General features: G+C 46.8%; 1 protein-coding gene across 2 annotated transcripts; it reads left to right on the plus strand.

Annotated features, from left to right (window-relative positions):
* Positions 1-7,300: 7,300 nt before the first annotated feature.
* Positions 7,301-54,707, plus strand: FUBP3 (far upstream element binding protein 3). Of its 2 annotated transcripts, none has more exons than XM_058159290.1 (19): positions 7,301-7,402; positions 16,984-17,089; positions 24,141-24,191; positions 24,751-24,784; positions 26,847-26,896; positions 28,531-28,602; positions 29,312-29,369; positions 36,111-36,273; positions 37,480-37,578; positions 39,074-39,175; positions 40,390-40,492; positions 41,270-41,370; positions 42,106-42,247; positions 47,118-47,278; positions 49,131-49,204; positions 50,168-50,244; positions 51,191-51,262; positions 51,791-51,912; positions 52,937-54,707. In XM_058159290.1, the coding sequence occupies exons 2-19, from the start codon at positions 16,987-16,989 to the stop codon at positions 52,943-52,945; spliced, it is 1,593 nt and encodes a 530-aa protein (XP_058015273.1). In that variant the 5' UTR covers positions 7,301-7,402; positions 16,984-16,986; the 3' UTR covers positions 52,946-54,707. The 2 variants fall into 2 exon arrangements, with proteins under 2 accessions (XP_058015273.1, XP_058015274.1); XM_058159291.1 differs by having other exon boundaries at positions 24,754-24,784.
* The last annotated feature ends 9,954 nt before the right edge of the window (positions 54,708-64,661 follow it).

Genomic DNA, 64,661 nt, shown 5'->3' on the forward strand with positions numbered 1-64,661 from the left:
CCTCCTCCTCCTCCTCCTCTTCCTCCTCCTCCTCCTCCTCCTCCTCCTCTTCTTCTTCCTTCATCATCCTCATCATCTAGACATCATTATGATCATCTAGACATCATTATGTCTAGTTTAATAAAAAAGAAGGACTAGGGGAGACATGAGAGCAGTGTTCCAATATCTCAGGGGTTGCCCCAAAGAAGAGGGAGTCAAGCTATTCTCCAAAGCACCTGAGGGTAGAACAAGAAGCAATGGGTGGAAATTGATCAAGGAAAGAAGCAACTTAGAACTAAGGAGAAATTTCCTGACAGTTAGAACAATTAATCAGTGGAACGACTTGCCTCCAGAAGTTGTGAATGCTCCAACACTGGAAATTTTTAAGAAAATGTTGGATAACCATCTGACTGAGATGGTGTAGGGTTTCCTGCCTGGGCAGGGGGTTGGACTAGAAGGCCTCCAAGGTCCCTTCCAACTCTGATGTTATTATATCTAGCACTGATGATGTTACCTAGTTGGGTCAGGGAACATCTGCAAGAAAACAACCCAGTTCAGAGAGAAGACCCTATCCTCCTCCTCCTCCTCTTCCTCTTCTTCTTTTCTTTTTCTTTTTCTTCTTCTTCCTCCTCCTCCTCCTCCTCCTCCATGATCATCATCTAGCACTGATGATGTTACTTAGTAATGAAACGCCCGCAAGAAAACAACCAAGCTTAGAGATCATCAAGGATCCCAGAGTCCTCCTCCTCCCACTCCCTTCTAGTAGTGATGATGTTTACCCTAGTGAGGAAATGAAACATCTGGAAGATAACCGCCCGAGTTCAGAGAGCACCAAGGATCCCACAGTTCAACCCCGAGCTACAAATATTATCTTCTATTGCCACCCGCTCATCTACGCAATCCTGAGCAAATCCCAGCTCTTGCCAAACCGCCAAAGTAGACCAGATTTGAACAACAAAGTCATGAACACCAAACCTACTTTCCCGATGGGGTTACGTTTGAACGGGCCTCCCAATCCCTGCCTGTATCCCCTTGCTTAGCAGCGGAAATCCTTATTGCAGTCGTAAGTTGAGAACGACCTGTGCTTTGGCGGTGAACATAAACACATGTTATTATGGGAAAAGGTAATATACAGCATGTACCATAAATGTAATTTCTTGCAGCAGCCAGCATCCGTCTCCCCAATACATTTAAGAGCTTTTAATAAAGACCATTATCTCTGAAAAGCACGCCCACAGAATACTGAACATTTGTAACACGGGAACGGCTGAAAATGATGTTTTTAATGGAAAAATGGACGGGGAGGAGCCCAAAATACTGGAAAAGAATTGGATAAACCAAGGGAGTGACGCATCTCTTTTGGCTCACAATGACTCCGGAGAGTAATTTCCAATAACTCGTCTTTGCACACACGCAGACAAAGGCGAACCAGCTTTTTCTGCTGACTTGAAAGCCACTCCAGAAATCTTGACCTTTTCTATTATATGAGAATCTGCGGGACGTGATGACAGGTGGTCCTCGACTTACGGCCAATTTCCATTGCTAACCGGGACCACTGTGAAGCGAGTTTTGCCCTGTTTGGCGACCTTACTTGCCACAGGGGTTAAAATGAATCCCTGCGGTTGTTCCGTTAGCAACACGGCTGTTAAGCGAACCTGGCTTTCCCCATTGGCTCCCCTTGTCAGACGGTCGCAAAAGGAGACCACGTAACCGACTCCTGGGACGCTGCGACCGTCATAAATATGAACCCGTGGCCAAGCGTCTGTATTTGGATCGCGTGACCACAGGAGAATGCCGCAATGGTTCTGAGCATGAAGAAAGGCACTTGAAAGGCACTTTTTCCAGCGCCCTTGTAGCTTTCAACGGTCACTAAACAAATGGCCGTAAGTCGAGGACTGCCTGTACCATGAAGTTCAGGCTGGGTATTTGGGAAAATTAAAACAGTCTCCTGACTGCTGTGAATTAACTAAAGAGGTTTAGGCACTAGCGTGTAGTCCATGGGAAATCCAAATTTTTTTACTACCGGTTCTGTGGGCTTGGCTTGGTGGGCGTGGCAGGGGACGGATACTGCAAAATCCCCATTCCCTCCCCACTCCAGGAGAATGGATACTGCAAAATCCCCATTCCCACCCCACTCCAGGGGAAGGACATTGCAAAATCTCCATTCCCACTCCACTCCAGAGGAAAGGATACTGCAAAATCCCCATTCCCTCCCCACTCCAGAGGAAAGGATACTGCAAAATCTCCATTCCCACCCCACTCCAGAGGAAAGGATACTGCAAAATCCCCATTCCCTCCCCACTCCTGGGGGAAAGATATTGCCAAAATCTCCATTCCCACCCCATTCTGGGGCCAGCCAGAGGTGGCTCTCCGAACTATTCAAAGTTTCTGCTACCGGTTCTCCAGAACCTGTCAGAACCTGCTGACTAGCACCCCTGGTCCGTCAGGTGTTTGCACGTGGTGTACACGTTCCAAGGCTATCCCTTGCTACAGGTTTGCAACGTAGAGCAAATATTTTCTTGTTTCTTTAATTCTGAAGTCTTTTCTTTGATGTATGGAGTTAATTCTCTTTGAATCTCCATCTCCAGAGCCTCAGGCAGTTCCTTCTGGGGGGAGGTTCCTCTTCTTTTTTGAACGACTAAAGACCATTTTTCCTACTAATTGCAGGTGTCCGTGGCATCCTTGATGAGATAGCTGTGGTTACACTTCAGGGATATGGAGCTGAAGGGACAGCGCTTCGCGCAGGAGAAGCAAAAAGAATGGGAAGGAAGAAGAGAGGATGGCTAATCTCTCATGGCTATTAACCAAGAAGACAGAGGAGGTGAAAGATTTAATACCTTTTGTTCAGCCGGTGTATCTTGGTGAGGTTGACTGACAAGTGGGCTGGGGATTATGGAATGAACAGTTGCAAGGAATCGGTCTAATCTAAAGAAGAGAAGAACCAGGAGTAACATGATAGCAGTGTTCCAACATCTCAGGGGTTGCCACAAAGAAGAGGAGATCAACCTATTCTCCTAAGCACCAGAGGACAGGACAAGAAGTACCGGGTAGAAGATCATCAAAGAGAGATCCAACCTAGAATTAAGGAGACATTTCCTGAGAGCAAAAACAATTAAATCAATGGAATAGCTTCCCTCCAGAAGTTGTGGTTCCTCCATCACAGAGGGATGCTGGATATTGTCATTGCCAAGAGAAAATTTGTAGCATTAATTAGACTTTCCATGAGTAACCTTAACCAAGGAAGAATTCGGGATGAGGAACAGCATTTGGGTGGGCAGCATCTCCCATGGAAGAACTTCGGGTGAGGAATCTCAACCATGAAGATGTTTGCATGAAGAATATTGAGCAAGAGAGCAGTTTGGGTGGGCAGCATCTCCCATGGAAGAACTTCGGGTGAGGAACACCTCCATGAATCAATGTTCTTCATAGAAATTCCTTCATAGAGATATTCCTCCCCTGAAGTTTTTCCATGGAAAGGCTGTCCACTCAAAGTGCTTCTATGATCCATGTTCTTCATGCATACTCATTTATGGCAGACGGGCCTCACCCGAAGCTCTTGCATGAGAGATGCTGCTCACACAAACGCTTCTGTGGTCAATATTCTTCATCTCCATGAAGAGCTTTGGCTGAGCATTCCATGAAGAAGTTTGGCATGGAGAACATTGACTTTGGGTGGGGGGCATATCCCATGGAAGAGCTTTGGCTAAGGTACATCTGCCACAAACGAGTTTGCGTGAAGAACGTAGACCATACAAGCATTTTGAATGGGCACCATCTCCACGGAAGAACTTTGGCTGAGGAACATCTACCATGAAGTTCAGGCTGGGTATTTGGGAAAATTAAAACAGTCTCCTGACTGCTGTGAATTAACTAAAAGAGGTTTAGGCACTAGCGTGTAGTCCATGGCTGTGGGGAAATCCAAATTTTTTTACTACCGGTTCTGTGGGCGTGGCTTGGTGGGCGTGGCAGGGGAAGGATACTGCAAAATCCCCATTCCCTCCCCACTCCAGGAGAATGGATACTGCAAAATCCCCATTCCCACCCCACTCCAGGGGAAGGACATTGCAAAATCTCCATTCCCACTCCACTCCAGAGGAAAGGATACTGCAAAATCCCCATTCCCTCCCCACTCCAGAGGAAAGGATACTGCAAAATCTCCATTCCCACCCCACTCCAGAGGAAAGGATACTGCAAAATCCCCATTCCCTCCCCACTCCTGGGGGAAAGATATTGCCAAAATCTCCATTCCCACCCCACTCTGGGGCCAGCTAGAGGTGGCTCTCCGAACTATTGAAAGTTTCTGCTACCAGTTCTCCAGAATCTGTCAGAACCTGCTGACTAGCACCCCTGGTCCGTCAGGTGTTTGCATGTGGTATACGCGTTCCAAGGCTATCCCTTGCTACAGGTTTGCAACGTAGAGCAAATATTTTCTTGTTTCTTTAATTCTGAAGTCTTTTCTTCGATGTATGGAGTTAATTCTCTTTGAGTCTCCATCTCCAGAGCCTCAGGCAGTTCCTTCTGGGGGGAGGTTCCTCTTCTTTTTTGAACGACTAAAGACCATTTTTCCTACTAATTGCAGGTGTCCGTGGCATCCTTGATGAGATAGCTGTGGTTACACTTCAGGGATATGGAGCTGAAGGGACAGCGCTTCGCGCAGGAGAAGCAAAAAGAATGGGAAGGAAGAAGAGAGGATGGCTAATCTCTCATGGCTATTAACCAAGAAGACAGAGGAGGTGAAAGATTTAATACCTATTGTTCAGCCGGTGTATCTTGGTGAGGTTGACTGACAAGTGGGCTGGGGATTATGGAATGAACAGTTGCAAGGAATCGGTCTAATCTAAAGAAGAGAAGAACCAGGAGTAACATGATAGCAGTGTTCCAACATCTCAGGGGTTGCCACAAAGAAGAGGAGATCAACCTATTCTCCTAAGCACCAGAGGACAGGACAAGAAGTATCGGGTAGAAGATCATCAAAGAGAGATCCAACCTAGAATTAAGGAGACATTTCCTGAGAGCAAAAACAATTAAATCAATGGAATAGCTTCCCTCCAGAAGTTGTGGTTCCTCCATCACAGAGGGATGCTGGATATTGTCATTGCCAAGAGAAAATTTGTAGCATTAATTAGACTTTCCATGAGTAACCTTAACCAAGGAAGAATTCGGGATGAGGAACAGCATTTGGGTGGGCAGCATCTCCCATGGAAGAACTTCGGGTGAGGAATCTCAACCATGAAGATGTTTGCATGAAGAATATTGAGCAAGAGAGCAGTTTGGGTGGGCAGCATCTCCCATGGAAGAACTTCGGGTGAGGAACACCTCCATGAATCAATGTTCTTCATAGAAATTCCTTCATAGAGATATTCCTCCCCTGAAGTTTTTCCATGGAAAGGCTGTCCACTCAAAGTGCTTCTATGATCCATGTTCTTCATGCATACTCATTTATGGCAGACGGGCCTCACCCGAAGCTCTTGCATGAGAGATGCTGCTCACACAAACGCTTCTGTGGTCAATATTCTTCATCTCCATGAAGAGCTTTGGCTGAGCATTCCATGAAGAAGTTTGGCATGGAGAACATTGACTTTGGGTGGGGGGTATATCCCATGGAAGAACTTCAGCTGAGGAACATCTATCATGAAACAATATGCGTGAAGAACGTAGACCATACAAGCATTTTGAATGGGCACCATCTCCACGGAAGAACTTTGGCTGAGGAACATCTACCATGAAGGAGTGTGCATGAAGAACATTGACCAAGGAAGCCTTTTGGAAGAACTTCAGTTGAGGAACATCTACCATGAAGGAATTTCCATGCAGAACATTGACCAAGGAAGCCTTTTGGAAGAACCTCAGCTGAGGAACATCTATCATGAACCAATATGCATGAAGAACAGTGACCATACAAGCATTTTGAATGGACACCATCTCCATGGAAGAACTTTGGCTGAGGAACATCTACCATAAAGGAGTTTGCATGCAGAACATTGACCAAGGAAGCCTTTCAGAAGAACTTTGGCTGAGGAACATCTACCATGAACCAGTTTGCATGAAGAACATTGACCAAGGAAGCCTTTTGAATGGGCACCACCTCCATGGAAGGACCTCGGCTGAAGAACATCTACCATGAACCAGTTTGCATGCAGAACAGTGACCATACAAGCATTTTGAATGGGCACCATCTCCATGGAAGAACTTCAGCTGAGGAACATCTACCATGAAGGAATTTCCATGCAGAACATTGACCAAGGAAGCCTTTTGGAAGAACCTCAGCTGAGGAACATCTACCATGAAGGAGTTTGTATGAAGAACATTGACCATACAAGCATTTTGAATGGGCACCATCTCCATGGAAGAACTTCGGCTGACGAACATCTACCATGAAGGAATTTCCATGCAGAACATTGACCAAGGAAGCCTTTTGGAAGAACCTCAGCTGAGGAACATCTATCATGAAACAATATGCATGAAGAACAGTGACCGTACAAGCATTTTGAATGGGCATCATCTCCATGGAAGAACTTTTGCTGAGGAACATCTACCATGAAGGAGTTTGCATGCAGAACATTGACCAAGGAAGTCTTTTGGAAGAACTTTGGCTGAGGAACATCTACCATGAACCAATATGCATGAAGAACAGTGACCGTACAAGCATTTTGAATGGGCATCATCTCCATGGAAGAACTTTTGCTGAGGAACATCTACCATGAAGGAGTGTGCATGAAGAACATTGACCAAGGAAGCCTTTTGGAAGAACTTCAGTTGAGGAACATCTACCATGAACCAGTTTGTATGAAGAACAGTGACCATACAAGCATTTTGAATGGGCACCACCTCCATGGAAGGACCTCGGCTGAAGAACATCTACCATGAACCAGTTTGCATGAAGAACAGTGACCATACAAGCATTTTGAATGGGCACCATCTCCATGGAAGAACTTCAGCTGAAGAACATCTACCATGAAGGAGTTTGCGTGAAGAACATTGACCAAGGAAGCCTTTTGAGTGGGCACCATCTCCCATGGAAGACCTCAATGAGGGGGGCCAAGGAGGTCTCCCACCAGCCGCCCCGATCCTGCACAAACGGGGCGCGCAACAGAGCCCAGCGCAGCGCGCGCGCCTCTCAACCAGCAGCAGGGAGGGGCTCCTCCTCCACACTCCGGCCACGCCCCCCTTTCCCGCTCGCCACGCCCCTCCGTGTCCTTCCTTCCTCCCTCGGCGGACGCTTTTTCCCCCCACCTCCCTGCGCACGCACGCGCGCGCACGCCCTCGGCGCGTGACGTCACGCGTCCGTCCTCGCTCCTCCGTCCTTCCGCTTTCCGGCGGAAGTGAGGGAGGGACTTCCTTTTCCGGGTACGGGTCCCCAGGCGGAGGGAGAGCGAGGCAGCCGGAGCGCTTGAGCCCCCCGGGCGCCAGACGGAGAGGCCGAGTGAGTGGCGGGGGTGGCGGCCAAGGAGAGTCCGGGGCCCCGCGGTGGGGAGGGGGGCCACGGGGAGAGCCGGCGGCGGGGGCTCTGGAGGGCCGGGCAGCCGGAGGAGGCCGCAGGCCAGGCCTTGGCTTGACAGGAGGTGGGCCGGGCCGCCCCGCAAGGAGGCCGGGGATTGGGGGTGGGCGTGGGGGGCTCCTGTGGGGGTCGCCCGAGGCATGCCGGGAAAGGAGGGGACGCCCCTCCCCGCCTCGCAATCGGGGTTTTATTGCGGGGGGGGGGTGCTCTGAGTTTTGACAGCCCCCCCCCACTATTTTTGGCCTTGCCCCCCCCCATGGGGGGGAGGGGTCTCCCCACGTGACCCTCCTTGGAGCCCCGCCCCCCCCAGCAGCAGCAGCGTTTCATCGGCTTTTGCTAGGCCTCCGTTTTGCTGGCTGGCAGGTAGGTTGCTCCTGGATGTGGAGGCTCGACTGCCTCTCTAGGAAACGTGGAGCAGCCCCCTCCTGCGCTCCCTTGACAGCCGAGCGGCCCCTCTGGTTGGTTAGGCCCAAGCAAGGGCTGCTAACTCGGGGGTCTCTGGTCACCTCTTAGAGAGGGGGGAGGTCTTCTTTAAAAAAAAAACGCCCAGAGGGACGGGGAGGGCCCTGAAAGGAGACCCCTGTCCTTGGGTCCTGGGGCTTTTGAGTGGTCAAGGAGAGGGAGGTTCAACCTGGGAATCAGGAGGAATTTCCTTGACAGTGAGAACTGTCCACCCGTGGAGCAGAAGTTGCCTTCGGAAGTTGTGGGAGCTTCATTCGCTTTCGAGAAGAGACTGGACTGCCGCCTGTCAGGAATGGTGTAGGGTCTCCTGCTTGGGTGGGCGGGTTGGACTAGATGACCCACAAGGTCCCTTCCCACTCTGTTATTCTATATTCAGTGGAACAGAAGTTGTCTGGAAGCTTTTCAAGAAGAGACTGGGCTGCCACCTGTCAGAAGTGTTCTTGAGCTTGGGGTTCGACTAGATGACCCACGAGGTCCCCTTCCGACTCTGTTTAATCTGTTTAAAGGCTAGCAGAAGGTGCTAGCCAGCCTTGCATCTTCCTTGCCTGGCTCTGATTCCCTTTATTGGTTTTCTTGAACTTCACCTATGATTTTATGACCTGCCGTTTATACGTAGACAGTGAGCTTTCAGCGCCGGAGACAAATTCCTTGTGTAGTCCGATCACACTTGGCCCAGAAAAAAAAAGAAAAGAATTTCTATTCTATTCTTCTATTCGTTCAAGCCAATTGCCCGGGATTGACTGACAGCCTCCCGTACAAATATTTGTAGCTCAGGGTTGCAGTGAGGGGTCTCTGAGCTTGGTGGTTTTCTTGCCGACGTTTCATCACCCAACTAGGTAACGTCATCAGTGCTTGTGAGTGTGGAGTTTCTCCCTGTTTTTATACAGTAGCTCTTGCAGACATTTCATGACCCAACCAGGTAACATCATCAGTGCCAGAAGGGAGTGCTGCCTTTTGGCATTGATGATATCACCTAGTTTGGGCAATGAATTGTCTGCAGGAAAACAGCACCAAGGAGCCCTCCCATACCAACACAGGTAGTTCTCGACTTACGACCCGCCATCGAGCCCAAAATTTCTGTTGTGTTAAGTGAAACATTTCTTAAGTGACCTTTGCCCCATTCTACGACCTTCCTTGCCACGGTTGTTAAGTGGTTCACTTAGTCACACGGTTATTAAGCAAATCTGGCTTCCCCGCTGGCTTCACTTCGTTGGCCACCCCCAACCGGGAACGCTGCGACCCTCCTAAACACGAACCCGTTGCCAAGCGTCCGAATTTTGATCACGTGACCCTGGGGGAATTCTGCAACGGTCGTACGTGTGGTAAACTGAAGTGCTTTTCCAGTGCCGTGGTCACTTTGAAATGTCACTAAATGAAGCGTTGTAAGTCGAGGATTATACCCGTACAGGTTTGACACTGTCTCTCGTTCCTCCGGGCTTTCTTGGTTCGCCAGGAACTCTCTTTTCTCTGCCCTGCGACGGTTTTCAGCAACGTCCATAATCACATTCACTTGCAGTGAAAATTCCTTATTTCCGATCCTGATAAATGGGAAAGGCTGGCAGCTCTCCCAACATCTGCACACCGCTGGAAACCTTATTCGACCGATTTGCAAAACGTTTTTGCCATCACCTCGGTCTAGATTCAAATTCTCGCGTCCTTCTTGTTTAGCTTCTTACTTCTTTCTTAAATGTTGCCTGACTCTTAATCAAAGCTTCGCTCCATCTTTCGGAAAGTTTGAATTCTTCAGATCTTTCTTGCTGTGTTTGTTTTTATTTTTTGGTTCTTAGCAAAGCCCAGAAAAGAAATAACAAATAGTAAGTTGAGGAAATTAAAGTGCAATTTAAGAGAGGGGGGGGGGAAAGAAATGAAAATATCTGCATCTCCTTTACGTTCCACCTCTCTAACTTTCTAGTCTTACAGATCAGTCCGTGCTTCCAATCACATTCATGCATTGCTCTCTATAGGTAGTCCTCGACTTACAACCTTTCGTTTAGGGGCAGCACGAAGTTACAGCGTCTGACTCTAAATTGCCTTCTGAGCATCCCAGTTTGTCTCATTCATTCTTTAGTTCCATCATATATTTGCAGATGGACCTTGAGTTACGACCACAATTTAATGTCGCTGACTGAGACATCGGATAAGTGAGTTTTGCCCCTTTTTGCGACAGTTGTTAAGTCAACCGCTGCAATTGTTAAGGTTGTTAAGCGGACCGGAATTCCTGGTCCGAAGGTTGTAAAAGGGGATCACGTCTCCCCTGGGACACTGCGCCCGTCATAAATGAGGGTCAGTTGTCAAGTATCCGAATGTAAATCACGCGACCATGAGGATGCTGCAACGGTCGTAAGTCTGAAAAACGGTTCTGAGTGACTTTTTCTGGTGCTGTGGCAAGAGGTTGACAGACCACCTGACGAGCAAAGTCATTGGGGAATGATTCACTTAACAACCAGGTGACTAAAGTTAACAATTGCAGGGATTCACTTAACGAATGTGGCAAAAAAAAAGGGGTCGTAAAATGGGGCAAAACTCACTTAGCAACGTACATTCTCGTGGCTCCATTGTGATCATAAGTCAAGGACTGCCTGTCTTTCAAACTAACGGTACAGGGCAGTTTTTACCATTTTGTGAAGCGGTGTGGGTTGCTCCTTGGCCATCTCTCTAGGGAGCTCTTGAAAAGAGAGAGAACGTGGATGTATGAACATCACAATACACGTCACGCTTCTAAGCTAGACACCCCTTGCCCGTTGTTATTGTGTGATTTCCTGCCCCCTCCACAAGTACATTAAGGATCAGTTTATTTCCCATTGTGTGGTGCATTAGCTATTTCATCTCCGCACGTTATCACCACTGTGTTCCTTCAAGGTTGAACCCGAACATCTTTGTGTGGCGACCTTCCTAGCCCCTGTGACATTGTCTTATGCTATGGGACCCTACCGTTGTGTACTTACCCACTTACTCTAACAAGACAGTCAATGAACTGTGGAGAGTCAGTTTGGCGTAGTGGTTCAGGTGCTGGCTTCGAAACCAAGAGATGGTGAGTTCTAGTTTCATTTTAGGCACGCAAGCCAACTGGGTAATTTTGGGCCCAATCCCTAGGAGACAATGAGTTCTAGTCCTGCCTTAGACATGAAAGCCAATTGGGTCTGGGCCAATCCCCAGGCGACAGTGAGTTCTAGTCCTGCCTTGGGCACGAAAGCCAACTGGGTCTGGGCCAATCACCAGGTGACAGTGAGTTCTAGTCCTGCCTTAGACATGAAAGCCAATTGGGTCTGGGCCAATCCCCAGGCGACAGTGAGTTCTAGTCCTGCCTTAGACATGAAAGCCAATTGGGTCTGGGCCAATCCCCAGGCGACAGTGAGTTCTAGTCCTGCCTTGGGCACGAAAGCCAACTGGGTAATTCTGGGCCAATCACCAGGTGACAGTGAGTTCTAGTCCTGCCTTAGACATGAAAACCAATTGGGTAACTTTGGGCCCAATCCCCAGGAGACAGTGAATTCTAGTGCTTTCTTAGGCTCAAAAGCCTAAGAACATGTTGTAATTTCGAACAGCCATTAAATGAACTGTTGTAAGTCGAGAACTACCTGTATTGTGTGATACTTCTGCCATTTATCTTTTTCTCTGGGATCTGGCAGTGCTGGCTATTTGAATAAACCGTGTACGCCTTGAATTCTGTCGAGTGTTGCCACTGCACATATCTCTTGAGTTGTTTAGCCTGCCATCCAGACCGGGGTGCCCGATCAGGGCACATGCTAAGTAACCACAGTAAGAGCGGCATAGGGCTTATTCCTCAAAAAGGAGTTGCATAACTGAACAGCCCGTGTCATGATTTGTTGGTAAGGCAGAATTTAACTGACCGCTGCATCCCAGCGCATGCATTGTTACCCCAGTGTAATGCATTCAGTTCAGGAGCTTGTCTGGCTGTGCAATTCTGCGCGGATAATTTCATGCAACATGTACGCACAATTACATCCTGTAACGTCTTCTCCTGCCTCTTTTTAGGCCTATATTATTATTATTATTATTATTTATTGGATTTCTAGACCGCCCTTCTCCCGAAGGACTCAGGGCGGTGTACAGCCAAGATAAAACATAAACCATGTGCAATTAAAAATGAATTAAGAAACTTATTATACAATTGGCCGAAAAATTAAAATATTTAAAATCTAAAACCCCCAATTTAAAACATAAATAGAATTTAAAATTTAAAATCTAGACAGTTGAAGAGAAAAGCCTTAAGCCAGCCCCGCGCGAATGAACAGGTGTGTTTTCAATTCGCGGCGAAAGGTCCGAAGGTCAGGTATTTGGCGTAGACCAGGGGGAAGCTCGTTCCAGAGAGTAGGAGCCCCCACAGAGAAGGATCTTCCCCTGGGGGCCGCCAGCTATAGATCTTGATTTTTCTCCTATCCCTTTTCCTCCAGAATATAACTTGGTGTTTGTTCATTTACTATTTATTTATTAATTAAACTTTACACGCTGCTCATCCCACCCAGAGGCGACCGTTGGTGCTTTACGATCAATAAAAGCAACAGGTTCAAACATTAAAACAATAAATACTAGCACTAATATAGATTTAATGTTATGGAAAATATCCCTGAAGGATAATTGTTTGGTCTACAAAAGTCTGTAAGAAGACACCTGTTGCTTATACACATATCACCACGCTGAGTCCAAAATTTCTGTTGCTAAAGAACATTAAATGAGTTTTATCCTGTTTTATGACCTTTCTTGCCACGTTTGTTAAGTGAATCACCGGTGTGTTAAGTGAACCTGGCTTCCCCGTTGATTTTGCTTGTCAGGAGGTCACAAAAGGGGGATCACGTGTCCCCAGGACACTGCAACCGTCATAAATAACATGCCAATGTTGCCACGTTTGTCTGAATTTTGATCCTGGGACCCACAAGGAGGCTGCCGTGGTCAGAATAACAAGAGTTGGAAGGGACCTTGGAGGTCCTATAGTCCAACCCCCTGCTCAAGCGGGAAACCCTAGGCCATTTCTGACAAGCGGCTGCCCAATTTCTTCTCTAAGAGTAAGTCGTAAGTGTGAAAAATGCTCACAAGTCACTTTTCAAGTTCCGTTGTCGCTTTGAACAATCGCTAAACGAATGGTGGTCAGCCCAAAACCGCTCCGTAGTGTATTTTCCCCAAAATCTTGATAAGATTTTTCAGCTCCTAAGCCACAAACCCGGGGTTTTGCGAGAAAACAGGTTGAGAAGGTGTTTTTTGCGGTATAAAATTGGCGAAGTATGGGTGACAGCATTATGTTTTTATTCACCCGGATGGATTTAAGGACCTGATTAAAGAACCAAAACTGCCGGTTGGATGAGTGAATGCTTGCTTCTCCTCGTCCCACGTTTGTGTTGTGATCATAAGTCCAGGACTACCTAGACAAACCTCCTCGCTTCAATTTTCCCCTGAATAACTGGGGCCGGAAATGAAAAACATTCAAAAAACTTGTTTTGTAGACTTCATTCCCGCTAAATCCCTTAAAGTCCAGCTGTGGCATTCACACCCCTTCAGCTGCTCTTTCCAGCCGTAATTCGTTAAGAAACTGCCACATCATCAATGTCAGGTTTTGACTTGACCTGGCCAGGAGTGGGCTGTAAGCCAACCTCTGTTCAAATAACAACAACCACCCAAAAAAAAAGAAAAGAAAAAAGGATTAATTCAGTGCAACCTCAAGTCAAACCGAAAGCTACCAAATTAAAGGAAGAGCTTTCATTTACTCTCGTACTTGGCAAGTGAGCAAATTCACTGTTGTTGTTTTTATTGTTATTACACCGTGGTTTTGGTTTTTTGAGAACATAAAAATCCTAGGGCTGGAAGGGACCTTGGAGGTCTTCTAGTCCAACCCTCTTGCTCAAGCATGAGCACCTATATCTTTTGAGATCCATGGCTGTCCAATCTCTTCTTTTAAAAACTCTAGCGATGGAGCACCCATAAGTTCTGGAGGCAAGCCGTTCCACCGGTTGTTTTCACTGTCCTGTTAATTCCTCCTCAATTCTAGGTTGCTTCTCTCCTTGCTTAGGCAGGACTAGAACTCACGGTCTCCCGCTTTCTAGCCTGGTACCTTAACTACTAAACTTGACCCTCTTCTCTGTTTTAACCTTGCCCCTTTTTCTCAGCGGGGCTTGCACCCCCGTCGTTATGTGGCCTTCCGGTTTTTCAAAGATGGGGCCTTGTTCTCTCCCTGCGAAACTCTTCCTTAAGCAACTTCCTTTAACGGGACATTAAATTAATGGGAAGCGGTGGCTCAGCGGCTAAGACGCTGAGCTTGTCGATCGAAAGGTCGGCAGTTTGCTGGTTCAAATCCCTAATGCCGCGTAATGGGGTGAGCTCCCGTCCCTTGTCCCAGCTTCTCCCAACCTAGCAGTTCGAAAGCACTTAAAAAAATGCAAGTAGAAAAAATAGGGACCACCTTTGGTGGGAAGGGAAGAGCGTTCTGTGCGCCTTTGGCATTGAGTCATGCCGGCCACATGACTATGGAGACGTCTTCGGACAGCGCTGACTCTTCGGCTTTGAAGCAGAGATGAGCACCGCCCCCTAGAGTTGGGAACGACTAGCACATGGGTGTGAAGGCAACCTTTATCTTTAATGAGGGCTATTCTGGAGTTGCCCCTTTCTTGTTTTGTACACATTTTCTCCCTTTCCTCCCTGCCTCCGCAACTGTGCAGAAGTACCTTGGACATTGCTCTTTGTTTTTTGTTGTTTTTTTTCGTTTCCATTTTATCTCTCTCTAAGGGTGTCACGTTACATAAGCTGGATCCCAAAAATTTTGCCAAACAGCTGCAAGTTTGAGCAACCATCTGCATTTGTTTGTTTGTTTGTTTGTTTCTGGGTATTAAAAAAACAAACACCAAAACACAGGTACTCCTTGATTTACCAACCATTCATTTCGTTACAACAACGTTGCAAAAACGACCCTTTTCCACATTCAACGACCATTGAGGCATCCCCTTTTGGTCTCGTGACCAAAATTCAGCCGCTTGGCGACTGGCGGTTTTTCAAGAAGAGATTAGACAACCATTTGACCCAGATGGTAATGGATCACCTGCCTTGGGCGGGGGGGGGGGGGTTAGGCTAGTTGACCTCCGAGGTCCCTTCCAGCCCTTTGGTTCTATGATAGTCTCGAGTCACTTTGGTTAAAGTTGATTCTTGTTCAAGCCTGGTGAAGGTTGTAGCTTTTTAGACAGGGGTTGAGTCCTTCCCTCTGTATTTTGTCACTAGAAGATGGGTCAGGGGTCACCAGCAGAGAGGAAACGGGTGGGGGGGAAATGTAATGTGCTACCTCTCTCCTGGGTCCAAAGATCGGCTGGGCCGAAGAAAAAGACTCTGATACCCCTTAATTCTTCTGCAAAAGGAAGGCAGGCCCCTTGACCAGCTGGCAGTGTGGCCAGTGACGTGAATAGAATAATAGATTATGATTAATTGTTCTAAATGTCAGGAAATAGTTCTAGACTGGATTTCTCCTTGATTAGTTTCCACCCATTGCTTCTTGTCCTGCCCTCAGCGGCTTTGGAGAATAGAAGAGCAGAGTTGGAAGGGACCTTGGAGGTCTTCTAGTCCAACCCCCTGCTTAGGCAGGAAACCCTAAACCACTTCAGACAAATGGTTATCTGATCTCTTCTTAAAAACTTCCAGTGTTGGAGCATTCACAACTTCTAGAGACAACTTCTTCCACTGAATAATTGTTCTCACTGTCAGGAAATTTCTCCTTAGTTCTAAATTGCTTCTCTCCTTGGTTAGTTTCCACCCATTGCTTCTTGTTCTACCCTCAGGTGCTTTGGAGAATAGCTTGACTCCCTCTTCTTTGGGGCAGCCCCTGAGATATTGGAAGACTGCTATCATGCCTCCCCTGGTCTTTCTTTTCATTAAACTAGACATACCGAGTTCCTGCAACCGTTCTTTGTATGTTTTAGCTTCCAGTCCCCTAATCCTCTTTGTGGCTCTTCTCTGCACTCTTTCTAGAGTCTCAGCATCTTTTTTACATCATGGCGACCAAAACTGAATGCAGAGCAGAGCTAAGGCCCCAGATTTAGTCCTAGGGGCTAAAAAACCCCCCACCCGGCGGCTTATTTATCCACCTTCCGGAATAAACAGCCGCAAAAGCAGGAATAAACAAACTCTCAAAGTGCCCCTTTTCGCAGAAGGTATCGGCTTTTTCTCTGCTTTTCTTCAGAAATACCGGAAGAATTGCCATAGCATCTCGGTGGTTTTAGAAGTTGAACCCATCTAAGTTTCTGGAGGCACCTTGGGTCCCTCACGCTCCTCCTTGGATTGGCAGGAATTAAAGATAGTCCTCGACTTAACGGCCACAATGGAGTGCTAAATTTCTGTTGCTAAGGAAGAGAACATTGGTTAAGCGTGCTTCGCCCCATAGGACGACCCATTTTCCGGCCACGGTTGTTAAGTTGAATCGCTGCATTTGTTAAATTAGGAACGCGGTTGTTTAAAGTGAAACTGGATTTCCGCTATAGACTTTGCTTGAAAGAAGGTCGCAAAAGGGGGAACACGTTAACCTCCCCCCCCCCCCGGGACACTGCAACCCGTCATAAATGTGAACCAGTTGCCAATCCTCCAAATTTCGATCACGTGACCCTGGGAATGCTGCTATGGCTGTGAAAAACGGTCCTAAGTCACTTTGAACGGTCACTCAACGAACGGTCGTAAGTCAAGGACTACCTGTACGTACCCTGAGATGCAACAACAAGGCCCCTTTTGTTGTTCTGGTGTTGACTGTTCGATCGATCAAGTCATCACTGACTCCAAGGGATCATATGGTATCGAATTTCCTGCTCCAGCAGGAGGCTGGACTAGAAGACCTCCAAGGTCCCTAACCTGTTTTTTTCAGGTCTTCCAAGGGTTCATCATCACCTTCTGTAATTGTGTCCCATCTACCTTTCCTTCTCCCTCTTTCCTTGTCAGGGACTCACCTGGGGATCGTATAGCTTACCTGTCATGATGTTGATGGGTTGAGGCTTGGCTAGCCGACCTAGCTAACCACCCCTCCTCCTTTTTCTTTTTTCTTTTTTAAATTTCTCTGCCTACAGCAAATGGCTGCTAAAATTGGAGAAATTTCTCACGTGAATAATTCTGCACCCCTCGTGGACCCCTCGGTGTACGGTTACGGAGTAAAGCGGGCTTTGGAAGACGGGAGTAAGTATTTTTTTTTTGTTTTGTTTTCAAAAAAATTTTGAAATCCCTTTTAGGTTAAAAGGAAGTTTGGTTTGGTTTAGCAATGGATGGCAGTGGGGAGCGGAATTATCTATCTATCTCTATTTATCTTTATCTACCTATCTATCTATCTACCTATCGTCCCTTTATCTACCTACCTACCTACCATCTTTCCCTCCCTCCCTATCATCCATCCATCCATCCATCTCTCTCTCTCTCTCTCTCTTTTATCCATCCATCTATCTACCTACCTACCTACCTGTCATCTCTCTCTCTCTCTTCCTCCCTCTCTATCATCCATCCATCCATCCATCTCGTTCTCGCTCTCTGTCCCTCCCTCCCTCCCTATCATCTCTCTCTCTCCCTACCTACCTACCTATCCATCCATCCATCTCACTCTTTGTCTCTCTCTCTATCTTCTATCCATCCACCTACCTACCTGTCATCTCTCTCTCTCTCTCCCTCCCTCCCTCCCTATCATCCATCCATTCATCCATCTCGCTCTCGCTCTCTGTCCCTCCCTCCCAATCATCTCTCTCTCTCTCCCTACCTACCTACCTATCATCCATCCATCCATCTCACTCTTTGTCTTTCTCTCTATCTTCTATCCATCCACCTACCTACCTGTCATCTCTCTCTCTCCCTCCCTATCATCCATCCATCCATCCATCTCGCTCTCTGTCCCTCCCTCCCTATCATCTCTCTCATCCATCCATCCATCTCACTCTCCCCCTCCCTCCCTCCCTTCCTATCATCTTTCTCACCCTCCCTAGAAAAAATGAGATACACAAAAATTATCACCGTAGAAGAAACGAGATATTCAAAAATGATCACCACCTCAGTTGATACTTCGTTGGGTAGCCTTTAGCATGAATGACGGCCTTACAACGTCCTCCCATGGAGTGAACCAAGTCTTTGAGTTCTGCAGCTGTTATTATAATGTGAAACCAAGATTGAATGATGGCTTCTATTAACTGGGTTTTATTGCTGGGTCGCTTCTGACTAACAAGTTTCTTTAGTCGGCTCCATAGATTTTCCATTGGGTGAAGGTCTGGGCTGTTCCCAGGCCGTTCCAGCAGTGGAATAAGATTATCTTGAAACTCCAAAAAAAAAAAAAAAAGTGGAATCAAACCTCAAAAATACACTTGGTTTCCACAATAAAATGGATATTTATTATTAATTTTAACGGGGTTTTATGGTTTTATTGTATATTTTAATTAATGGGCCAAATTGAATAGGTTTTTTAAATTTGGTTTTAATTGTATTTTGTATTTATTTATTGTTGTTTTACTTGGCTGTAAACCGCCCTGAGTCCTTTGGGAGAAGGGCGGTATAGAAATTAAATTATTATTATTATTATTATTAATTTTGGCCACTACTGTAACCTGGACTCTCAGCCATGAATTGAAGTTTGTCCTCAGCCAGCGACGACCAGCACGCTGGGCCCTGCAAGAACAGAATAATGCCGAGCAGTTGGACGTGGTTAGAAGATTAATTTTATCAGCAGTAATAATGCTTTGAGCTGGTTTGTTTAGTCTTTCCCTTGATAAGACGGGTGGGAGGATAGGTATTCTCAGCCTTGTCCAAGGGCAATTTTGGAGATCTTGATAAGTTCCAAGGAAGCTTGATGTGTTTCTCTTGCAAGGGGGGGCAGGGGCACGCGAAGTCCTCAATTTATAACCATTTGCTCAGTGACTGTTCACAGTTACAACAGTACCGCGAAAGTGACGGAGGAGCGTTTTTTGCAATTATGACCAATTTGGAAGCTCGGCAACCGACACGTATTCATGACTGTTGCCACATCCCTGGGTCAAATGCTTCACTCTTTTTCCACCTTCTGACCGGCAGAGTTGAGTAGGATTCACTTAACGGCCGTGCGGGTTGTACAATAGGGTGTAACTCCCTTAACTACCACCTTTAAAAGTCTGGTTTTGGTCGTAAGTCAAGGACTGCCTGTAGAGCCAAGACTTGCCTCATTTTTGGTCTCTGCCCCAAATTTGTCCTATCTCTACATTGTCTTCTTTGTTTGTTTGTTTTATTTGGTCAGGCATATATGAGATAGCAGGTAAAAGTATAAACATAATTTAGATACATGTAAAAAGTAAAAAAGGGACATTAGGACAGGGACGGTAGCACGCTGGTGCTCTTATGCACGCCCCTTACAGACCTCTTAGGAATGGGAAGTGAGGTCAACAGTAGAGAGTCTAAGGTTAAAGTTTTGGGGGTTTGGGGAAGAGACCACAGAGTCAGGTAGTGCATTCCAGGCATTGACCACTCTGTTGCCTTAGTCGCATTTTCTGCAGTCGAGTTTGGAGCGGTTCACATTAAGCTTAAATCTATTGTGTGCTCGTGTATTGTTGCGGTTGAAGCTGAAGTAGTCATTGACAGGTAGGGCATTGTGGCAGATGATTTTGTGTCCTACACTTAGGTCAGACCGAAGTCGGCGTAGTTCTAAGTTGTCTTAAGCCCAAAATTTGGAGTTGTGATTTCTCCTTAAGAAAATTGTGTTGCATTTTCTATACTCCCGGAGTTGCATGTTGCTTTAATTCGCTCTGATTCCGAGCAGCTTTAGACGAGAGGTAGTCCTCGACTTACGACCGCAATTGAGCCCAAAGTTTCTGTTGTTAAGCGAACCATTTGCTATGTATTTTAGGCCTTTCTTGCCACAGTTGTTAAGGTGAATCATTTCAGTCATTAAGTTAGTAACAGAATCTGGCTCCACACACCCCCATTGACTTGTCAGAAGGTCGCAAAAGAGGATCACGAGACCCCGGGACACTACGATCGTCATAAGTATGAACCAGTTGCCAAGTGCCTGAATTTTGATCATGTGACCATGGGGATGCTGCAGTGGTCATAAGTGTGAAAACCGGCCATAAGTCCCTTTTTTTCAGGGCTGTTGTAACTTTGAACGGTCACTAAATGAAATGTTGTACGTCGGGGACTTTTTCTGTGATAGGACTTTCTTATTTGAGAAAGTCCGTAGTTACTAGAGTGAATCAGGCAGGATCTAATCTTTCAAAAGCCTTCCATTACGTGAAACTTTGGATCTCGTACAAATCCGAGTGTATAATTACAATCCATTAAAGTCTTCCAGATTAAATTAAAGCTATTTATTCATTTAAACCATTTATGCGGCTGCCCATCTCAGCAGCAACTCCGGGTACCCTACAGCTTAAAAATCAACAATTAAAGTAACAAAGCAATTAATGGATATCCGAGGTCATGAAAACAAAGGCCAACTAGCAACAGAATGATCAGCCAGCAGATTGAAAATGTTGTTTAAATACAAAGCAATTTTTGAGATTGATGTGTGCTGACACAGCTTCGTCTGTTCTCCTTCTAAGACACAAATTGTGTGTCATTTCCAGTAAGAAGTATAAAATATCCTAGCAACTATTAACCATATATAGAGCCAACTTCATATACTTTGTGTGAATATAAAGCTTCATAACACTTAACAGAAAAAAAAACAGCTGACGGGAGGGGGGGGGCTGATTTTCAGACATTCGTTTCACTCTATAAGGAATCATCTTCCAGAGTTGTTGAGTTTTCATGTGTTAAATCAAAACTAATTAATTAATTAATGCATTAAAGCTCAACAACGCTTGACATTCAACTGTGAGAGGAAAGAGGAAGGAAGGAAATGGAGGGAGGAAGGAAAGAAAGAGAAAGAAAGAGGGAAGGAAGGAAAGAGGTTAGAAAGAGAAAGGGAGGAAGGAAGGAAAGAAGTTAGAAAGGTAGGAAAGAGGAAGGAAGGAAAGAAAAAAAAAGAAAGGAAGAGGGAAGGAAGGAAAGAGAAGAGAGGTTAGAAAGAGAAAGGAAGGAAAGAAAGACGGAAGGAAAGAGGTTAGAAAGAGAAAGGAAGGAAGGAAATGGAGGAAGGAAGTTAGAAAGGAAGCAAAGAGGAAGAAAGGAAATGGAAGAAGGAAGGAAAGAAAGAAAAAGAAAGGAAGAGAGAAGGAAGGAAAGAGGTTAGAGAAAGGGAGGAAGGAAGGAAAGAAGTTAGAAAGGTAGGAAAGAGGAAGGAAGGAAAGAGAAAAAAAGAAAGGAAGAGGGAAGGAAGGAAAGAGAAGAGAGGTTAGAAAGAGAAAGGAAGGAAAGAGGAAGGAAGGAAAGAAGGAGGGAAGGAAGAAAAGAGAGGTTAGAAAGAGAAAGAAAAGAAAGGAAGGAAATAAGTTAGAAAGGAAGGAAAGAGGAAGGAAGGAAATAGAGGGAAGAAGGAAGGAAAGAAAGAAAGAGGGAAGGAAGGAAGAAAAGAGAGAGAGGTTAGAAGAAGGAAGGAAGGAAAGAGGAAGGCAGGAAGGAACGAAAATAAGGGAAAACAGGCTCTTAAGACAAATCCTTAACTTGTCTTGAGTTGTCTAAAAAGCTTTCCTTTCCTGCTTCCGCTCACCTCACTCTCTCGAACCCTCCTGCATTTTCTAAATTTTACTTCTCCCAACAGGCCGGAAATAGCCACCTCAGCAGCGCGAAAGGCTCCTGAAAGCTGCACCTATCCCATTTCAGAAAATAAGACAGCTGATTGATAGAGCATTATGAGATAGAGGAGTCCTGGCGGGGCATCGATTGTCACAAGTCGCTGCACTTTTCCAAGAGGGAGGGTGTCCTTCTTAAGAAGCGGTCCGATATTTCTTGGCTTAAAATAGACTTAATCTATTGCCTCTCGCCCGCTGAAAATGACTGAGCTGACCTGGGAAATGGGCATGAAATGGAGCTTGAAATGCAGAATTCGTTCTCGTTCTCTCAACGCTCCCTTTTAAATTATTTCCTGCAAAGGGTGCTCTACTTTCTTAAAACAAGCAGTTGAAAACCCGGAGTAATTGGGTTGCTCCGTGCAAAGAAGCGGGAGGGAAAATTCTCCCCCCTCCCTCCTGGCTGTGATTTCCTTAAGCGCCTTCCGTCTGCCAAGCTGCCTCCTAGCAAATTCCCTTCGAGCTCAGCTTTTAAGTCACTTTTTAGAAGAATTGCTTAAACACGGTTCCGTCCCTTTCGTTCCAACCAAATAAAACGGAGAATAATTCCCAACAAAAATCTCTCCAATAGCTGAAAAAGGAAGCTTTTCAAAGCAGCTAGGTTTCCCCTTTGTAAATATAAGGCTGGTTATGATTTTGTTTAAAAGGGACGCGATGGCTCAGTGGCTAAGATGCTGACCTTGCCGATCGAAAGGTCGGCAGTTCAGCAGTTCGAATCCCTAGCGCCGCCTAACGGGGTGAGCTCCCGTTCCTTGTCCCAGCTTCTGCCAACCTAGCAGTTCGAAAGCACTTAAAAAATGCAAGGAGAAAAACAGGGACCACCTTTGGTGGGAAGGGAAGAGCGTTCTGTGCGCCTTTGGCGTTGAGTCATGCCAGCCACATGACCACGGAGACGTCTTCGGACAGCGCTGGCTCTTCGGCTTTGAAACAGAGATGAGCACCGCCCCCTAGAGTCAGGAACGACTAGCACATCAATGCGAGGGGAACCTTTACCTTTATCTTTTATCATTTGCTTCTGGTACATCAGGGGTGTCCAAACTTGGTCCCTTTAAGAATTGTGGACTTCAACTCCCAGAGTCCCTCAGCCAGCTTTGCTGGCTGAGGGACTCTGGGAGTTGAAGTCCACAATTCTTAAAGGGACCAAGTTTGGACACCCCTGATGTACATTAATCTATGTTTTGGCACCGGAGGGTAACGTACGTGGAGCAGTTGCTTCAACAAGTTGTAGAGGCTACTTCCTCGTAATTGGGACGCTCTTTGGTTTCTAACTAAGCGGATAAGATGCAGTGCAAAGCTTCAGTGCAGGTAGTCCTCGACTTACGACCACAATTGAACCCCCGGATTTCTGTTCCTATGCGGGGCATTTGTTCTGCCCCATTTTGCGACCTTTCTTGCCAGCAGTGGTTAAGTTAGTAGCCACGGTTGTTAAGTGAATCTGGCTTCCCCCTTTGGCTTGTCAAAAGGCCCCAAAAGGGGATCGCGTGACCCCCACCCCCCCTTGGATGCTGCAGCCGTCATAAATATGAGTCGGTTGCCAGGCGTCCTAATTTTGATCACAGAACCATGGAGGTGCTGCCATCGTCGTAAGTGTGGAAAAGCAGACATCCAGTGAGTTTTTTCCCCAGTGCCGTTTTAACTTTGAACGGTCACTAAACAAATAGTTGTAAGTCGAAGACTACCTGTAGAAGCTTCCCAGATAAGCTGAGGATGGGCTACCTTTGAGTAGAAACCTGACCATCAGTTGAGCGTGATGATGGAAAGATCTTTGACCACAAGTTTCAGTAGCTTCTTCCAGGACATCTTAGGTGGACGTCTGGAGTAGAAATTTGACCATAACTTCAACATGATAATGTGTTCTGACCTAGGCTTCCTTAGAAAGCGCGAAGCAAAAGTCTTAATCCCGGCCAAACTTTTTTTATTAACACGACTGAATTCTGTTCATTCACGGTCAACAAGGCCTTGTCAAACAGTCTTTCAGAGGAATGCTTATCAACACAAACCTTATCTCCCTTGGAAAGCTGCCAGATAGCTAGTTTCCAAACGCAGAGCGAGGCCAAACTCGGCACAGAGTCTCTTAGAGTCACGAACAGAACTTTCCAGTCTTGAAACGAGATGAACTAATTGCTTCCTGCAAAAGTCCACATCCCTCTTTTATGTCCTATGGGAGGGGCCAATCATCTCCATGGTGTGGCCTTACTCCTGAGTCGACCCTGCTTTATTAATCGTTCTTGTCTTCTGGCCGCTCTGGGCATGGGCACACTGGGAACGGGCTCCAGCCGTTCCTCTGCCTCGCTGCTGTCTAACTCCCTCTCTGCCTCTGACGCAGAGCCCTCGTCCGAATTTTCCCCAGCCCCCAGGACTGGCCCATGTTCCTCCCCAACCTCCTTGCTGGCCGCCGGCAGGTCACAACATAATGGAAAGTTCTTTGACCGCAAGCTTCAGTAGAAGCTTCCAGAGAAGCTGAGAACACCTTAGGGTGGACATCTTGAGTAGAAACCCGACCATATCTTCCAACTTGACCGTCCTTTGACCGCCCTCTCTCTCTCTCTCTTTCACAGGTCTCCGTGTAAACTGGCTTCATGGATCGCAGATAAGAGACAACCCCAGAAGTATGTTTGTATGTCTCTCTCTTTCTCTCCAAATACTTCTATTTTTTTGATTCGACTTAGAAACTCTCCAAATCTCTTTCGCGGTGGTTAGTTTTAACGCCTACCCATCCTCTTGATCCTTTTAATATCGGCTTAACTTTTTTTTGGCGGGGGTGGGTGGGCAGAATCCCAATGGCAAAGGGAAGAACACTTCTAGGGATTTGTGGGGTGGGGTAGATGGGGGGGGGGCTCTTTCTCCCATGCTTCACAGCATGGAAGGGAGGTAGATCAATTTCCCATCTTGCATTCAGCTGGATGCCTTCCCGCCTGGCTTGGGTGGATCAAAACAACACCTCTTGTTTTTTCCGTCCCGCGACAGGCATTCATTTCAGTCACTGAACCCAAATTGCTGCGTTTTTGGTGGGTTTTTTTTTCTTCCTTCCTCGCTCTGCTTCTTCTCTTTTCCCTGATGAAAACGGGGCCAGATGAAGTTAGTTTATCCATGCTAATGCTTTGATTTTTTTTCTCTCTCTCTCCCCCACCCCTTTTTTTTTTTCTTTTTCTCTCTTCTCTGCCACAGTAGGTAACCAGTTAGGAGCCCTAGTACATCAAAGGTAAGCTGTAGGTTATGTTTTATTATTTATCGATCGCGCGTAATTGTTTATTGATCTGCCATCTGTACCGGAGCCTTTACAGAGTCAGAGGTTGGGAACGCCGCGAGGCGGCAGGGCGGTTTCCGTCTCCTTTTTCTAAGCCTTGTGCTTCAGAATATCGTATTTTATTTTTGTTTTTTTGGGGGAGAGAGAGCTGTAGGAGGTGAAGGGGACATTTGTGGTGTATTCACACAGAAGACGCTCGCGGTTAATAAATATTTACGTGATGCCGGCGAGTGATGAAGTGGAAAACAGAAAAGAGGCTTGAGTGAGATTTGAAGAAGGGTAAGACAATATTAGATAGATAGATGGGATCCGGACGAAGATTAAAAGGATACAGACAGTCCTCGTTTAGTGACCATTCAGACAGACATCCCTTCAAAGGGTATTTATGACCTGGTTCTGGACTTCTGACAGCAACCGGAGGTTTTTAAGAAGAGATTAGACAACCATTTGACCGGGATGGTATCAGATCCCCTGCCTTGGGCAAGGGGGGGGGGGGTTGGACTAGAAGACCTCCAAGGTCCCTTCCAGTCCTTTGTTTCTATGATACTAAGGGTATTTATAACCTGGTTCTGGAGCACTGCCAACAATACACATTGAAACCATTTGGGACGCTTGGCAATTGTCTGGTTTTTATGTGACTTATGGCATTTTTGCCAGTTTCCAACAAAAAAAAAAAGCATTTAAGGAATGAATGGAGCCTGTCTGGTGTAGTGGTTAAGGCACCGTGCCTAAAATCACAGTATCTATTTTTTAATTTTATTTAGTTGGCTGTTCGTTTATTTATTTCTGAGCAATGAATTGTGTCAACCCGGGGGGGAAAAAAAAGTCCAGGAAAAAGAATGAATTAAAACAGGGGTCTCCAACTTGGGCAACTTTAAGCCTGGTGGACTTCGACTCCCGGAATTCCCCAGCCAGCTTTGCTGGCTGGGGGATTCTGGGAGTTGAAGTCCACCAGGCTTGCCAAGGTTGGAGACCCCTGAATTAAAAGTTTAAAACATCACTTAGGTGATACATCACCCATTTTGACCCATGGCCAGGGGACAGAGCCACGTTTTTTAAGGTTCATTTAAACAGGAGGTTAGGGTTAGGGAATGGTATAAAGTCTCCTGCCTGAGCAGGGGGTTGGACTAGAAGACCTCCAAGGCCCCTTCTAACTCTTGTTATTCTTTTAAGAGGAGAAGGGCTAGATTAGGCCCAGGTAGGTCCATTAGTGGGTGCTAGAAATTGGCACTAGCTAACAGCTTGCAGAATTCAAGAAGGGCTGAATGTGGACCGTTTGTGTCAACGGAAAGACTCCAGGCTAATTCCTCTCTTGACTCCACCTTCACTTCTTCTATAATGATATTTAGGTCAAAGTTAACTGGGCCGCATTTTAAAACCTGCGATGGGAATTACACTGGAAGTTTCAGCTGAAAATAGCTTTATAAGCGGGAGTTTTAACTTATCTATTTTCATTACTTCTGCACCATAGCTTGGGCAAGTCCTCTAGTTACGTCGAGGTGTCAGAAACCCTAACCAGCCTGATCCACTGGAGGGACACCAGGTCCCATCCCCGAGCCAAGAACGATCGCAATGATAACCAAACCCATTCCTTCTGTTTGCATCAAGCTGTGCTTGTACAGTTTCCCAGATGCTGAGCTGATCCCCGTCGTAATTCCTGGCATCTTTTTTTTTTTTAATTATTATTTGCATTTATATCCCGCCCTTCTCCGAAGACTCAGGGCGGCTTACAGTGTATAAGGCAATAGTCTCATTCTATTTGTATATTTACAAAGTCAACTTATTGCCCCCCCAACAATCTGGGTCCTCATTTTACCTACCTTATAAAGGATGGAAGGCTGAGTCAACCTTGGGCTGGGCTTGAACCTGCAGTAATTGCAGGCTGCTGTGTTCTAATAACAGGCTTCTTACAGCCTGAGCTATCACGGCCCTATCTAAATTTGATTTGTTTTTCCTTCTAAACGGTGACATTCCAGAGGCAGAAACAATGATGAATTTTCTTTCCTGTTCTCTTCAGGGCGGTAATAACCGAAGATTTCAAAGTGCCTGACAAAATGGTTGGATTCAGTAAGTATTTACCGAGGAGGGGGGGAGGGGCCTTCAGCATTCCTTCCACACATGATCAGTTTGGGTTTCCAGTAGAGACCCGGCTTCCTTCAGTTGGGAGCCATTAACACACCGCTGAGGTCGTTGCGATTGTGGGATGAAAATTGTGGGACAGAAACGTTCTCAAATCTCTTTAAGAATAAAACGGCAGCTTCTGTCTGTTGCAGAAATCTGCTACAGGTAGACTTCGACTTAGAACAGTTCATTTAGTGACCGTTCGGCATTAGCAATGGCACTGAAAAAACTGACTTTTTCATACTTGCAGTATCCCCCATGTTCACCTGATCAAAATTCAAACTCTCCAGAGACACGTACAGTGAATGGTTGAGGGAACTGAATATGTCTAATCTAATGAAGAGAAAGATGAAGGGTGATGTGATAGTGTGTTGTGGCCTGCCAGCAGACCTGGCGGCAGACTCAGACAGTGAGGAGGTTGGGGAGGAACATGGGCCAGTCCCGGAGTCTGGGGAAGGCTCGGACGAGGGCTCTGCGTCAGAGGCAGAGAGGGGGCCAGGGCCGTCTGACAGTTGTCAGCTGCCTTCGGAGTCGGACATCAGTGAGGCAGAAGAACAGCTGGAGCCTGTTCCCAGTGTGTGCATGCACAGAGCTGCCAGGAGAAGGGAACAGCTAAGGAACAAGGGTCGACTCAGGAGTAAAGCCATAGGAGGAAGGTGAATGGCCCCTAAAGAGGAGCGAAAAGGGAGTGGAGTTTGCAGGAGACAAACATTTTTTTTAATTTGCATTTATATCCCGCCCTTCTCCGAAGACTTAGGGTGGCTTACACTATGTCAAGCAATAGTCTTCATCCATTTGTATATTATATACAAAGTCAACTTTTATTTCCCCCAACAATCTGGGTCCTCATTTTACCTACCTTATAAAGGATGGAAGGTTGAGTCAACCTTGGGCCTGGTGGGACTAGAACCTGCAGTAATTGCAAGCAGCTGCTGTTAATAACAGACTGTCTTACCAGTCTGAGCTACAGAGGCCCTTAATTCGCTTAATTGGCTCGTGACTCTCAGAGTCTCCTTGCCAGGTTTTGAAGACATCGGCCTGGCATCTCTCCAGGCCAGATAAGGTCTGCGACTGTAAATTTTCCTTTGAAAGACTTTGCTGGATGTGAATGAGAGGAATTCGCAGTAACTTAATAAAAAGGGTTTTTTGTCAGGACAAGGAGTCTGCTTCATGCTCTTGAGAAGCCTAGGTCAGAACACAATGTTCCAATACTGTCAGAGAGAGGAGGGAGTCAAGCTATTTTCCAAAGCCCCTGAGGGCAGGACAAGAAGCAGCGGGTGGAAAATAATCAAGGAGAGAAGCAACCTAGAACGAAGGAGAAATTTCCTGACAGTGAGAACAATCAACCAGTGGAACAACTGGCCTCCAGAAGCTGTGGGTGCTCTCAACACTGGAGGCTTTCAGAAATAGGCTTGATAACCTTTTGACTGGGACGGTATAAGATCTCCTGCCTTGAGCAGGGGGTTGGATAGAAGACCTCTTGAGGTCTCTTCCAGCCCTCCATTCTGTGCCTTCTGTTCTAAGAGTACCTCCTGATGATGGTTCTATTTTTATTTTATTTTTTTAATTTTATTTTGCAGTTATCGGCAGGGGCGGTGAGCAAATCTCCCGGATTCAGGCAGAATCAGGGTGCAAAATTCAGATAGCATCAGGTAAGGAGTTTTGGGGAAGCGGGGTACACCGTAATATGATTATTATTATTTTTTTTGCTCCAATCCCTTTCCTTATTTAGAGAAAACCACCCCGCATGATAGCGTGGGTCCCGGTTGAGTTTGTAGTGTGTGGAGCCATGGGTTGGGGTTGATAAACCGTGTTCCGTGGCTTAGCGTGGCGTTCTTTTACCTCGGCACCTTCTGGCTCAGAAAATCTTCCAATTCTTTTCGTGGAACTCTTTAACTGACCAGTTCACGCAGGTTCTAGCCTCATAGATGGGTTTGCAAGCAGTGGATATTAATCGGGGAAGCCCCGAACGTTGAATTTGGCCACATAATTTGAATCTGCAGTTATTTATTTATTTATTTTATTTATTACAAAATAAAGTTACAAAAGCGGGGGTCCTTTCGCTTGAAAGCTTGTTAAAGAGAAATCGAGCTTAGAACGAAGGAGAAATTTCCTGACCGTGAGAACAATTAATCAGTGGAACGACTTGCCACCAGAAGTTGTGGGTGCTCCGTCACTGGAGGTTTTCAAGAAGAGATTGGACAGCCATTTGTCTGCAGGGGGTTGGACTAGGAGACCTCCAAGGTCCCTTCCAGCCCTATGACTCTATGGATTACCATCAGTCTTGTCTAGAGGTCACAGGAAACGGGATGGACAGAATCTGTTGACGGTTTTCCCCCCCTCCCCTTATTATCTTGGCAGACAGCGGTGGGATGGCAGAACGGCCTTGCATGCTGACCGGATCCCCAGAGAGCATCGAGTAAGCGTTTAAAGCCAGTACCTGTGATTTCTTTTCAAACCTCCTCCCCCCACCCCTCACCTCTGTCCTCTCTCCTTTCTTCTTTTTTGGTTCTTCCCTGAATCTCTTTTTACTTTTCTCCGCGCCGCCTTGAAACAAGCCACGGCTTGCTTGCCGGGCTTCCAAACTTGTTCTTAACAGCCAGAGCCGTTATGCCCATCAAGAGTTTTCTCTTAGTGCGGTTTTAGATATATATATATATACAGTATATTTGTTTTCTGAGGTTTTCACGGGTGTTTGTATATAGGTCTTTGGTTGTTCGGGTTTTCTCCCGTGTAAAATTGGAAGTGTCTTGGCGACGTTTCGACGAAGTCTCATTCGTCATCTTCAGGCTTCAGCTTCGTGCTTCTGGGAGCAATGTGTGATCGCAGTTGTTTGTCTGTTCACAATGTCTGTTCACAGCTGCGATCACACATTGCTCCCAGAAGCACGAAGCTGAAGCCTGAAGATGACGAATGAGACTTCGTCGAAACGTCGCCAAGACACTTCCAATTTTACACGGGAGAAAACCCGAACAACCAAAGACCTATATACAGTATATTATATATATATATATATATATACAGTATATTATATATATATATGTAGGTCTTTGGTTATTGGGTTTCTCCTCGTAAAATTGGAAGTGTCTTGGCGGCGTTTAAGTCTCATTCGTCATCTTCAGGCTTCAGCGTGCTTCTGGGAGCAATGTGTGATCGCAGTTGTTTGTCTGTTCACAATGTCTGTTCACAGCTGCGATCACACATTGCTCCCAGAAGCACGAAGCTGAAGCCTGAAGATGACGAGTGAGACTTCGTCGAAACGTCGCCAAGACACTTCCAATTTTACACGGAGAAATATATATATATATACAGTATATTATATATATATATGTAGGTCTTTGGTTATTGGGTTTCTCCTCGTAAAATTGGAAGTGTCTTGGCGGCGTTTGACGAAGTCTCATTCGTCATCTTCAGGCTTCAGCTTCGTGCTTCTGGGAGAAGCTGAAGCCTGGAGATGACGAGTGAGACTTCGTCGAAACGTCGCCAAGACACTTCCAATTTTATGAGGGAGGAAACCCGCGAAAAACCAAAGACCTACATATATATATATACAGTATATATATATATATATATATATATATATAGTGTATCCCTGAGCTTTGTGCCGAGGGTGTTTGATGCTAAGAACTGAAAAAAGGTTTAATCCCTCCAAGCCATCAGATTTGCAAAAGTAGGCCACAAGGATAATTGACTGGTTTTTTGTTTTTTTTTTATCGCAGGGAATATTTGAGCCACGTAGAACGCCTGGAGAATAAATCTGTTCCTCCCTTCCTCTAAAAAAAAATAAAAATCAATTTTTACCAGCCCTGGTTTAGTTGTTTGAAGACTATCTCCAGGGGTGGGAAGGGGGGCTTTTGAGAGAAAGTCCTGTTCTAACTCCCACCTATTTTTAAAAATTGCCCCCAGTCCCTCCCTTCCACCTCTTCCATTAGCCCTCAATCCTTTGCGCTAGATTTGTATTGGCGTGCCTATGTAGCGCGCGTGCCACAGGTGGAATGCAGAGCCATATCTCTTGGCACGCAAACGTTGCCCTAGCTCAGCTCCAGCGCGCATGCGTGCGCCAGCCAGCTAATTTTTGGGCCTTCCGGGCCCACCGGAAGTTGGCAAATGAGCCGTTTCCAGCCTCCAGAGGGCCTCAAGGGGTGTGGGAGGCCATTTTTGCCCTCCCCAGGCTCCAAGAAAGTCTCTGGAACATGGGGAGGGCAAAAAACGGGGCCCACCGGTAACCTTTTTGCCGTCGCGTGCCAAAAGCGGGGGGAGCATAGTGGGGGGGGTGTCACGCGCACATGCATAGGGGGTCATGGCGGGGGCCATTGAATTATGGGTCTGGGGATGCACACAAACGATCCCCCTCTCCCCGCGGCTCCTCCCACTTTTGGCCCGCGACGGCCAAAGGGTTAGCCATCACTGCACTAGTTCTTTGTAGGATACGGGTTCAGGGAGAACGACGTAGTTCTCACGAAGATGGAGCTTAGTTTCAGGCTCCCCCACGAGATGATCTTTCCTTTGGTGCCCTCGAAGGAATAAGGTCGCCGAAGGGGAGCGTTAAGTCCTTTCCCTCCCAATCGTTTCATGATTTCTCTGTCCCTTTTGTGAAAAAAAATTAAAATTAATCACGGCGCACCAAGCCCCGTCGGAGAGACCGTGATTAAGAGCCGCTTACAGGCAAGTGGGCCTTGTAGGAAGCCCCAGAAGCCACCAGAGATGATGGTGGGCAAGGGGACCCTTCCCAACCTGATGGCCCATCGGAGATTAAAATGGGGTGGGCTTCCACCCTTGAGGGCCCTCAACTCCTTCCTTCCTTCCTGTTGAAGGAAGGGGAGTCTATTGAAAGCCAGCAGGAGCAGCAGAAGTGATCCGGCCATTTCTCCTTCATCCCAAACCTTTTTTTGTGTGTTTGACCGATGCATGCCAATCAGTTTTTTTCCACCCACCCACCCACCCCGACCACTCGTTTGGGGAGGGGGACGAACCACAGACCCATGACCCGCTTGAATAGTTGCGGCTGCCCTTCCTCCTGCCCTTCCCCTACACCCTTCCGCTTGGCAGCCCAGCAGGGGAGGGGCGGGGTGGGTGGGTGGGTAGGGTGGGATTTCTGCTGCGCTCTCTCTCACCCCCTATAGAAACTTTAGGGACAGTATTTCCTCCCTCCCCCTTCTCAGGAGCTGAGTTTACCTTCTCCCAAGGAGCTCTTCCTGCTGGAACCGCCACTTAACAATATGGAGCTGCTCTCTCCACCCCCCAAGCCTTTGGGTAGGTGGGTTTTTTCCAAATCCATCTGTGGGAATCTTTTTTTAAAAAAAAAAAATTCAAAGAATTACATTGGGGTGATTAACAAATGTTAAAGGAAATAAACCCTGGACATTTTGAAAAGTAGGGGTTCGTTCTTTCTTTCTTTCTTTCTTTCTTTCTTTCTTTCTTTCTTTCTTTCTTTCTTTTCTTTTCTTTCTTTCTCTTTCTTTCTTTCAATTGACATTGCTCTGGTTCCATTTTTTGTTTTTGTTTTGAAGTTCGACCTCAGAGTGGGGAAATCTGTACATACCAAGGCACACCATAAATACAATAACTTGGTGCTGTCTTTGGTTGGAGGTTCTGCCCTGGCTGCTTTTACTGTTCTCGGAGTGGGTTCTCATCGGGGGTGGGCTTCGAAAATTTTAGCAAGGGGTTCTCTGCCCGGTTGCTGTGTGTTTTTGCCCTCCCTGGGCTCCGGAGGCTTTACTCGAGCCTCCGGGAGGGCAAAAACGGCCTCCCCAGGCTCTGAGGTCCTCTGGAGGCCTGTTTTTCGCTCTCCCCAAGCCTCCGCGCGCCCCCTACACTTACCTGCATCCAAAACGGGCCACGTGGGGACTTCTGGGAGGTCTGCACAGAACTGCACAGAACTGCACAGAATCTTACCTAGAGGTTCTCCCGAATTCCTGCGAATCCCCAGCAGCCCAGCCCTGGTTCTCCTCAACTCTGAGTTCACCTTCTGATAAATGGATTGTGGTTTTTATTTTATTTTTTCATTCAAAGCTGCATGATCTGAAGACTGGGGCGGGTGCGTGCATGCATTTGAATTCCCGAAAATAAAACCCTGTCTTATATTTTCCTGAACCCCGAAATAAGCGCTTGGCCTTATTTTCGGGGAGATCTTCTTATTTTGGGGCGCGTGGAGCAAGATGGGGCTCCTCTTGCCGTCTTACCTGATTTCCAGCTGTGCGTTTAAATATTTTCAGGGGGAGGCTTATTTTAGCGCATGCGCTCAAAAGCCCGATTGGGCTTATTATCAGGGGAGGTCTTATTTTCGGGGAAACAGGGTGTCTGTTTAAAACTTTCTTCGCATCCCAGTGAGTGGGTTTTATTTGCTTTGGCCATTATTCACCCAAATCGGCAGGAAAAAGATGACTCCGATAGAGGGGAATATTTGTAGCTCAGGTTTGATTGGTGGGGTCCTTGGTTGTTCTCTGAGCTTGGTGGCTTTCTTGCAGATGTTTCGTGATCCAACTAGGTAACATCATCACCGCTAAAAGGTAGCACTAAGCAGAAGAGCTTAGAGCCTTCCGTCGCGAGCTTAAAACACACTTATTCATCTGCGCAGGATTGGATTAGATTTTAAATTTATACTGGTTTTTAAAGGGTTTTATTATTTATATTGTTTTTTAATAATTCAGCTATGTAGAATAAGTTTTTTAATTGTATTTTAGTCTGTATTTATATGTATTTTTACTCGCCTGTGAACCGCCCTGAGTCCCTAGGGAGATAGGGCGGTATATAAATGTGATAAAATAAATAAATAATAAATAAATAAGAGCGCTCCCTTCTAGCACTGATGATGTTATATAGCTGGGTTCATGAAACGTCTGCAAGAAAGCAGCCAAGCTCGAGAGCACTGAGGGCCCTCCAAAAGTTGGCTTGTTGAGGTGCTGTATCCTCAATAGCTTGCCGGTTGGACAACTGATGTCGCCAGGACTTCCAGCCATCACAGTGGTTGCGACTCCATAGAACTGGAGGGTGTGAGGATGGTGGTGAAGACACTCAGCATCCGTGGCGTCTTCTGTCCTGAGCCCCCAGGGACTAACCGAGACCACAAGAGGTGGTTGTCTGATTTTGTGACTTACCGTTGTGACCCAGGCCCAAGTAGGTAGTAGGAAACTTGGTCAGTGTAAAAACAAACAAACCTTATTCGAACAGCTGAGAATTACTTCATTCCCAGCGTAGTTCAACTAAATTCCTCCCAACACAAATTCCTCAGTCCTATCGCCAACCTTGGTCCAATTAGGCAAACTGCCAAAGGCCTTTCTTGGCAAAAGTTCAGAAGACACCGATACAAAATAAATGCAACAAGACGAAGCTATCAACGTTGTTTTCCGGCAAAGAGCCCAAACGCTGTTGCTGCTCTTTTAAGCCTTATGGGAGGGGCCAATCATCTCTTGGCCCTACTCCCGAGTCATCCTCTTTGCTTGAGCTGCTCTTGCCTTCTGGCAGCTCTTCTCATGTGTGCATTAGGAACAGGCTCCTCTTGTTCCTCTGCCTCACTACTGTCAGCCTCTGGAGGCTCTGGAGTCCGCACATCACTTCCCGATGGCCCTGGCCCCACCTCTGGCTCTGATGCAGAGCCCTCATCCGGGCCTTCCCCAGCCTCCAGGACTGGCCCACGCTCTTCCTCGGCCTCATCCCTGTCTGAGTCCTTTGCCAGCTCCACAGGCTGCGGAGAAGAGTCTCTCAACTTCGTACAAAGCTGGAATATCTCAGGGTTGCCCAGCCAACCTAGACGGAGGATTGTTTGCCCCTTTCTAAATGCTTTGAAGGCATGTTGTAAATCTCCCGTCTCAAGCAGGGGTGCAGGAATTCTGGGAGTTGAAGTCCACAGGTCCTAAGGGGCCCATCGTTGCCATGCTGGCTCAGGAATCCTGGGAGTTGGAGTCCACAGGTCCTAAGGGGCCCATCGTTGCCATGCTGGCTCAGGAATCCTGGGAGTTGGAGTCCACAGGTCCTAAGGGGCCCATCGTTGCCATGCTGGCTCAGGAATCCTGGGAGTTGGAGTCCACAGGTCCTAAGGGGCCCATCGTTGCCATGCTGGCTCAGGAATCCTGGGAGTTGGAGTCCACAGGTCCTAAGGGGCCCATCGTTGCCATGCTGGCTCAGGAATCCTGGGAGTTGGAGTCCACAGGTCCTAAGGGGCCCATCGTTGCCATGCTGGCTCAGGAATTCTGGGAGTTGGAGTCCACAGGTCCTAAAGAGGCCATGGTTCCCCACCTCTAGCGGGTGAATGTGACCCAGAGAAAGTTCATCTCTCTTTTGGTGGGCGGGGGGTTCGAGTGGAGTGGAGGGAAAAACCACTTTCCAAGCAATGAGGACCAGAATTTTTTAACAGTTGGTTTAACACGTGTCACCCGCGACACCAACACCCAACACGGAAGCGGTGTTTCACATCCAAAATCCAGTATCCAAGTTACAGGGTAGTCCTCGACTTGCGACCACCCACTGAGCCCAGCGTCATTTCTGCTGCTAAGCGAGACATTTGTTAAGGGAGTTACTTAACGCCCCATGTCACGACCTTTCTGGCCACGGTTGTTAAGTAAATCCGGCCTCCCCATCGACTTGTCAGATGGTCGCAAAAGGAGACACACGCGTGAAACCCCCTCCCCCCCCCAGGGGGACACTGCAACCGTCACAAAACGTGAATTCGGTTGCCAAGTGTCTGGATTTTGATCATGTGACCACGGGGACGCTGCGACGGTCGTAAGTGTGAAAAACTCTCCCTTTTTTTGTAACTGAACGGCCGCTAAAGGAGCTTTTATAAGTTGAGGGCTGCCTGAACTTCCATTTCTCTTTCTTGTCTTTTTTTTCTCCCCACCAAAAGAAACACCCTGTGCTCCCCTTTAGACCAGGGGTCTCCAACCTCGGCAACTGGCGGACTTCAACTCCCAGAATCCCCCAGCCAACTTTGCTGGCTGGGGGATTCTGGGAGTTGAAGTCCGCCAGGCTTAAAGTTGCCGAGGTTGGAGACCCCTGCTTTAGACCCAGACAAGTTGGGAAGTGGGTGCCATTGGCTAGCCGGTTTCCTTGACCCTATTTGTTCTTTCTTTCTTTTTTTCCCCCTCTTCCTTCCTTCCCTTTGTCTCTCTTTATGTCCGTCGTTCCCCCCCTCCTCCCCTCCCTCCCCCCCCGACTCCCAAAGACAAGCGAAACGACTCCTGGGCCACATCGTAGATCGTTGTAGGAATGGACCCGGCTTTCACAACGACGTGGAGGGCAACAACACCGTGCAGGAAATCCTCATCCCGGCCTCCAAAGTGGGTCTGGTGATCGGGAAAGGCGGTGAAACGATAAAACAATTGCAGGTGCGTACAGCGTCGCCTCCCGCCTCCCGTTCTCTCTCCATCCACCTGCTGTGTCAAGGGGTTTGGTCACAGGGACAGGGACAGTCCTTGAGCTACGGCCTCCGTGGAGCCCAAAAGACGGTCGTTAGGTGAATTCCCACCCCGTTTTATGGCCTTTCTCGCCACGCTTTGTTTAAGTGAATCGCAGCAACCGTCCTAAATAGGAGCCAGTTGACAAATTGTCTGATGATCGTGTGGCTCAGCTGGGATCGTCAGAGGAGCCTTTTAAAAGCATTTTTTCTACAACCTCTCCAGCCGAAGAGGTGGTAAAAAACAATGCTTTTAAAAGGCTCTGACAATCCCAGCTGAGTTGCCCGATCGTCAGAGGCTATTTTTTTTTTCTCTTTTAAAGGCAAAAAAAAAATGCTTTTAAAAGAAAACAAAAGCCTCAGCTGGGATCGTCTTTTAAAAGCATTTTTTTACAACCTCTTCGGCCGAAGAAGTTATAGGAAAAAATGCTTTTAAAAGTTTAAAAAAAAAAAAGTTGGCCAGGCCCACCCAGTCACATTACCCCCCCCCACCAAGCCACGCCCACAGAACTGGTAATAACAAATTTTACATTTCTCCACTGATCTAGCCCCGTCTGCCTCCTTTCCCGTACAGTTAGTTCTCGACTTACGACCACAACTGAGCCCATAAGTTACGGCTGCCAAGTGAGAAATTATATGAAGTGAGTTCTGCTCCATTTTACAACTTTCCTTGTCACCACATTTCTTAAGCGAATCACGACAGTTGTTAAATCAGCCGCCCGGTTGTTAAAACGCTTATCCGGCTGCCCCATTGATTTGGCTTGTCAGAAGGTCGCAAAAGGGGCTCGCAACTGTCATAAGTGTGAGTCGGTTGTCAAGGATATAAAACACGCAACCCTTGGGGATGCTGCAGTGGTCGTAAGTATGGGGGAAAAAACATATTTCCCTTTTTCAGTGCCGTCGTAACTTCGGTCATTAAATGAACCGACATAAGTCGAGGACTCTCTGGCACTCTTCTCACTTCCCTTGCAGTCCTCCACTCCTGCTCCCCTGGTCTTTATTTTCACAGCTTTCAAGCAGGTTTTGCAGGTGGGCTGGGGTTCTCTTTTATTTTGGCATTTTATTTATTTTTGTAGTTCTTTCTCTCTCTCTCTCTCCCCACCCCTCGTATCCTTTTATTTGTGCGACGCATATGTAGGAACGAACCGGCGTGAAAATGATCATGATCCAAGATGGCCCTTTACCGACCGGAGCAGATAAACCTCTTCGGATTACGGGAGACGCTTTTAAAGTACAGGTGCGTATCGGAAAGGATTTCGGCAATCGTGCTGATTAAAAAAAAAAAATAAAAGTTGGTTGGCTGAGGATCTGGAATAATAGCCCAGAGAAAGAGGGGGGGGGGGTGTCAGTGGTGGGATTCAATTTTTTTTTTAACTACCGGTTCTGTGGGCGTGGCTTGGTGGGCGTGGCAGGGGAAGGATACTGCAAACTCTCCATTCCCCCCCCCCCCACTCTGGGGCTAGCCATAGGTAGCATCTGCCGGTTCTCCGAACTATTCAAAATTTCCGCTACCGGTTCTCCAGAATCTGTTGAATACCACCTCTGGTTTGTGTGTGTTTGTGGTTTTTTTATTTATTTGCATTTATATCCCGCCCTTCTCCGAAGACTCAGGACGGCTTACACTACGTTAGCAATAGTCTTCATCCTATTTGTATATTTATATACAAAGTCAACTTATTGCCCCCAACAATCTGGGTCCTCATTTTACCTACCTTATAAAGGATGGAAGGCTGAGTCAACCTTGGGCCTGGTGGGGACTTGAACCTGCAGTAATTGCAAGCAGCTGCTGTTAATAACAGACTGTCTTAGCAGTCTGAGCCACCAGAGGCCCTGTGTGTTAGCTTGAGATTATTTTTCTGCTGTGTTTTTTTCCGCCTCCCTTTTCTTTCTTTTACCTTTTTTACATTAATAGCTATCTGCCTTCTCTCCAAATTGAGAGTCTAAAAAAAAAAGAGAGAGAGCAAAAAGCCATGCAAAGCTGTGCAGTGGGGGAGAGATCCATAGTCCAGGCTGAAATATAATACAGTAGAAAGCAAGCTGGGTGGCCTAAAACATACACACACACACACACTCCAGAATGGGCAGGATTTGGGAGTGAAGAAACCATAAGGTAAAGATAAAGGTTCCTCTCGCACATACGTGCTAGTCGTTCCCGACTCTAGGGGGCGGTGCTCATCTCCGTTTCCAAACCGAAGAGCCAGCGCTGTCCGAAGATGTCTCGGGGGTCATGTGGCCGGCATGACTCAATGCCAAAGGCGCACGGAACACTGTTTCCTTCCCACAAAAGGTGGTCCCTATTTTTCTACTTGCATTTTTTAAAGTGCTTTCGAACTGCTAGGTTGGCAGAAGCTGGGACAAGGAACGGGAGCTCACCCTGTTACACAGCACTAGGGATTCGAACCGCTGAACTGCCGATCTTTCGATCGACAAGGTCAGCGTCTGAGCCCACTGCACATAGAAGTCAAATTAAGAATCTCTCTGTTAAGATATGGATCAAGCCATGCATTCCCACAGACTCCCTATTTTTCCAAGCTTTTATTCAAATCCTAGCAATTCAGGAGCCGATTTGGTTAAAGCACCAGGCTAGAGAGCGGGAGGCCGTGAATTGTAGCGCTGAAGAGCCTTTCCTGGTTTCCAGGCCTTCGTCCTGGGAAACCCAAATACAGGTGTGTCCCCCCCCCCTTCCTCCATCCATTAACACGGATCTCTTTTCTCCCTTCGGAATCCTCTAGCAAGCCCGAGAGATGGTATTGGAGATTATCCGAGAGAAAGATCAGGCCGACTTTCGGGGAGTACGCAACGATTTTACATCCAGAATGGGAGGAAGCATAGAGGTATGCGAACTTGCCATGCCTTTCTTGCTTGGCAGAATGTAACGCCAGGAAAATTTGAGTATTGTTTGTTTTCATTCCTTTTGGCTGTATTAAACACATTTCAGGACATAGAATAACAGGGTCTGATGGGATCTTGGAGGTCTTCTACCGTGGCAACTTTAAGCCTGGAGGACTTCAATCTTTCTGGGAGTTGAAGTCCGCCAGACTTAAAGTTGCCAGGGTTGGAGACCCCTGTTCTAGTCCAACCCGCTACTCAAGCGGGAGACCCTAGACCATTATGGACAAATGGCTGTCCAGGCTCTTCTTAAAAACCTCCAGTGATGGAGCGCCCACAACTTCTGGTGGCAAGTCGTTCCACTGGTTAATTGTTGTCACCTGTATCTCCAAATAACAGAGTTGAAAGGGACCTTGGTGTGTGGGGGGGTGGGTTATCTTCTAGTCCATCCGCCTATTCCATTCCAAACAAATGGCCTGTTGTGCCTCGCCCGCCCTCCTCTCCTCAGCCGGGCCCCTCCCATCTCCTGCTATCTGAGTCAGAGACTGATAGTGAAGAAGAATGGCCTGGCATGCCTCCAGCCCTGGCACCATGCCTGGACAGACTGAGCAAACAAACCTCCCTACAGCGTGTGAACACGAAGCCAGCCATGAGCTAGAATTACCGGCAGCTGAGCAGGAGGACGAAAAGTGGACAGATCCTCGCTTCCGGAGAATGGAGAGGCGACATCAGCAAAAGGAAGGGAGGGGCAGGCCTGGATAAGTGCTGAGTCATGGAGCCACACCCCATGGCCTATATAAAGGATCTGCTTTCTGGCATTCTTTTGAGTCAGGCAAAGTCTCATCTGGTTGCTGAAGTCACACCTTGGATTCCTGCCTGCCCTGAGAACTCTGACAGGAATTTGGCAAAGCTGCAGAGGCTTCATGGCCACGCTTGATACAGACTTCCCAGACCCGGCTGTCAGAGGAGGAGTGGGACATGACATGGCCGTTCCTAAACCCAGTTCTAAAAACTTCGCCTCTGTGGCCGTAAACCCGTGTTTAGCTCCCTTTCCTCGGTCTCCATGCGAACTGCAACGAGGGATGAAAACGTGACCACCTCATCCAGCACTGAATGCATGAGACGAAACCCCCACCTTGATGCTTGGGACTCGGTTCAGTTGGAGTGACGGTTCGTGTCCAAAGCCTTCTCCTCACGCGAATCCCCTTCCTTTCCGCAGGTCTCTGTGCCCAGATTCGCCGTGGGGATCGTAATAGGAAGAAACGGCGAAATGATCAAGAAAATTCAGAACGACGCTGGGGTTAGGATTCAGTTTAAACCAGGTTTGTTTCTTTCGGAGGTCTGACCCAAGTTTCCGGTGAGCAGCTGTAGATCAGGGGTCCCCAACCTTTGCCCCCCTACCCGCCTCCTACCCGCCTGGTCCCTGGTACCCAAGAGATTGGGGACTACTTTTCTAGACCAGTAATCACCAAGTAGAGATTACTAAACCCAATTCAGTCCTCAACATGACAATCATAAAGGGGAAATAATCACATGACCTCCCCCAATTTTTACCACTTCTTTTTGGGCAGTTGTTAAGCAAACCCCTTTTTCTCTTGTGTGCTTTTCGGTGGATCATCCTGGATATCTTTTGTTGTGTAACTATGTGCAGCCTGCTTAAAATAAACAGCTGAACTTTAGAAAGCTGGCAATTTAACCAGGGTGGTTATTAACGCAAAGGCGAAACATTGCAAACAATGAAATTAGTGGGATTTTGCACATCCTTAATTTATTTAACGCCTTTATAAGAACACGGCAAGAATCTGCAGGCGGGATGCCACTAAAAGCCATATCTGTCCGATGGACAGGTAGTCCTGGAATTACAACAGTCCCTTTAGTTGGAGGTTACGACGGCACTGGAAAACCTGGCCAATGACCGTGTTTCCTGGGTGGGTGGCTGAGGAATTCTGGGATGGTGTTCCTGGGGGGGATGTCGTTTACAAGTCTTAAAAGCGGCCAAGTTTGGACCCTGCTGTAGATAATCTTTTTTCAGGATTCTGTCTCTCTGCCTTCCTTCTGTTGTTGTTTCACTGGGCTTTTCCCCTTGCTTTGTTCCCCAGATGACGGTATTAGCCCAGAAAGAATCGCGCAGGTCATGGGCCTCCCCGACCGATGCCAGCACGCAGGTCACATTATCACCGAGCTCATCCTCACGGCACAGGTGAGTCAGGCTGAGCGCCGGCAAGTTCAGAGAGACCCGAATTAACAGAATTCCCTCGGAAGGGACCCCTTGCTCGGGCAGGAGACACAATACCAGAGGTGTCAAACTCAAATTCATTGAGGGCCGCATCAGGGTTGTGTTTGACCTTGGGCTGGGGGGCAGGGTGGGCGTGGTCAGGATTGGCGTGGCCAGCTTGTCGGGGGCGCCTTTGGTAGCCCAAGTGTTTTGGAAGCCAATTTTGTTTTTGCTTCTTAACTGTCATATATTTTAGCTGGGGAAGTTGGGAGGGGGTTGTTGTTGGAGCGGTAGAAAGTTAGTCATAACAACATTCTGTATTCAAGGGCATCTTGAGTCTGATGTAGAAGATTGTATCCAATTGAATGTGAAGAGTTGATGGGACAATGTGATGAACTTTTGGGTGTGGGGCAGGGCTGTGAACTGTCAACTGGGTGTGGAGAACCTGGAAGCTTTCAGTTTGGGGTTTTCCCAGCTGTGCCAACATGACATCGCTAATAAATTGGAACTTTGAGGAACCTCAAGCCTCAGAGCTTTATTTCGTTGGGGCTGTTCCTTGGAACCCTGACATTAACCCGAAAATTGACACCGAATGCTCTACTAGTCAAGACGGGTTCCCAGCCTTAAATTGGTTTGATGGCAGCGGTGGGGGGGGGGTTGTTGTTCCAGCCCGCCAGGCATTTCCCGCGTGGTCAGAGGTGGTGTCTTCTTTGCTTGCAGGAGCGCGACGGTTTCGGGAGCCTCGCCGTCACCCGGGGCAGAGGGCGCGGACGGGGAGACTGGAGCCTGGGCACGCCCGGCGGCATGCAGGAAATCACTTACACGGTGCCCGCAGACAAATGCGGCCTGGTGATCGGCAAAGGTGAGTCGCGGGGGTGGGGCCGGGGAATGACAGCCTCTTGGTCAGTTTGCAAGGAAAGGAAAAAGACAAAAAAAAACAAAAACAGTCCTTGGCTGGAAGGCAGGATTGCAGGCGGACTCTGCCGAGTGCCAGAGGTTCGATCCCGACGGGCTCGAGGTGGATTCAGCCTCCCATCCTTCCGAGGTCGGTAAAATGAGGACTCAGATTGTTGGGGGGCAAGAGACTGACTTGTAAACAGCTCGGAGGGGGCTCTTAAAGCCCTGGGAAGCGGTATATAAGCCTAAGTGCTCTTGCTCTTGTTATTGCTCTTCCTTCCTCCCTCCCTCCCTTATTTCTTTCCTTCCTTCCATCCTTCCCTCCCTTATTTCTTTCCCACCTTCCTTATTTCCTTCCTTCCCTTCTTCCTTCCTTCCGTCCTTCCTTCCTTCCCTCCCTGTTCTCTTTCCCATCTTCCTTCCTTCCTTCTTTCCTTCCTTTCTTGCCACCTTCCTTATTTCCTTCCTTCCCTTCTTCCTTCCTCCGTCCTTCCTTCCTTCTTCCCTCCCTCCCTCCTTCCTTCCTTCCCTCCCTCTTCTATTTTCCATCTTCCTTCCTTCCTTCCTTCCTTCCTTCCTTCCTTCCTCCTTCCTTCCTCCTTCCTTCCTTCCTTCCTTCCTTCCTTCCTTATTTCTTTCCCACCTTCCTTATTTATTTCCTTATTTCCTTCCCTACTTTCTTTCTTCCTTCCTTCCTTCCTCCTCCTTATTTCTTTCCTTCCTTCCATCCTTCCCTCCCTTATTTCTTTCCCACCTTCCTTATTTCCTTTCTTCCTTCCCTTCTTCCTTCCTTCCTTCCTTTCTTCCCTCCCTGTTCTCTTTCCCATCTTCCTTCCTTCTTTCCTTCCTTTCTTCCCCCTTCCTTATTTCCTTCCTTCCCTTTTTCCTTCCTCCTTCCTTCTTCCTTCTTCCCTCCTCCTCCCTCCCTCCTTCCTTCCATCCTTCCTCCTTCCTTCCTTCCTTCCTTCCTTCCTTCCTTCCTTCCTTCCTTCCTTCCTTCCTTCCTTCCTTCCTTCCTTCCTTCCTTCCTTCCTTCCTTCCTTATTTCTTTCCCGCCTTCCTTATTTATTTCCTTATTTCCTTCCCTACTTTCTTTCTTCCTTCCTTCCTTCCTTCCCTCCCTTTATTTCCTTCCTTCTTTCTTTCCCACCTTCCTTATTTATTTCCTTCCTTCCTTCCTTTCCACCTTCCTTCCTTCCTCCCTCCCTCCCTCCCACCCTGCAGTTCCTGAAAGCAGCAAGCCAATCCCCTCAAAATACAACTAGCAGAGTCAGAGTTGTCTTCCACGGTCACTTTGAGGGGGGGGGGCGGCGGCGAGAGGCTTGAGAACGGCCCCTTCACTGGTCAAGGGCTCCCTTTGCAGCTCGCAGCAGCCTCTCCAGAGCCCCGGGAGCAGTGGGGGGGACCGGGAGGGGGACGGGACGTGGACTTTTATTTCCATGATAAACCCAAGTCATTTTGACAGCCTCCTCCCTGTCACCGTTGGCTTTTTAGCCTGGTTTGATTAATTGCTTTAGGATTCTATGTCCAGCTGTGGGTCCGTCCCCCCCCCCCCCGCGTTCGCCCCAGTGAAGAAAAGCAACCCCTTTTCTGAATAGCCGTCTGCAGACAAGCCCCATGTGTTAAGCAGGTGACCAGCCTTTTGTGAAAAGGGGGCGAACGCCCAGCGCTCCATATCTTGGCTTGTTCTCTTTCTCTCCGGCCCTCCAGTCTTCGGCCGAGGGATGGAGAAGAACTCCGTCCGCTCCGGAGAGGCTGGAATCGATCACTTCTTCCTCCCTCCTGACGTGAGCCGACTGCCGTATGAAACTTGGAAGCCGCTTCCCCCCCCCCCCCCCAAAAACAATTCCCTCCGTTAGATCAGGCTCCGATCTGCTCCTCCTGCAGCCAAAGCCTCCAAAAGCAGTTTATGCGTCTCGCCGTTAAAATAAGGCATACCGTACGACATAAAACTTGCAAAATATAAGATAACAAGATTAATGGGTCTTGCCCGGAAATTAGCAACATTGGTTGAATTCTGTCGCTTTGCCATGAAGTCCTCAAGTGGGTCAGGAAAGGAAAGACTTAACAGCGGCACCCATTTAGTGCCCACTCAAAGTTGCAACAGCACTTTGAAAAAAGTGACTTGCGTCCATCCAATCACACTTGACCAATGAAGAGTTCTATTTCACGCTTACGACCAAGGTCACCTGATCAAACTTGGACACCTGGCGACTGACTCATATTTATGACGGTTGCAGTGTTCCTGGGTCACGTGATCACTTTTGTGACCTGATGAGCAAAGACAGCTGGGAAGCCGAATTCACTTAACAACCGTGTTATTAAATTACTGCAGTGATTCACTTAACGTCTGTGGAAAGTAAGGTCGTAAAATGGGGCAAAATTCACCCGGCAACTGTCTTACTTAACAACAGAAATGTTGAGCTCAAAGAGGAGGACGACTAGAACTCACCGTCTCCTGGTAATTGGCCCAAGATCCCCCAGAAGGCTTTCATAAGCTAAGGCGGGACTAGAACTCACCGTCTCCTAATGATTGGCCCAAAGTCACCCAATCGGCTCTCATGCCCAAGACAGTACTAGAATTCACCAGCTCCTGGCGATTGGCCCAAAGTCACCCAACTGGCTTTTATATGGCTAATGTAGGACTAGAACTCACCATCTCCTAGTAATTGGCCCAAAATCACCCAGCCAACTTTCATACCTAAGGCAGGACTAGAACTCCCCATCTCCTAGTGATTAGCCCAAAGTCACCCAATCGGCTCTCATGCCCAAGACAGTACTAGAATTCACCTTCTCCTGGCGACTGGCCCAAAGTTACCAGTCGTTTTTTCACTCCAAAGGCAGCACTAGAACTCAACTGTCACCCGGTTTCTGGCCTGGTGCCTTTGCCACCATTCCCAGGCGGGGTTTTTTTTAAAAAAAAAACAAACCCTCATTGCAGGCTTCGGACTTAGCAAGGTTTCTGCAGGTTTTCTGCAACCCAGATCAGGCTGGGAAGCTTTTTTCTGAAACGCCTTCTCCCAACCTGTTGCAAAGCAGGGTGGGGCGGGGCGGGGGGGGGCGTGTTTGTCTGCCTCGAGCGAATGTTTTCAGATGCTGAACTAATTGGTCCTTCTCCCCTTCGCCTTTGGTTTCTGGCCCGTCTCAACCCCCGTCAGAAGGAGGGTCACGCATCTCCCCACCTCCCGCCTTGTGTGAAGTTTCCAGCCTAAGAATCGAGCCATTGTGAGGGCCGTAGAGGAATCCTTTGTTAAGCAAATTTCATTAAGACAAGCGAGACCAAAACCCTCCCTCTGGGTATTTAGCCTTTGGATGTCTTGTTCCTTTTGGGGGCGAAATTTTCATTCGTTGTGCTCCACCCTTCGACAAGGCCTTCCCTTGTTGTTGGCAGTCAGAGGCTTTTCCACCAGCCCTGGCTAATTCGGGAGAGCCCTATGGGCTACAAAAATTCTTCTTACAAGGTAGCGTTGACCAGCAAATCCAATGCTTGGGCCCTGTGTTATTGGAATACGGCCGTTTGGCAGGAGGTTTTTATGCTTCCTGTGTGCTCTTGTTTTATTTGCGTCTTCGCTTCCAGGCGAGATGGGTGGCATATAAGTTGGATAAGTTGGGTTTTTTTTCAAAAAAATAATAATGAAATAATAAAATAAGATAAAATGCACTTTTTCAGGCAGGGCTGTTAAATAGATAAATAAATAAACTAGGGTGACATGATAGCAGTCTTCCAATATCTCGGGGGCTGCCCCAAAGAAGAAGAGGGAGTGAAGCTATTCTCCAAAGCACCTGAGGGCAGGACAAGAAGCAACGAGTGGAAACCAATCAAGGAGAAATCCAATCTAGAACTAAGGAGAAATTTCCTGACATTTAGAACAATTAATCAGTGTAACAACTTGTCTCCAGAAGTTGTGAATGCTCCAACACTGGAGGTTTTTAAGAAAATGTTGGATAACCATTTGTCTGAAGTGGTGGAGGGTTTTCTGCCTAAGCAGGGGGTTGGACTAGAAGACCTCCAGGGTCCCTTCAAAATCTGTTATTCTCTTCTCCTCTCCTCTCCTCTCCTCTCCTCTCCTCTCCTCTCCTCTCCTCTCCTCTCCTCTCTTCTCTTCCTCTATTTATTTCTCTTTCTCTTCCTCTTCTAAATGACTTAAAGACTGTTCTTGCAAGGGGAATGTTTTACATTGAGTGCTGTGTGGGCAAGGGTTTATAGTAGCAGTGTGAAGTAATCCCTTTTAGGGGCTTTGAATGAGGTGCTAAACTTAGAAGACAGTATTTGTAGCTCTGGGTTGTCTTCGGTGCTGTCTGAGCTTGGTGGCTTTTTTTGCAAACATTTTAGTCTCCGACTATGTAATAGCATCAGTGCTAGTAGGGAGTGGGGTTTGTAGAGGTGGAGGAAGTGGAGGTTCACTGGAAGTCTTCAAGAAAAGACTTTTTCTGGGGTGGTGTAAAGAGGGTTGGACTAGAAGACCTCCAAGATCCCTTCCAGCCTTCTAATTCTAAATACTCGGTGAGTTGCCGGGTGTGTGTGTGTTTCCCTGCATGCCCCAAACACCAAATTTAGCCGTCTCTCGCTCTCTGGGAAAGGGGCCCCTCCCTCCTGGGGCTCTGGATTACAGCCCACCTCAAGGTACCAGAAGAAGCCGCTCAAAGTAGCTTGGCCCAAAGTCATCCAACCGACTTCCATGCTACGGGCAATACTAGAAGTTGGAGGTGCGTCTTGCAAATGTAGACCTTTCGTAGTGGCAGACCTGGGTCTGTATTATGAATCTGGGGAAAGGCATTGGTTTCATACAACCTTCCAGGCCCGAGCTCTCACCCTCACCTTTGTCCCGCTGCAGGAGGGGAGAACATCAAGAGCATAAACCAGCAGTCGGGGGCTCACGTGGAACTCCAGCGGAACCCTCCTCCCAACACGGACCCGAACGTTCGGATATTCACCATCCGGGGGGTGCCCCAGCAGATCGAGCTCGCCAGACACTTGATCGATGAGAAAGTGGGGGTAAGTCCTGTCTCCTTTCATGGTCTCGGGCCAGCTTGGGCGATACAGCCTCCCCCACTCCCCAAACCACCTCCCTCCCCCCCCCTCCCTCCACCGTTGCGGGATGCTGGAAGGTCTGGTTGGAAGCTCCCGCGAATGCATTTGTTTTCCTGCGCAAATGAGAATATTTATCTCATATCAATCATCTGCAAAGGCACTGGGGCCATATTTCTCAACGCGAGGGAGGAAGAATCACAGAAGAAAATGTGCTTGTCGGAACCATCAGCTAAAAAAGCAAACATTCGTTCATGCATTCATTCATTCATTCATTCATTCATTCATTGCCATTGTTACTACTTCTTTTTTTTTTTTTTTTTATTACTTTTTTTACAACAAACAAACAAAAAAAATACATTATTACACCCTTGTGCTATACATAAAAGGAAGATTTGGGTCTTCGGATATATCCTCATGATTGCCAAAATCCACGTTCTCGAGGTACAGGTACTGAAGCGTCCAATGTTCCAAGCGCAAAGTCCACAAATGGTTTCCAAGTCTTCCAGAAAATATCTTCTTTATACACACCACTTCTAATTTTAATATCACATGTCATTTTATCATTTAAAGCTAATTTCCACATTTCAGAATTCCACTCTTCTATTCTAAAAATCACATCTAGTTTCCAATATCTAGCTATTATAATTCTACCTATTATAATCATAATTCTAATCAATTCTTTTTCATATTTTGTTAATTCTATTTCCTTAATTACCAACAATAATATAGTTTCCACTCTCAATGTTATTACTTTCCCCATCATTTCAAATATCATTTTCTCCAATTGTTGCCAAAACTTTTTAACCTTGTCACTACTTCTATAAATAACTCAAGGTGTCTTATCTACCTAATGCTCCTCTTCCCTCCTGTTTGGCCCATAAACAACCACCCTCTCAGGATGGACAGATTGACCCAAATCACTCAGCTGACTTTCAGAGCTAAGGCGGGACTAGAACTCACCGTCTCCTGGTGATTGGCCCAAAGTCACCCAGTTGGCTTTCATGCCTAAGGCGGGACTAGAACTCACCGTCTCCTGGTGATTGGCCCAAAGTCACCCAGTTGGCTTTCATGCCTAAGGCGGGACTAGAACTCACCGTCTCCTGGTGATTGGCCCAAAGTCACCCAGTTGGCTTTCATGCCTAAGGCGGGGCTAGAACTCACCGTCTCCTGGTGATTGGCCCAAAGTCACCCAGCCGGTTTTCATGCTACAGGCAATACTAGAACTCAAGTCACCTGCTTTCTTAACCCAGCACTTTCACCACTAAACCACGATACCATTGGGAACCATTTAAAGACGACCCAAGAAATACCCAGCTGATGTCCATTTGAAAGGCTGGTCCCACCATTATTTGTGTCTTTCCCAACGGTGGGAAAAGAGACTCTGGATTTTCAGCAGCCCTGACCGCAAGAGAGCCTGGGTCCAGGGGTGAAGATCCAGCAGGTTCCGGAGAACCGGTAGCGGAGATTTTGAGCAGTTCGGAGAACGGGCAAATGCTACCTCTGGCTGGCCCCAGAGTGGGGTGGGAATGGGGATTTTGCAGTATCCTTTCCCTGCCACGCTCACCAAGCCACACCTGGTAGTAAACAGAACTGGTAGTAAAAAAAAAAAAGGCCACAGAACTGGTAGTAAAAAAAAAAATTGAAGCCCACCACTGCCTGGGTCCATAGTTGACCGACTCTCCCTTTCACCTTGAGTATCACGGAGTCGCCCGCGGCCCCTGAATGCTTTAAGGCTCACCTTGTCATTCAAACGTGGAGACTCCGGTCTGAGTTACGACAGCCCCCCACCCTCACCCCAATAATGTCTTTTTTTCAGGGCACCAACCTAGGTGGGCCCGGAGGATTTAGCCAGGCTCCTTTCAGCCAGCCACCTGCGACGACTCATCAAAAGTAAGGATTTTCTTCTTCTTCTTTGTTTTCTTCCGTTTTGTTTCTCCCAGCAGCAGCACCGATGCTCGCAACCCGACTGCGGGTCTGTAATGGTGCATCGTTCCGGATGCAGACAAAGGCAATTCTCTCTTTTTTTTTTTTTTGAGATCCGGCCTTTTGCTTCTCAAGGTCAGAATAGGGTTTGTTTGTGTGTGTGTGTTTTTTCGGGGAGGGGGGGAGAGGCAAACGGGGGGGGACGGAGGTCACAGCATCTGAGACACAAAAGAAACAGGCCTTGCCACCACGAGCATTCGGCTTCTGCATTGTTAGGTAGTGGTTCGTTCCAAGACCGAGGAAGGTTCAAGTCAGAGTTGCGGTTACAATCGCCTACAAGGTCGTCCTGAGCCTGGGATGAAAAGAGATGCTGCTGGTCGTCCATTCCTCCAGGGCTAAATAAAGGCGAATATTTGTAGCTCGGTGTTGAAATGAGAGCGTGCTTGACGCTCTCTGAGTTGGGTGGTTTTCTTGCAGACTTTTCATGACCCAACTAGGTAACGTCATCAGTGCTAGAAGGGAGTGGGGTTTGTGGAGAGGAGGAGGAAGGCAGAAAGAGGAGGGAGGGCAGGAGGAGGAGGAGCAAGACTTATATGCCACTTTACAGAGCTTTCCAGCCCTCTCCAAGCAGTTTTACAGAGTCAGCCTCTTTTTCCCCAACAATCTGGGTCCTCCCTTTACTGACCTCAGAAGGAAGGATGGAGGGCTGAGTCAACCTTGAGCCTGGTGGGATTTGAACTGCCAAATGGCAGGCAGTGGTAGTCAGCAGAAGTGGCTTGCGGTACTGCAGTGAGCTGCCGAGGCTCCTGTGGAGGACTGTGGAGTCCTTGATGTTCTTTGAGCTTGGATGTTTTCTTGCAGACGTTTCATGACCCAACTAGGTTACATCATCAGTGCTAGTAAGGAGTAACGGTGTCTTGTCATCCACAGCGGTCCCCAGGCATTCATGACCCAAGGCTGGGGAAGCACTTACCAGACGTGGCAGCAACCAGGACAGCAGGTCCCAAGTAAGTCTCTCCCCATCCTAGGAATATTTTTGTGCGTGTGTGTGGGGGTACTTGGGGTGGCCTGGAGACCCTCAAGTCAATTTTCTGCTGCAGCGTTTTGCTTGCAAGGGGATGTGGTGGCGGCTTTGCCCCCAAGCGAGGTTTCTTAATGTAGCTTTACATTAAAGTAGCTTTGCCATAATTTTTTTATATAGACAGCTGTCACGTCACCCTTAGTCAGCCGAAGTCAGAGGTGGGGTTCAATTACCTTCTCTCCCGGTTCGCAAATGTGATCGCGCTTCACCTCTGCGTAGTCGTGCATTACATCCGAGCGTGGGCGGAGCCTCCCGCAGTCGCTGCTGCCGGTTCGGGCGAACCGGACAGGACCAACTGAAACCCACCACTGCCCTTAATCCTTCTTTTCAGTTCCCACTCTCTGCAATTGTTCTTCATATGTTTTAGCCTCTAGTCCCCTAATCATCGTTGTTGCTCTTCTCTGCACTCTATGTGCTTTGACATATGTTGGATATGTTACTGTACGTTGGGGTGTTAGAAACTGACCAGAAACTGCCAGAGAAAACAGGGAATAGTCACCCCTGGCAAATGCACATTCTGCCTTTGTGCTGCACGTCCTTTTCCTCCCTTAGTTGCGCTTAGGATCTCAGATCTTCTTCTGAAAAGAAGATCCATAAATATTCAAGGGGTTTAGACCAAGGGGTAGTATTCACTTATCTTCGTTACCGGTTCGCAAATGTGAATGCATGCGCCACCTCCGCCCATGTGCAGAGCCTTCCGCGCATGCACAAAGTGTCAAAAATGGGACGTGATGACGTCTGGGTGGGTGGGCGGAGCCTCCCTCAGCTGCTGCTACTAGTTCTCCCGAACCGGATGGAACCGGCTGAACACTGGCCTCCGTCCGGCTGCTCTGTAACTTCTTCTTTTTCGTTCTTTGCTTCCCTTTGGGTAGGTCAGCAAAGCCAGCAGCAGAATAGCCAACCGGATTACAGCAAGGCATGGGAAGACTATTACAAGAAGCAGAGTAAGTACCTTCAGACTTGCAAGGTTCTGTTAACATAGCTTTAGACGGCAGTCAGATAAGAGACAGCGTAGCCCAGAGCTGCCTAATGGGCAGAGAAAGAGGCTCAGAAAGGAACTCTCCCTAGTTTCTCAGACTGTAAAAGAGACGGCAGGCTATTTGTACCTTTAGACTTGCAAGGTTCTGTTAACGTAGCTTTAGAGAGCAGTCAGATAAGAGACAGCGTAGCCCAGAACTGCATAATGGGCAGAGAAAGAGGCTCAAAAGAGACCCTCCCTAGTTTCTCAGGTTGTAAAAGAGGCGGGCGATTTGTACCTTCAGACTTGCAAGATTCTGTTAAGGTAGCCTTACAATAAAGTGGAATTAATTCAATCTGCTCTATTAGCATGAGCCCTGGCCCAAAGCTTAGCCTGAAGCAGGAATCCCGGGGGTGCATGTTATTGGTGAACGGGGTAGGTGGGCTATTCCCCAACTTCCTCGTCAGCATCTCCTCTACCCTTCTTCTCTTTCTTCTTCCTCCTCCCCTTCCAGGTCACGCTGCCACAGCTGTTTCCCAAGCCAGCAACCAGCCAGACTACACAATGGCCTGGGCAGAGTATTACCGACAACAGGCGGCCTACTACGGGCAGACGTTAGGGCAGGCTCACAGCCAGGTGGGTGTTTCTCTCGCACATAGTTGCCGCCTTTAAGCCCACTGGGCAGCAGATCAATTCTCTGCCAGAAAGTGACTCGGAAAGTGAGGGGGAAGGGCCATCAGGACTTACCTCTAGAGCACCGGCTCCTCTGGCTCAGCTCCAGGAGCCAGAGGCAGGCCAGGTGGAGGAGATAACGAGGCTTCCGTCCCCTGACTCTCCCCCCACCCCCAGGCCATGCCTCCAGACCCGGCTGATGGCAATCAGGCCTGGCTAGACCCCAGCTTTCGGAGATACGAGAGGCGGCTACAACAAAGGAAGGGATGGGGCAGGCCTAGGAAATGCTGAGTCACGGAGCCACACCCCACAGAGTATAAAAGCAGCTCAGGCTGCTCTTCTGCTCCGTGATAAGCAAAAATTGAGCTGAACTATTTGACTCGTGAAGAAGTGAGCTGAACTCTTTGACTCGTGGAGAATTGAGCTGAACATTCGGCCTGGATTGCTGACTTCCTGGTTGCCCAGCAACCCCAAGATAAGGGAGACTTTGGCAGGCAGCTGCAGATTCCCTGCCAGGACTTATAGCAGCCGCGAACTCAATTGCTGGCTCGTTTAGCCAGCTCGCGTAGCTCAGGCCGGGAGGGGACAGAACACTTGGCTTGGCAACTGACTCATATTTATGACGGTTGCAGTGTCCCAGGGTCACGTGATCCCCTTTTGTGACCCTCTGACAAGCAAAGTCAAGGGGGGAAAGCCGGATTCACTTAACAACCATGTTCCTAACTTAACAACCGGGGCAAGAAAGATCATAAAACACAGGAAGTTTGTTTCGGGGGGTTTTGTTTTTACAAAGAAATTGCCAAAACATTTGCCCAAGGCATGGATGCAAGGGGAGTAGGCGAGAAGTGTGTGTGGGATGGGGATGATGGGTCCGCTTGTCTTCCCCACCTGCAGGGCCAAGATAGGCTTGAAAAACCCGTTGAGCATTTTTAATTCTGTTTCCGCTCACTTTTATATTTATTTATTTTTTTGTTCTTTATTTTTTCAGGAGCAGTAGAACAACTGTTTGATTCTTCTTCTTTTTTCTCCTTTTCCTTGGAATCATTGTGGAAACAAACCTTTTTTGTAACAGAGGTTTCTAGATTTGCAACCGTTTGAAGATCTTTCTTTCTTTCTTTCTCTTTCTTTCTCTTTCTTTCTTTCTTTCTTTCTCTCTTTCGTGAAACACTAGTGGTTAGGATAATCTATACTGAACTTTTTTCTAAGAATCAGGAACAATTAGTAACGTGTACTAAACTTTACGGACATGCTACGGTCATCATTTTCTTCCTTTTCCTTAATTTCTGCTTTTCGTTTCATTTTGTTCTGTTTTTTTTTTTCGTTTTTCGGGAAGGATTTATTTCCAAAAATTGTAAGGAAAAAAAATAAACGACAGGAAAAAAAAAATATTAAAAGAGCACGAAGCGAAGCGAAACTCCAGGAACATGATTTGAAGGGACACCAATGAACAGCTGGCATCACAACTTTCCCCTAAAGCTGTGACGTTTCAACAAATGGGTTTTTGTGTGCGTGTGTGTTTGGGGTTTTTTTCTTTTTTCTTTTTTTTTTCTCTTCCCCACCCCCCCATCTCTTCTCCTTGATACTTTGATTTTTAAAATCTTTTTTTTCTGTTGAAACAGAAAAAAAACAGACAAACAAACAAACAAACAAACAAACGCTTGGAAGTCTTAGGTGGTATGTAACAAATTCTAAAAGAAAAGAAAATGAATTTTTTTTAAAAAAAAACAGTATTTAAATATTCTTAAATATGTAAATTCATTAAATATTTTACTTCTAATTTTTCTTGTACCTTGGCTGTCTTTTTTTGATTTTATTGCATTTTTTTTAAAAAAAGAAGAAACTGAATTATGCTATGTATTGTAATTAATTATGTGAATTCTTTATTGGGACAGTTGCTGTTTGCTGTCAAGTTCGTTTATCGCTGGGGGGGGGGCGCATTTTGTAGGGGCTGTATAATTTCTAGAGATCTAAAGGGTTAATATAAAAGCAATGTGTTAATTTTTTAGTGATACTATTTTCCTTTCTATGTTTCCCTGGTTGGTTGCATTTGTAAATCTAAGACCTCCAAGCATCTCTTTAAAACAAAAAAACAAAAAAAAAAGAGCAAAATACTTTTTGTCTATTTCAGAAATAAATACTGTTATTTTTAATATTAAGATGAAACTGCTATTAGTATCTTTAACAAGCACTGTGGAACATTAAATCCTATAAAATAGTAGTAACTATTTTTTAATTCCAGGGTGTGTGTTTGCTTTTTGGCTTTTTATATTTTTTTTTTTCCCCTTTGTTTTTAAGTATTTTCTTACCTTAATATTTGTCAAATTTTACCTAGAGGAAATAAAAATGAAATCTAGTATTAACCATAGGTATGTTCTGAATAATTTTTTGATTTAATAAAAGGGATAATATGGTTTCCAGTGTTTACTGTAGTGTTTTCTTGTACAGATAACAGTGTATTTTTAAAGAGAAAAAAAAAAAAAACGGAAGTAAAGCTATTTTTTTCTTGACATTTTTAATTGATCTATGGGACATTCCGTTTTGAATTGTACCGAAGTTGCTGTTTTAGGAGCTTCCTCGCCCTCCCTCCCATTTCTTTATAATGCTTGAAATGTCTAACTGTATACAGGAAAAAAAAAACAACAAAATCAAAAAACAATTGGATAATGTTCAGCATGATGTTTTAAAACGAAAATGTTCTTTTTATTTGACTGACAGTTGCATTTTACACTCTCTCTATAATAAAAAAAAATTCCACACGATTACATTTCTGGGTGCTGTGTCGGTGTCATCTTACACACAAACACAAAAATCACATTTAAAACGGGTCTCGGTTTCCCCCTCTTTCGTTTTCTGTCTGCTTTCTCTTGAAGTTTAAAAAGTTTTTTCTTTGCGGTTTAGTCCTCCGGTCATGGGTGGCTACATCCATTGGAAAAAAACAAACACACACACACAAAAGATGAGAACGGGGATGTGCCCTTCCACTTGGGTTATATTCCCCCAGTCAGAATTCGGAAGCCGCCACTCAGAATCCCCATGTTAGGGGCTGATGTCACCTGTAAGGTACCTTGATCATCCAGGTGGAATATTTTCCTAACGGAAAGAAGATTAGCTTCAGACAGGTGCTCAGGCTGGGCAATGGAAGTAGACTAGATTTTCCTCCAATGTCTCTTCCTTTGTTTGATGTGGTTGCATCCTCTTCTCTCCCAGGATATAAGCCTTCCCGATTTTTCACCCTTCTGCTCAACCCTAGGAAGTTCTTTTGGAGGAAAACTATGAAAAGGGAAAGCCGTGCTTTGGATGGGAGAACATTTTTGATTTCCTGCAGAGGCTCCCGAGAGGTATCCATCCACCGTCTCCCCTTGTGGTTTTGATGGGCACCAAAGTGCCCCCTTTCCACCCAACCATTCACCCTCGCACACCTGCCTAGAACACAAGTTACCTTGGGAGATCCTTCCATTTATTTATTTATTTTATTTATTATTCAAATTTGTATACCGCCCTATCTCCCGAAGGACTCATCACCCATCGCCTGTCTTTCCTTCCATTAATACTATTATTTTTCTCCGCCCCCCCCCACCCCTCCAAGCTTAGACTCCAAAAATCAAACTCGGCAGTCTCTCTATCCTTCATTTTTTCCCCCCTCTCTAAATCATAGCCCTGCCCAATTTCACGAGCTGTACCAGCCAGCCAGTCCCCCCACCCCTCACCTAATCCTGGATTTTCCTTTTTATATGGCAAACCAGATGAGATCGGCCGTCCTTAAATTTACCTCCTCTGGCCTCTGCTGTTACAATTTCTATTATTATTATTATTATTATTATTATTATTATTATTATTATTATTATTATTATTATTATTTACACAAAATGACAGTATACACAGCGAACGAGATAATTATGCTGGATTTCGTATCACAGATCACTAGTTGAACAATTCCCAAGCATTTAGGACTGCGTGATGTATGGGCGAATTATTATTATTAGTATTATTAGTATTATTATTATTCCCCCGCCCAGTAGACCCCATCTGTAAAAGTGGCAATGCTTAGTGCTGGGAGGGGGCTGTAGTTGAAAGCCGGAAGGAGAGGAAGGAAAACCAAGAGGGGGGGGGGCAGAGAGAAAATGGCAAAGAGAGAATCTAGGCAGGAACGGAAAGGAGGGGGGGGGGAAATGGGAGGATAAAATGCCATTTGGGCAGAGAAAGGGAGGGATGCGGAGATGGGCGAAGCTCCAGATGAACGTCTGATGGAGTCGAGAGGCCTTCTCCTAATTCATTTCCCAAGCTCTGTGCCAGAAGAACATTTGGCCTGTTGCTTAATGAACTCCAAGGTGTCTCTTAATTGAAGCCGATGATGCATTGGTGCCCTTCCACCCTGGTCCATAAGTGCTTGGGGAAAAAAGCCAAGGAGATGCAGTTCCTTTAAATATTATCTGTAAGTACCGATGAGTGGGTCCCGGGTGGATTATCCTTGATATGAATTATGGAACCCGGCTCTTATGCAAACTTCATTTTCATGGGGGGGGGGCTCCCCCTCTTTTTTTTTCTTTCAAATATCTGGTGGGTGGGGCCACTCGGCGCCGAGGCCAATCCCGCCACTAGGAATGGCGCCTTGCAAAGCCGGGCAATTTTATTTCTTTATTTTTTGTCAGCAGTCTATCGTGTTGAGGAAGAACACTTAAGGGCTTGAAATGATACCAAATCTAGTAATGGATTTTCATCTCTTCTTCGTCTTCTCCCCGCAACCCCCAACCCTCAACGGCCACCCATGACCGCGTTGGGCCACTCCCTGCATTAGCGACGCTTTTGAATTTGGCACCCCAAAAGCGAGCTGACGGTTACTTTGGGAAAATCATGTCTGCCTCCTTTAATGTCGGCTCCGTGGCTTCACGGCGATTATGGACGACCTGAGCTGTTTTTCTCTGAATACTTTATTTGGCTAAGTCTGATTAGGCACGCAAGAAATACCAGAAGAGAAGCGAAGAGCACAAACTGGACAAGATACCAAATTAGAAAGATCTACAAATACAAATAGAATGACTGGGGCATTCTAGAGAAAGCCAAGGTAGATCCAAGAATCATAAGCGCCTTGGGCGCAACCCCAAAACAGCTGGAGCAGCCCTCGAACGCCATCGGCATTGACAAATTTACCATCAGTCAATTGCAAAGGAGAGTTTTATCAGCGACGGCTTACATCCCGCAATGATGTTTGTAAACCCATCAAAAAAAGCCTCTCCCAGGTCCTTGGGAAGGTCTCTACAGGGGGACAAAAACGCCAATTCCAGTGTGAACATCTGGCTGACTGTGCAATGGACCACAATAATTCATTATTTGGACATTCGAACATCATTGGCATTAATACATCCACCTTCGGTCAATTGCGAAAGGCAGCTTTGCTCGGAACAGCTGACATCCTGCGATGAAGCCTTTGAACGCCATCAAGCATCAACATCTGCCTATGCCAGGTCCATGGGAAGCCTCCATAGGTGGACAAAGAACGCCAAATGAAGTCTAAAACATCTGGCTGCATGATGAACTATAATACCAATATTATTTAGAATGAACTTCCCCCAGGACTCCGTCAACTTCCTGACCTTCGAACCTTCCGCCGCGAGCTTAAAACACATCTATTTATTTGTGCAGGACTGGACTAGAATTTTAATTTTAAATTTAATTTTAATGGGGTTTTATCATTTTAATTGTAATTTTAAATTTTGGCCTATTTAAATAAGTTTTTTAATTAGTGTTTTATCTTGTCTTATATTTGTATTTTTATCGGGCTGTAAACCGCCCTGAGTCCTTCGGGAGATAGGGCGGTATAAAATTTGATTAAAAAATAATAATAATAATAATAATAATCTGGACACCAACGGCATCGACAAATTCACCGTCGGTCAGTCGCAAAAGGCAGCTTTGCTCGGAAGAGCTGACATCCTGCGACGAGACCGCTAACACCATCAAATCACAACGTCTCAGATTCACTTAACAACGGTGTCGAGAAAGGTCGTAAAATGGGCAAAACTCAACAACCTCTGTAGTTGTGTGTCTATTCTCCAATGTCTTGTAGAAGAGGGAAAGAGGCCTGGCCTTGAGGGACAGGAGGTCTGCATGACTTAATTTCCTAGTGTGGTCTACCTTGAAGGGCTGGCACATCTGGGAGATGGCTTCGTTGGCCAACATCTGGAAGGGGGGTCAGGTGATTAGAGCAGATTCCAGTGGTGAACTCCTTTGAAGGACAAAAGAAAATTTGTTCTTCTCCCTCTGGAAAAAAGAATGAAAGTGGCTATATTTCTATGGGAGGATTTGACCTGGCCCCTACATTGCAGGAAACCATGGCTTGTTAATCTAAAGTTAATCAGCTAAACCACGATACAATGGCTTTGCCCAATAGACTTGGTTAACTGTCCTCAACCTAGTTAAACAACTAGCGGGATTCAAAACGGTTTGTTTCAATCGAACCATCAACAATCAACCCAAAAGAAGATCTTCACGTTTCTGGGTTCAACCCGCCTTCCATAAAACAAAGAGGGCTGAGAAAATATCTACACACACACCCACCTTACATCCTGGACATTTCAACTGCTCTCCTCTGGACATCGGAGCAGGGCATTGCACCCCAAAACAACTAGACATCGATACCTTTTCCCCCCCGTGACATCACATTTAATTCCCACAGCACACTCTAAAAAATTTAGCCATGTAGTAAGCTGTTTATTGTTATTATCATCTTATCTTCTCATTTTGTCATCTTTTCTCAACTTAACTTTCCTACTCCTATTGATATATTGGGATTTATTATCACTTGTTTTTTGTATTCTTATGATTAATGATTGTAACTGATTTATGATCTATGACCTGTCATTTACTTGTTTGTATGTACACTGAGAGCTTATGAACTGGAGACAAATTTCTTGTGTGTCCAGTCACACTTGGCCAATAAATAATATTTCTATTCTATTCTATTCTATTCTATTCTATTCTATTCTATTCTATTCTATTCTACTCTACTCTACTCTACTCTACGCTGAGACACCATTTGAATGGACTTCAACTCCCTGAAGCCTCAGCGACAGTAAAATGTTGGCTTGAGGAATTCTGGGAGGGGAGTGCCATCCCTTGGGAAGATAGCCTACAATTCCCAGAATGCTTAGCAAAAGCCACATGCTAGCTGGAGGATTCTGGGAATTGCAAGTTACTAGTCCAGGAAAAGAAGGTTGGCCAATATATTAGTTTTTAACTACTATGTTTCTTGCCAAACTGGTTAGATTTCCACTTCATCTCTTTTAGGGCTCAGACCAGTGTGTTACTCAGCCTTGAAACCGTGCACACGTGTGGACTTCAACTCCCAGAATTCCCCAGCCAACCCTGATTCAGACAATCCCAGCCTTCTCCGTAACCATCTGCACGCAAGGCTAGTTTGCCCTGTTTAAAAAGGTAGGTCTAATATTTCCTTTACAACCTTTTCCCCACGAAGATTTAAAATATTATTTCCTCCTCTAGCAATTTTCATCTGTGTCTTCTTTCAATCACCTTTGCTGCCACTATTGCATTGAATTCCTTAGTTTTCTGACTTGGCGGTTTGAAACTCGTATGGTCTCCATTCTGACTTTAGATAACGTGCAATTTTTTTTTTCTGGCAACTTTATCAAAGGTTTTGCAAACACTTTCTCCAAGGTGCAAAACACTTTCTCCAATATATTTTTTCCCCTTAATCATTAAAAGCTGCTCAAGGAGCCAAAGACTGCTTTGTACAATCTCCATCAGGTGAACTCAATTCAGTGGCAATTAATGAATGCATTTACGCCTATAAATGTCAAGAATGGATGCAGTTTTCTATAGAGGTGTCCTTTATACCCATTACTTTTTATGATAATTGAAGTGCATTACACATTTTGGAAAATTGCCCAGTTTCAAAATGAGGTTTCGGTTTCGTACATTGGTTTGAAAATCCACTCTCGTGCTAACCTATCAACGTTTTTTCCCTGCTATCTTTCAACCCAAGGCCCTACTTAGTTTGACATAATGCTAGAAAGATTCGTTTTATTTTGCTAGAATTAAAAAAAAGGAAAAGACTAGAAATATTTTTTTGGTGGGGGGAATCCTTACTAAAATCTTGCCTCTCCAAGATTTCTTTGCAAATTCTCACTGCAGTAATTGCTTCCCCCCAAGGCTCTAAGAGATGGGTCTCTTGACTCTTAAAAACCCATTTGTCTTTCCCTTCCTCTTCCTCATATTTACTGTAATTTCTGTTAGCAAAAGCATCAGCTCCAGGGAATTTAGTCGCTGGTGGTCCAGGCCTTATTTAAGTCTAAAGGCTTTTTATTTGACAATACACTGATTTATTGGAATCTTATTTCCCTTCTCTGCATTTATAATTTATCAAATGGGGAGCGGGGATTGCAATTCCATTCGCAAATGTTTCCTTCTCTTGCAATCTGGTACGTGAGTGCGTTGAATGCATCGGTGCCATTGCCAGAACGAGCGAACGTCGATTTTGGGAAGTAGGAAGTTCTCATCTCAGTTTTGCACAACTCATCTTTTTTGCATCCTGGGGAAATTTAAATGTAATCCGAATAGTCTTTGGATGACGAACACAATTGGGCCCGGAATTTCCATCGCTATGCAAGACGGTGGTTAAGGGGGTTGCGCCCGAATTTACAAAGCCTTTTTCGGCCACGGGGATTAAATGGATTTTGGCCATGTGACCATGGACATGTTGTGCCCATTTTAAGGGTCCTTGAGTGGCTCAGACTGCTAAGACAGTCTGTTATTAACAGCGGCTGCTTGCAATTACTGCAGGTTCAAGTCCCACCAGGCCCAAGGTTGACTCAGCCTTCCATCCTTTATAAGGTAGGTAAAATGAGGACCCAGATTGTTGGGGGCAATAAGTTGACTTTGTATATAATATACAAATGGATGAAGACTATTGCTTGACATAGTGGAAGCCGCCCTGAGTCTTCGGAGAAGGGCGGGGTATAAATGCAAATAAAATTAGAAAATTAAAATTAGAAATTAAGTGTGAGGACTGGTTCTAAGTTACTTTTTTCAGTGTGACTCATTCTGTTTATATACAGTTGACTGTTTTCTTGCAAACGTTTCATGACCCAGCTAGGTAACATCCTCAGTGTTAGTGAGTGTGGTTTACTTTCTGTTTATACAGTAGCTTTCCCTGTATATACCATTAGTGGCAGGACAAGCTACTGTATATAAACAGGGAGCAAAGCTCACCCTGGCTCGCTGAGTGATGGCTAACTTTTTCCAAACTGAGTGCCCAAAGCACATGCGTGCTTGCCCGAACTCCCAAAATGCAAAGCGTGCACACCCCACATGTGCCCCGCCCCCCACACATATACACACTTCCATCGTGCATGTGCTCCACCCCCCCCACATGTACACATGGCCCGCCCTGCATGCGTCCCACCTCCCGCGCATGCGTGGCAGAGACCCAAAGGCCAGCTGGCTGGCATGCGCAGCGGAGCTGAGCTGGGGCGACGGCTCGCGTGCCCACCGAGAGGGCGCTGCGTGCTACCACTGGCATGCGTGCCATAGGTTCGCCATCATGGTGATATACTCTTTGGCCTAAATTGAGGGTACAAATCGACAAACAGATAAAAACAACGAGCGCTCCAGTAGTATATAGATAACCCAAGGATTTAGCAATGGTCCAACTCAATGCAAACTTGTGCGTACTTGTCAAGAACCAATTCTCCTTTTTTAAAATTTCAGTCTGAAGTTCCGCAGCCCACGTCCCCTAGACCAGTGGGGTTTTTGTTTTTAGGGCCCTCCGAAGTCCCTTTCTGAGCGGTTCCTGATTCTCGGCCAATTCCGTCGCCTTGGCCAGCTGCCAGCTCGAGTTTGCAGACAATGGGCGTCTGGTGGAACCAAACCGGAGCCCGAGAGGTTTGCGGCCGGCGGGCGACAAATTTTCCTCTCGCACAATTTTGCAAATATCATCGGGTGGCGAGAATGGAAGCTTAAAGCATCTCGCCCGGGCGGGCACGGGAGGACGCCCGCCGAGCCAAACAACGGCCTACAATGGGCCCGAGCCCTTTTGCAGAAGCCCATAATCAGACCCGTTTGCCTGCGCGGACGGTGTTTACACGGGAATAGCCGTCCCACGGTGAAGTCACGACTTTGGGAACAAAACAAGCTTTTTCTCCAGCTTTGCCCCCCATTGAAGGCTTTGCTGGCGGGTTGGCAAAAGGCAGGGCCGCGTTTGGAAACCCTCCGGCTTGCCAGCTTTGGGAGGGAGTGCCGTTACCGCACAAATGGTACGGTGTGGATTTTTTTTTTGTTTTTGGCTGCCCGCCGCTCGGCCGGTCCAACCCTCTACGAGTAATTTTTTTAAACAAAATTGTCAAGAAAAACAGTGGCAAGAATAATTTCCTTGCCCCCCCTCCCCCCCCCGGGAAAAATATTCTTTATAACTTTATCCAATTTTTGAAGAAGGAGGGTGCTGGTAAGGGTTGGAAAACGTAGCCTTTTACACCGATACAGGTAGTCCTTGACTTATGACCATTCATTTAGTGACCACAGTCACAACTTACAACTGTTTTTTTGCACTTACAACCCATTGCAGCAGCTACATAGTCCCAGAATTCAGATGCTTGGCAATTGACTCGCCTTTATGACGGTCGCAAGTGTCCCCGGGGTCACGTGATCCCCTTTTTGTGACTGGGCAAGCAAAGTCAACGGGGAAGCCGGATTCATTTAGTGACCGGGTGACTAACTTAAACAGCTGCGGCGATTCCCTTAGCAACGGTGGCAAGAAAGGTCGTACAACGGGGGCAAAGCTCACTTAACAACTGCCTCGGTTAGCGACAGAAAATTGGGGCTCCACTGTGGTGGTAAGTCGAGGACTACCTGTCCACTGATCTGGTCCCAGATGGAAAGAATCCCCTCTTTTGGAAACGCTAATGAGCAAGAGCCCTAAAATGCCAGGAAAATCTCTAAGTTTCATTGCCTATTTCCTCCCCCTCCCCCATTAACTTATTAATCAATAAGTCCTTCTGGAGATAGGGCGGTATACAAATATGAATAATAAATAAATAAATTAATTGATAGCTCCACCAGGTCCCAGACCACTTTTGAATTGGACCCAAAAGTAACAAATGGAAACTTATCCAAAAGAGATCTGACCTAGAACTAAGAGGTGAAGGAAGGAAAGAAGGAGGGAGGGAGGGTGGAGAAGGGGAAAGGGAAAGAGGAAGAGGGGAAGGAAGGCAGGGGAGGAAGGCAGGAGGAAGAGAGGGAAGAGGGAAGGAAAGAGGTGGAAGAAGGAGGAGAGGAAGGAAGGAAGGAAGGAATGGGAGAAGGAAGGGAGGGAGAAAGAAATGAGAGGAAGGAAGGAAGGAAGGAGGAAGGAAGGAACAAGAGAGGGGAAGGAAGGGAGGGGAGAAGGGAGGGAGGGAGGAAGAAACGAGAGAAGGGAAGGAAGGGGAAGAAAAAGGAGGAAAATAAGGAGGGAGGAAAGGAAGAAAAGGAAGGAAGGCGCAAGAGAGAGGAAAGAAGGAATGGGAGAAGGAAGGGAGGGAGGAAGAAATGAGGGAAGGAAGGAAGGCAGGGGAAGAAAAAGGACAAAATTAAGGAGGGAGGGAAGGAAGGAAGGAAGGAAGGAAGGAAGGAAGGAAGGAATTCTTTAAGAGGACGAGAAAGATAATCCAGATAATTATACCTCGCTGGATAATAGAAATCCAGCGAGGTGAGAGAGGCGCAAAAGAATTTGCCAAAATGCCTTCCTCCCCCCCCCTTCCCTCTCCCCCCCCACATCAATACGAGGCCCGGTGCTCCTTCTTCACAGCCTAATATCTTTTTAATGACTTCCCAACCGGGGTGGCGGCGGGGGGAGGCGGAGGAGGAGGAGGAAGGGGGGACCTTTGGAGTGCGGATCAAGAGATGCCCTAAAGCGTGGATTTCATCCCAGCAGATGTTTAAAACCAAACCCCCCCCTCCCCACAAGGCGAAATGGGGCGGGGGGTGGGAGAGCGGGAGCCGCCGGGAGGCCGAAAGCGAGGCGAGAAACTGAAGCGAGAAAGTTTTAAAAAGAGTTAAGAGGCTTTTAATCGATAGTTAAAGCGCAATTTCTCTCGCGCTTTGATTTACAATGAGCTGCTTCTGATCCCCGCGCTGGGGAGGGGTCCCAGGCGATGGGCTTTAGGGGGCAGGGGTTAAAACCTCGTCTGAGAGGAGCTGGGGGCTTTCTCTCCCCACCCACCCCGCCCCAAATGCAGGCGGTCCTCGACTTAACAAATGTTTCGCTTAGCAACAGTAATGTTGGCCTCCGTTGAGGTCGTAAACCGAGGACTACCTGTATTGACACACAGCGGGAAATTTTGGGAGACGCTCCCTCTAAATACCGGAGGGGGGGCTCTTCCAAGGGGGGGGCAGTTGCCCCCAGCACAACGCAACACAACTCAACGTGGTCTGTGGTGGTGTGTAGGCTCCTAAAAGGCCATGCATTCCACCCCGTAAGGGAATTGCGCATCCTGTGCTCCACCTCGCGGGCCTACCTCACAGGGAGGTTGTGAAGATGCAGAAATAACGCGGGCGAGTTGGTTGGGATGTGTGGGGGGGCGGCTTTCGGAGCTCAAGCGCGCTCCCAGGCGTGGGAATTTACTTTAACGCCGGTTGGCGAGCTTCGACCGGATCTACGCGGTCATACTCGCGAGTAAGTCTGGTGGGGGGGGTGCGTCTCTATCTCCTTTCCTTCCCTTTGG

This window comes from Ahaetulla prasina, chromosome 16 (assembly GCF_028640845.1).
Source record: "Ahaetulla prasina isolate Xishuangbanna chromosome 16, ASM2864084v1, whole genome shotgun sequence".
NCBI lineage: Eukaryota > Metazoa > Chordata > Lepidosauria > Squamata > Colubridae > Ahaetulla > Ahaetulla prasina.

Coding starts and splice junctions, on each gene's coding strand:
- FUBP3 (XM_058159290.1), top strand. CDS start 16,987: ATGGCTGCTAAAATTGGAGAAATTTCTCACGTGAATAATTCTGCACCC. Junction 24,192..24,750: donor GATAAGAGACAACCCCAGAA/GTATGTTTGTAT, acceptor TCTCTGCCACAG/TAGGTAACCAGTTAGGAGCC. Junction 28,603..29,311: donor CAAAATTCAGATAGCATCAG/GTAAGGAGTTTT, acceptor TTATCTTGGCAG/ACAGCGGTGGGATGGCAGAA.